This window comes from Eurosta solidaginis, chromosome 4, assembly GCF_040869045.1.
Source record: "Eurosta solidaginis isolate ZX-2024a chromosome 4, ASM4086904v1, whole genome shotgun sequence".
Lineage (NCBI taxonomy): Eukaryota > Metazoa > Arthropoda > Insecta > Diptera > Tephritidae > Eurosta > Eurosta solidaginis.
The window spans coordinates 107,968,316-108,030,096 of record NC_090322.1 but is presented as its reverse complement, the minus strand read 5'-3'; the positions used below and the strand labels follow the sequence as shown (position 1 = coordinate 108,030,096).

General features: G+C 39.5%; 2 protein-coding genes, 2 long non-coding RNA genes and 2 pseudogenes across 5 annotated transcripts; 1 reads left to right on the top strand and 5 right to left on the bottom strand.

The window, feature by feature from the left end:
* The first annotated feature begins 8,640 nt into the window (after positions 1–8,640).
* LOC137250126 (uncharacterized) lies at positions 8,641–10,966 on the top strand. Its single transcript, XR_010952750.1, has 3 exons — positions 8,641–9,552; positions 9,617–10,143; positions 10,203–10,966. It is a non-coding gene; the product is annotated as an uncharacterized lncRNA (long non-coding RNA).
* Positions 10,967–11,220: 254 nt separating this feature from the next.
* Rpt3 (26S proteasome regulatory subunit Rpt3) lies at positions 11,221–12,839 on the bottom strand. 2 transcript variants are annotated; one of them, XM_067782433.1, is made up of 3 exons: positions 12,533–12,839; positions 12,021–12,459; positions 11,221–11,966 (listed from the first exon to the last, which is right to left on the bottom strand). In XM_067782433.1, exons 1-3 carry the CDS (start codon positions 12,638–12,640, stop codon positions 11,293–11,295), a joined length of 1,221 nt encoding a protein of 406 aa, XP_067638534.1. In that variant the 5' UTR covers positions 12,641–12,839; the 3' UTR covers positions 11,221–11,292. The 2 variants fall into 2 exon arrangements, with proteins under 2 accessions (XP_067638534.1, XP_067638533.1); XM_067782432.1 differs by having other exon boundaries at positions 12,021–12,468; positions 12,533–12,777.
* A 10,239-nt stretch (positions 12,840–23,078) lies between these two features.
* Positions 23,079–28,455, bottom strand: LOC137248641 (trans-1,2-dihydrobenzene-1,2-diol dehydrogenase-like; annotated as a pseudogene).
* A 5,877-nt stretch (positions 28,456–34,332) lies between these two features.
* LOC137250121 (uncharacterized) lies at positions 34,333–45,084 on the bottom strand. Its single transcript, XR_010952734.1, has 3 exons — positions 44,292–45,084; positions 43,994–44,224; positions 34,333–34,619 (listed from the first exon to the last, which is right to left on the bottom strand). It is a non-coding gene; the product is annotated as an uncharacterized lncRNA (long non-coding RNA).
* A 3,566-nt stretch (positions 45,085–48,650) lies between these two features.
* Positions 48,651–57,096, bottom strand: LOC137250117 (T-complex protein 1 subunit eta-like; annotated as a pseudogene).
* A 178-nt stretch (positions 57,097–57,274) lies between these two features.
* Positions 57,275–57,818, bottom strand: LOC137250118 (protein transport protein Sec24C-like). Its single transcript, XM_067782429.1, has 2 exons — positions 57,596–57,818; positions 57,275–57,535 (listed from the first exon to the last, which is right to left on the bottom strand). Exons 1-2 carry the CDS (start codon positions 57,739–57,741, stop codon positions 57,364–57,366), a joined length of 318 nt encoding a protein of 105 aa, XP_067638530.1. The 5' UTR covers positions 57,742–57,818; the 3' UTR covers positions 57,275–57,363.
* Positions 57,819–61,781: the final 3,963 nt, after the last annotated feature.

The window sequence follows — 61,781 nt, the reverse complement described above, 5'->3', positions numbered from 1 at the left end:
AATTCAACAGACTTCCAAGTCAAGTTAAGTGTTGCAAAGTTTTGAGTAATCAGTAACATGCACTGTTCATTTAACAGAATTGTAAGTGACAGTTCTCAATTCAAGTCAAGTCTATGCTAAGTATCAGTAATGGAGCCTTTACTTTATGTTCAGTAAAGCGTATCACCAAAAACACGTTCAAAATGTGGCCCCGGGTTAGAATACTTAAAACTATTTTTATTAATACAAAATTCTTATATACAGGATACAAGATACTGACGAACAACCGAAATATTACCCCGGATCCCCGGATAAAATGTGTGTCAGCGAAGTGATAATTATTGCTTTTGGTTGTTGTTTTGAGGCATCGTCTTCGACTGCCTTCTGGTCGTATATGCCGTTTCTTTTTCCAACTACCTGTAAAGCGTTAAACTGATCAGTAACGTCGCCGTGGACTCGTACAGTGTAATGTGTAATGTCGGCCCCAAGTTCCTAAATAGGGGGTGGGGCGGGATGGCTTAGAAGGTTTAAAGTGATTATATTAATCGTTCCCGAGATGGTTGTTGTTGTTGTAGCAGGGCTTCGCCCAATCAAATAGGTGCGAGCGATCACAAATTGTCATCAATGTCCTCTAACGGGAGTCCAAAGGACAAGAGGACAGTATTTTGGCAGGCCTGTAGCTTTTTCCAGTGAGTAGTTTTTAGGCTTGGCGACCGTATAGGGGACGCGTAGCACGCAATCGGCTGGGCAATTGCTTTGAGCGTTTCACCTCTGCTGTCCGCCTGCAAGTTTGAATGCCATAGGTCGTGATGGGCATTGAAATCGCCTAAGATAATTCGATTATCGCCAGTGAGTAACGCACTGATATTAGGAAATATACACTGGGGCAGCAGGTGGCAGGAGGGATGTAGATATTGATGATTTCTAGGTTTACATCGGCTGACCGGACAGATAAGCCATGACGTTCCAGGGCATTGTCCCTGCAGCCGATGTCGGGATCAAATATATGATATTGCACTGAGTGGTGTATGATAAACGCGAGACCGCCTCCATTCCCGCTCTCGCGATCTTTTCTATGGACATTGTACCCAGAACAACCCTGCAGAGCAGATCTTGCTGTGAGTTTAGTCTCTTGAATCGCAGCAATGCGGATGTTGTGCCGCTTCGTGAAATCGACTATCTCTGTGATCTTACCAGTTAATCCATTACAGTTTAACTGCAGAATTCTGAAGTGCAACGGGGGAGACGTCGACACTCTAGGAGTAAGTGGCGGATGACTACGCCTGGGTTGTGGAAGGCTAGGACGCAATTGCTGTTGTGGCCCTGGGACTGGTCGTCCTTGGGTAAGCATTGGGATGCCCGGTGTATTTGGGTGTGTGGCCTGGCAACAAGGCGCAATGAAGTCCGTCGGGGGGATTCCGTGACGGAGACTAGAACATCTGGGAAAGTGACACCGTCCAAGGCAGGTGCTGCATTACGTGGACTTCGGGTTTTGGGATCTAGCCTAGAACAACCTGTCCGATGCAATCATCCCTTGCACGAGACACACTGATAAGAGTATGACCGTCCTAAAAAGATTCTTTTCCGGCAGACGGAGCAAACCAATTTCTCAGGACCGGGGTTAGGAGACGGACCCCTCATATATTCTTTATTTGGGAAAAAATTACTAAATCAAATGATATGCTTTAAATAAATGTTTATAAGTTATGTTTGGTTATTATATTTAAAAATAAATATTGAAAATTCAATTTTTTTGGTTGGTATTTTATTCATGTGGCTGCTCCAGGTAAAGTAAATCGGCAGGTAAAATTGAAGTTCTATGGCGGTTATATAAATGGTACACCCGCAGTAAAATTGATTGTCAAATGACTCGAAAATCTAGAGTGAAATGACCGAAAATTTGACCGCCATTTGACGCGCATTGTGACGTGTGTGAGCAGGAAAGTGCTATGCTCACATCCTATAAGTGGGAGCGGAATGCACAATCACATAAATACCCTGCAAAAATCGTGTGACCAAAAACGCACACAGCCACACGAATTTTTGACAGGGGTGACGATTTGGAATGAAAAATTCTCCAAATGAAATAGCATGTTGACAAATTTAGCTTTGCCACAATGTATCGTGCTCTCTCGCACTTCCTATATTCATAGGTATTGTGAAATATGTCATTTTGTGGAAAAAATTTTCAGCGAGTCCGCCATTTTCCGCGAATTGAGCTGCAGGCCTGTGCTAATTTAATTATGTTAAAACAGCAAGCAACAACAACAACCGAACAATAACTTTATAGCTGGTCAATATGGTGAAACAGCTAAGCCGCCGCCTCAAACCAATGCGCCAACTTCCATGGATTCGCCATCGCCTCCAGCAACGACACCGCCAGGGAAAGCTGTACCTGCTGGCCCCAATCAGATGACTATAAACAGGGCAAATATACCTGGCTTGCCTCATACTTTGTGTTTAATAAATTTTGTTATTTTTCTAGACTGGTTAACCACCAGTTCCAGCTACACCACCAACATAAAGTGCAGGCGGTGTTGCAGCTCCATACCAGCACACAGGTGAATAGCAAAGACCACCACAATCGTGTCCAATGCCACGTCAGTCTGGTCTAATTCAGTCACAATCCGGTCAAATGCCACCTCAACACCATATGCACCAGCCATTTGTTGGCCATGAGAAATATGGTCCTCCAGGTATGCCGCCCGCACCAACTGGACCAGGTGGGGCAATAACACCACATCCAGTAATACCAAGGTATATACCACAACAGCAACCGGGTTATGCAATGCCACGATAGCAGCAGCAACAACCTCTCCAGGTTGGCTATCTGCCAATGCCACAAAATCCGGGCTATCCACCACAACCTCAACATCCAGGTTATCCTCTACAACAACCAGGTGCACCTCGTGGTTACATGGGTCAAATGATGCCACCAACACAACCTGGACAGACGCCAATGCTCAGTCAACCACCCAAGCCGGGTCAACCCCCAATACCCGGACACGTCCGGACGTCCTGGTTATAATGTATGCTAATACAACTAATAATTTACAAATTTGCTGATGATTATTTTTGTGTTATTTTCTTTAGCAACCACCTGCACCTGGTAAATATCAACAGCCGCAACAGTATGATCAAGCCCAACGCCGTTTAGCTCCCGATCAGATGCCAAATCCGATAAGCGTTATCATTGAAAACCAATAAATTTTATAAAATGTTTCTTCCTCTACAGTTTAATTATGTATTAGATGGTAAAGATGGCTTTCGCAGTTTTACCTTATGACAATTTTAAGCCTGGTGATAAAACAAAAACACAATATATTGCAACGATTAAACCATCGAATAGATCAAGTAACACAAAAACTTAGAGAACAATTGGGTGAGAAAGAATTTATTGAGCTAATGGAAAGGGAGAGTAATGTCGCGAACAAAACAACAACAACACTAAAAAAGCGCCAAGAGTTAAAATTTAACAAAATGCGAGCAAAACGAAACGAAATACTTACTAGTAACAAAAAACATGAAGAGTGGTTTATAAATAAAACGAAATTAGAATTTCCACAAGATATAAAAGCGTTGTTGGCGAAGGGGCCGAAGTTCGGACTACCGGTCGATAATAAGAGCTTCCCGCTGTTTCAATATATAGCGGATGGAGAGGATTTGTTACAAACTATAAAGAATACAGATCAGCAAGAGGAGGCGCGCACAAAACTCTCGCTGATGATAAAAAGTCACACAACAACAAACAAGACAAGTGCAATAGACAGTGCAATTGCAGATACAGTGGAGCAAACAAAGAAATTTTTTAAACAAAATAGTAACATACGAATTTTAACTTCAGACAAAGGTAATAAAACGGTAGCAATGGAAATCGACGATTACAATAAGAAAATGGAAGAAATTTTAATGGATTTAACTACATATAGGGTTTAAAGACAGGACCCAACCTCACGATTGCAGAATAAGAACAACTGCCTAGTAGATAAGCTTTTTAAAATGGATTTAATCACGAAGTCTGAGAGAAATAGACTTACAAAAACAACTGCGCTTCCACCCAGAATCTATGGCCTCCCTAAGATCCATAAGGAAGGCACTCCATTAAGGCCAATTTGTTCAGCGATTGGCTCACCCTCATATGATTTGTGCAAATATATTGCTGAAATATTAAAAAACATAACGTCAAATTCTATATATAACATCAAAAACACGCTCGAGTTTAAAGAAAGGGTAAATAACACTTATGTATTTGACGACGAAAAACTTATTTCGTTCGACGTGTTATCACTTTTTCCGAGTATACCAATACAGCTGGTACTCGATACAATACAAGAAAAGTGGGTAATGATTAAAGAGTTCATAAAGATACCCAAACAGCTGTTTATGGAGATAACAACATTCTGTATAAAAAAGAGCAGATATTTTAAGTTTAATAATACCATATACACGCAATTGAAAGGAATGCCGATGGGAGCGCCCACATCCCCAATCATAGCGGATATAATAATGGAGAAAATTTTGGATAGTAGTATGAAAAAATTGCGGTATAAACCTAGGATACTTACGAAATACGTCGATGACCTCTTTGCCATAGTACGTGAAAATGAGATACAAAATACACTTGACACACTCAACAATTTTGACAAGAATATAAAATTTACTGTAGAAGTAGAAAATAACGGAAAATTAGCTTATTTAGACTCTGAAATAAACAGAGGAGGCAATCGACTAAAACTTAAGTGGTATAAAAAAGAAATAGCTTCAGGACGAATTATAAATTTTAATTCTAAGCATCCCAAATCCATGATTGTAAATACAGCATTGGGCTGTATACGGAAAATGCTACTTACATCAGACGAAGTGTACCACAAGGAAATAAAGAAAGAAATAGTCATATTGTTAAGAAATAATGATTTTCCTAAACACACAATAAGAAGGTTAATCAAAAAAGCTAAAATGCCAAATAACACACAAAAACCCGGAAAACCATTAAATTTTAAGTCGCTGGCCTATGTACCTCAGTTATCAGAACGTTTGGCTAAATCTGATTGTTACAACAAGGATAACACAAAAATAGCACATAAGCCGTCTAATACTTTAAAACAATTTTTCAATAAAACGAAGTCAACTATACCAAATATGGACAAAAGCAACGTTGTGTATAAAATCCCCTGTAAAGGCAAGGTTGAGGAAGCTTGCAATAGTATTTATGTCGGTACAACTAAGTCCAAACTAAAAACAAGACTATCACAACATAAATCCGATCTAAAACAATGCCATCAACAAAATAACCAGAAAACAGCACTCATGGCACACTGTGCAGCTAGTGGGCACATACTCAACTTTGACGAAACCAAAATACTGCAACAAGAACAACACTACAGTAAACGATTCACTCTTGAAATGTTACACATTATCAACGTACCGACTAACATACGACTCAACTTTAAGAGCGACGTGGACAATTCCGCGCATATATACAAAGACTTGCTTAGAGGAAGACAGTACCATACTCCACGTCACACAGGGCAGACGTGCTAAGAAACGTATGTGCAGATGTAAAATGATAAAATTGTTTGGTGATAATTTGTTAATTGTTTATTTATTATTATTTTTGTTTTTATTAGTTTTGTAACCCTGATGACGATTGCCGCAGAGCAGTCGAAATATATTGGTTGAGAGAAAAGAAAAAATCATCAAAGGTGTTTTATTTTACAACACAGACCTCGAGCTAGCTAAATAAGATAGTTATAAGATAGTAAAATCGTTACAATATTTAAGAAGAACATTTAAGAAGTAAGAAACATGATTAATGCTTACATTAATACGTGTTTCATTTATTTTCAATGAGGAATAATTTCGTACAAATAAAAAGCACGTTTTTATAAAGTGCATGTGAAGCTACATAGATAAAATGAGTAATAGAAGGAACATTGGTTTATATATTACATTTTTAAAATGAAAATCTCCTGCTAAAAAAGTAATAGAATGAACATTGGTTTGTACATTACATTTTTAAAATGAAGATCTCCTGCTAAAAAAGGAGCAAAACCTCACTATATTTTTTCATTTTCGTACTTAACAACACTCCCTTTTGTGATTCAGGATTTCGGCCCAATTTTGAAAAAACTCCGAACATCATTTCCGTCATTATATGACATTCGACTGCCTAGTCCACTGCCTTCCACTCTATTCGCAACATAAGACAATGGATATGGATGTGTATAAATCAATAAATAAGGATAACGAAAGCGGCAGTAAATGTAAGCTACTTGAATGTGAAAACATTTTACGTCAATATGATCCATTTTTTTGTAATTTGCTTTGAAGTGCTCCTTAAGGCTCCATTACTGATACTTAGCATAGACTTGACTTGACTTGGCGTAAACTTGGCAACTTAGCCACGATTATACTCCACTTAGCGCATACAGTCTGGCATCATAATCAGGTTTGAAATTTACTTTTAAATAAATTCAATTTGTATGACAAAATGTCAAAATGACATGGAAACAAACAAATGGCATCTCAAAATGTAAACGTCACTTGGAACTTACATAGAAAATCAAAATTCAACAGACTTCCAAGTCAAGTTAAGTGTTGCAAAGTTTTGAGTAATCAGTAACATGCACTGTTCATTTAACAGAATTGTAAGTGACAGTTCTCAATTCAAGTCAAGTCTATGCTAAGTATCAGTAATGGAGCCTTTACTTTATGTTCAGTAAAGCGTATCACCAAAAACACGTTCAAAATGTGGCCCCGGGTTAGAATACTTAAAACTATTTTTATTAATACAAAATTCTTATATACAGGATACAAGATACTGACGAACAACCGAAATATTACCCCGGATCCCCGGATAAAATGTGTGTCAGCGAAGTGATAATTATTGCTTTTGGTTGTTGTTTTGAGGCATCGTCTTCGACTGCCTTCTGGTCGTATATGCCGTTTCTTTTTCCAACTACCTGTAAAGCGTTAAACTGATCAGTAACGTCGCCGTGGACTCGTACAGTGTAATGTGTAATGTCGGCCCCAAGTTCCTAAATAGGGGGTGGGGCGGGATGGCTTAGAAGGTTTAAAGTGATTATATTAATCGTTCCCGAGATGGTTGTTGTTGTTGTAGCAGGGCTTCGCCCAATCAAATAGGTGCGAGCGATCACAAATTGTCATCAATGTCCTCTAACGGGAGTCCAAAGGACAAGAGGACAGTATTTTGGCAGGCCTGTAGCTTTTTCCAGTGAGTAGTTTTTAGGCTTGGCGACCGTATAGGGGACGCGTAGCACGCAATCGGCTGGGCAATTGCTTTGAGCGTTTCACCTCTGCTGTCCGCCTGCAAGTTTGAATGCCATAGGTCGTGATGGGCATTGAAATCGCCTAAGATAATTCGATTATCGCCAGTGAGTAACGCACTGATATTAGGAAATATACACTGGGCAGCAGGTGGCAGGAGGGATGTAGATATTGATGATTTCTAGGTTTACATCGGCTGACCGGACAGATAAGCCATGACGTTCCAGGGCATTGTCCCTGCAGCCGATGTCGGGATCAAATATATGATATTGCACTGAGTGGTGTATGATAAACGCGAGACCGCCTCCATTCCCGCTCTCGCGATCTTTTCTATGGACATTGTACCCAGAACAACCCTGCAGAGCAGATCTTGCTGTGAGTTTAGTCTCTTGAATCGCAGCAATGCGGATGTTGTGCCGCTTCGTGAAATCGACTATCTCTGTGATCTTACCAGTTAATCCATTACAGTTTAACTGCAGAATTCTGAAGTGCAACGGGGGAGACGTCGACACTCTAGGAGTAAGTGGCGGATGACTACGCCTGGGTTGTGGAAGGCTAGGACGCAATTGCTGTTGTGGCCCTGGGACTGGTCGTCCTTGGGTAAGCATTGGGATGCCCGGTGTATTTGGGTGTGTGGCCTGGCAACAAGGCGCAATGAAGTCCGTCGGGGGGATTCCGTGACGGAGACTAGAACATCTGGGAAAGTGACACCGTCCAAGGCAGGTGCTGCATTACGTGGACTTCGGGTTTTGGGATCTAGCCTAGAACAACCTGTCCGATGCAATCATCCCTTGCACGAGACACACTGATAAGAGTATGACCGTCCTAAAAAGATTCTTTTCCGGCAGACGGAGCAAACCAATTTCTCAGGACCGGGGTTAGGAGACGGACCCCTCATATATTCTTTATTTGGGAAAAAATTACTAAATCAAATGATATGCTTTAAATAAATGTTTATAAGTTATGTTTGGTTATTATATTTAAAAATAAATATTGAAAATTCAATTTTTTTGGTTGGTATTTTATTCATGTGGCTGCTCCAGGTAAAGTAAATCGGCAGGTAAAATTGAAGTTCTATGGCGGTTATATAAATGGTACACCCGCAGTAAAATTGATTGTCAAATGACTCGAAAATCTAGAGTGAAATGACCGAAAATTTGACCGCCATTTGACGCGCATTGTGACGTGTGTGAGCAGGAAAGTGCTATGCTCACATCCTATAAGTGGGAGCGGAATGCACAATCACATAAATACCCTGCAAAAATCGTGTGACCAAAAACGCACACAGCCACACGAATTTTTGACAGGGGTGACGATTTGGAATGAAAAATTCTCCAAATGAAATAGCATGTTGACAAATTTAGCTTTGCCACAATGTATCGTGCTCTCTCGCACTTCCTATATTCATAGGTATTGTGAAATATGTCATTTTGTGGAAAAAATTTTCAGCGAGTCCGCCATTTTCCGCGAATTGAGCTGCAGGCCTGTGCTAATTTAATTATGTTAAAACAGCAAGCAACAACAACAACCGAACAATAACTTTATAGCTGGTCAATATGGTGAAACAGCTAAGCCGCCGCCTCAAACCAATGCGCCAACTTCCATGGATTCGCCATCGCCTCCAGCAACGACACCGCCAGGGAAAGCTGTACCTGCTGGCCCCAATCAGATGACTATAAACAGGGCAAATATACCTGGCTTGCCTCATACTTTGTGTTTAATAAATTTTGTTATTTTTCTAGACTGGTTAACCACCAGTTCCAGCTACACCACCAACATAAAGTGCAGGCGGTGTTGCAGCTCCATACCAGCACACAGGTGAATAGCAAAGACCACCACAATCGTGTCCAATGCCACGTCAGTCTGGTCTAATTCAGTCACAATCCGGTCAAATGCCACCTCAACACCATATGCACCAGCCATTTGTTGGCCATGAGAAATATGGTCCTCCAGGTATGCCGCCCGCACCAACTGGACCAGGTGGGGCAATAACACCACATCCAGTAATACCAAGGTATATACCACAACAGCAACCGGGTTATGCAATGCCACGATAGCAGCAGCAACAACCTCTCCAGGTTGGCTATCTGCCAATGCCACAAAATCCGGGCTATCCACCACAACCTCAACATCCAGGTTATCCTCTACAACAACCAGGTGCACCTCGTGGTTACATGGGTCAAATGATGCCACCAACACAACCTGGACAGACGCCAATGCTCAGTCAACCACCCAAGCCGGGTCAACCCCCAATACCCGGACACGTCCGGACGTCCTGGTTATAATGTATGCTAATACAACTAATAATTTACAAATTTGCTGATGATTATTTTTGTGTTATTTTCTTTAGCAACCACCTGCACCTGGTAAATATCAACAGCCGCAACAGTATGATCAAGCCCAACGCCGTTTAGCTCCCGATCAGATGCCAAATCCGATAAGCGTTATCATTGAAAACCAATAAATTTTATAAAATGTTTCTTCCTCTACAGTTTAATTATGTATTAGATGGTAAAGATGGCTTTCGCATTTTCTCCGTCAATAACTGTGACAAGGTTGAAGAAATCTATGCGCGTAAATCGCAATATATTATCTTGGTCGAGCGATTCTTCAATAGCTCTTTAGCGGTGATGGTGACAGCTGAGAAACCCAGCTGTTTACAAATGTTACACTTCAAAAAGAATCAAAATATCTGCCATTGCGTCTACGGCTCAAATATCCACAGTATTTGAATGAATCGAACGCACCCAATAGTCTGCCTAACGGATAGTATACATATTCATCAAATCGAAATTATTGCACCAAACGAACTGGCTCTGAATACTGAAAGAGTACACATATTCAAAATTGATGAGAAGGCTGTGATGATGGTATAGGGTGAGTTGTTGAATAACATACGAAAACCACTTTAACCCATCTATATATTTGCATTACAGCTAAAGCTTTACAAACAGCAAAAATTGTTGGCGCCAAGCAATTGGAAATGGCAGTGAAGCATTCATCACACTGTACGGATGGTGCAAAGTTAGAAACTGCTGCCACCGACACAACGGTCATCTCTACATCGCCGAGTAGCGGCTCGTCCGACTATCTATCGAAGACAGTATAATCATATCTTTTGCCAACACAGGTTAGCGATGTGCTTGCACAGGAAAAGATGTCAATTGGAAAACGAAAACCAATTAAGCGAGTTTATGTTATTGTTAAAGTACTTACTTCTTTTTTATATGAACTGTATTAATTTAAGTTACAATTTCATGTACATATATAATAAAGTATGTCGTGGTACGATTGCTGTTGGAATTAGATTTGAAACCGATCAATACTTCTGCTAAGGGTTACAGAGGCTCAATTACTAGTCGTACATTTTTAAGTTCACCAATTACGACAGCAATCTGATTCCACGACACCTTTGAATATTCTTGATCTGAAAAAAAATAAACCTAATCTGAATTTCTACTAAGCTTTAAGTTATAGATTATTCAAATAATTGGAGTTTTTTCTAAAGCTTAAAATTATTTTCTGCTCGCTTAGAAAAGATTTCAATTGGAAAACAAAAACCAATACAGCGAGTTTATTTATTATTAAAGTACTTACTTCTTTTTTATATGAACTGTATTAATATAAGTTCCAATTTCATGTACATATATAATAATATTTAAAATAATAAATATTGCAATTTGTATGTGCATGAGACATTTCTGACAGAAAATAACTTGCGTGCGTTTGTATTAGGTTGGCATTTAATACATTCCGCCAGCTTAAAAACCCAATATAATTGAAAAATATATTTTCCAAATTTTGTTACCTTACGCTGGAAACACTGGAAGATTGGAAAGGCGTCCTTTCCAACCTCCCTTAAAAGAGTGGCTTTCATACTAGTCCGTTTGTCACGCTAGTAATTATGCTGATCAGAATCACTTGGCATTCCGGCACCATATTCAATATAATTAATTGTTTTTAGTAGTTTACGTTTTCTGTATTTTAAAATGCCAAGTAAAAATTTTCAAGTACTATTACATTTGCTTATTTGTAAAACTCATGCTCCTGTTCATCTTTTTTAATATTATTTTTATAACCCTTTTCAAAGTCTTTACCTAATACAATGTAACGATTTTCTCTCACTGCATGCATTCCTGCTTCTTGACAGATAGCGTTAATGTCTGCTCCAGAAATTTTGTCTGGACGCGCTACAAAGTCTTCTAGGTCCACATCTTCACTCAGATTCATTTTAGAAGTGATTGTAGAAAATATCAATCTTTTCTGTCTTCTGTCCGGTAAAGGAAACTCTATTTTTCTATCAAGGCGACCAGGGCGGAGGAGGGCGGGATCTAATGTATCAGCACGGTTTGTGGCCATTATAACTTTCACATTTGTGGTTTGATCGAACCCGTCCATTTGATTTAGAAGTTCTAACAGAATACGTTGAACTTCCCTATCAGCACCAGTTTGTGCATCGAATCGCTTGGTAGCGATTGCATCAATTTCGTCAATGAATATAATAGCTGGAGCATTTTCCTTTGCTAAACGAAAAACATCGCGAACCATACGCGGGCCCTCTCCAAGATATTTTTGAACAAATTCGGAGCCCACAACACGAATAAATGAAGCAGTTGTATGATGTGCTACTGCTTTAGCTAGCATAGTTTTGCCACAACCTGGCGGTCCGTACATCAATACACCTCGTGGCGGATCAATACCTAGAAATTTTTTTCTTTTATAATATCCATATTAAATTTCCTATAATTATTTACCAATTTGTTTGTATAATTCAAAATGAGTCAAGGGAAGCTCAACTGCTTCTCGTATTTCCTGTTTCTGCATATCCATACCTCCTATGTCTGCATAACTAACATCAGGCTTTTCGTCAGGTTGAAGCATGGAAATCGAGCTATCAGCTTCTGGAGGTAGTACATCTACTAAAGCATTGCTATGTTTATGCAAAGCTACAGAAGCCGAAGGCTTTAACAATTCTCTATCAATGGTAGATAAAATACGAACATAATAATTGGAACCAGTTGTCGAACCCACTATTCCAGTATTTTGGTCAACCGCTTCCAAAAACTGGCCAATTACCAACGGCACTGATTGAATGCGTTTAACTTCTTCTTGAGCATGAAGGTATTCTTTTTTTAGGTTACGCTGTTCATCCTTGATATATTCCTCCTGCACTTCAAGAAACTCTAGTGTTTTCTGTAATTTCTAAAAGAACAATTACAAATCCATTGAAATTGCTAGACCTCTTACATTTAAAAGGCCATCTCACCTTATATCGAACGTATAAGTCATCCACGTCCAGTTCATCCAAAGAGCTGTGTGCATCTTTTAACTTGAAATCAAGGATATCTTCCTTTTCCGGTATAAGCACTTCCATATTTTCACAAACCTTAATTTCTTTCAGTAGAAACTTGATAATAACCAAAGATGACAAATGACTCTGTAAAATTTGTAGGGCACTGCCAATGCAATTATATATACATAGCTGCTGCCATATTAAAAGTTTAATATACTAATCATTGGTTCCGTTCCAATGACGCATTAACCAGATACGGATAGAAATTTAACATTCAAATGCAACAACGTTATAATCCTGATATTTATCTGTTTCAATTTCTGATACTTATACCAGTTCTGTTCGTTTCGTTTTATGTAGTAGATTTTATGACCATTCTGATTCAAACTAAGTGTTATATCTTCTGCATAGTCGTCAAAATTTCAAAGTGATTGGATCACCTGATTTGTAATTGATTATCGCTGTCTCATTCTGTATCTGTTTCTATCACCCGCTGAAGATAGGCGGCCCATTGCGCCGGCATATTGAACATCCTGTCAAAACACTAAAAAGTAGCCATATTGAACCGCTTCCCAAGGCAGTCGGTTCTATGTACCGGAGCGACTCGGGATTTTTCCCGACCAAGGACTGTCATTTCAGTGTGACCCGATTTAATTTGTTTCGTCCCTCCCACAAATTGTCATCCACCCAGCAGCTCCTTGCAGCAGGACTGCTACATATTCTCTTACTCCGGGAAGGTATCGAACCCAATCCGGGTCCGTCTCCTTACCCCGGTCCCGAGAAATGGTTTTGCTGCATTTGCCAGAAAAGAATCTTTTTAGGACGGTCATACTCTGTTCAGTGTGTCTCGTGCAAGGGATGGTTGCATCGGACAGGTTGTTCTGGGCTTGATCCCAAAACCCGACGTCCACGTAACTTTTATAAATCTTTTGTGGCTCCTTGTTGCTCACGCCCAAGGGCGTCCCGTAGTCTACGCCTAAGCGTATCCCCACTACCTTCCAGTAGCTTCGCTGCTCAGCAAGCCACAACAAGTACCCGCTGCTGCTCGCGCCCCACGGCGCCAACAACTCAAACAGCTGATACCACTCATAACTACTACCTTCGTAGTAGAGGTGGTAGCAATGCTGAGCATCAGCCCCTGCCCCCGTCTTCTTCTCCTCCCCTCTTTTCTGGCAGCAATCGTGCAGTTCAGGGAAACAGACTCTTAGTCCCTGCCTCCGTTTGCACCGTCTGCCAGCACAGAATATATAGGTTTGCGACATCCGCTCAATGCAGCTCCTGCCTTGGGTGGTGCCACTTTCCTAGATGTTCTGGTCTCCGCGACGGCAACCCCTCGACGGGTTTCATCGCGCCATGTTGCCAGGTCGCAAACCCAAATCATCCGGGTACCCCAATGCTTGCCCAAGGGCGCCCAGTCCCAAGGCCACAACAGCAATTGCGTCCTGGCCTTCCACAACCTAGGCGTAGTCACCCCTCACTTACCCCTAGAGTGGCGGCGTCACCCCTCATGCACTTCAGAATTCTGCAGTTCAACTGTAATGGACTAACTGGGAAGATTACGGAGATAGTCGATTTCATGAAGCGGCACAACATCCGCATTGCTGCGATTCAAGAGACTAAACTCACAGCAAGATCTGCATTGCAGACCTGCTCTGGTTATAATGTCCACAGGGAAAACCGCGAGAGCGGAAATGGAGGCGGCCTCACGTTTATTATACACCACTCTGTGCAATATCATATATTTGATCCTGGCATCGACCGCAGTGACAATGTCTTAGAACGTCAAGGCCTATCTGTCCGGTCAGGCGATGCAAATCTAGAAATCATCAACATCTACATCCCTCCTGTCACCTGTTGCCCCAGTGGATACCGCCCTAATATCGAGGCCTTACTCACTGGCAACAATCGCATTATCTTAGGCGATTTCAATGCCCATCACGACCTATGGCATTCAAACTTGCGGGCGGACAGTAGGGGTGAGATGTTGGCGGATCAAATAGACGAAACGACGTTCTGCACAATTAACGGAGACGCCCCCACACGTATGGTAGGAAGCTGTCATAGCTCGCCAGATATCTCAATCGTGAGCGCAGAACTCGTAAACTGCGTCAACTGGCAGCCGATGGTAACATTGGCATCCGACCACCTGCCCATACTTATTTCGTTCGAGCGTACCGCCGACTTCATCGTCACCGAAAAACGCACTTTCATAAACTTCAAAAAAGGAAAGTGGGAAGAATATAAATCTGCAACAGACAGCAGCTTTGCTGCCCTCCCTATCCCGACTGATGCCCGCCAAGGGGAGCGTGCCTTCCGTAAGGTCATTGAATCCGCCTCGGCACATTTCATTCCCGCCGGGAGAATTCCCGAAATCCGGCCCCACTTCCCGGCGGAGGCCGCGAGCTTAGCGAGGGAACGCGACCTTATAAGACAGCTTGATCCAGGCGACCCCCAAATAAGGGATATAAACCAACGCATCAGATTGCTTGTGGACGAACACAAGCGGGCGAAATGGGAAGAGCACCTAAGAGGTTGTAACCTCTCTACCGGTGTAGGTAAACTTTGGTCCACCGTAAAGTCCCTATCGAATCCGACTAAGCACAAAGACAAAGTTTCCATCGCCTTTGGCGATAAGGTGCTGTCGGATGCGAAAAAATGCGCGAGCGCTTTCTGCCGACAATATATAATGCATCCTACGGTCGACAAAGATAGACGGAGAGCCAATAGACGTGCACATAAACACAAACTCAGCGCGTCACCAATTACCATCACCGCTAGAGAGGTTGAGAACGCCATTGGTCGCGCTAAACCATCCAAAGCAGTGGGCCCAGACGGCATAGCCATGCCGATGCTTAAAAACCTAGGGAAAGAGGGTTTCAAATATTTAGCGCATGTCTTCAACCTGTCTCTTTCCACCTTTGTCATACCCGAGAAATGGAAAATGGCCAAGGTGGTCCCGCTACTAAAGCCTGGGAAACCAGCTAACGTAGGTGAGTCATATCGTCCGATATCTCTCCTATCACCAGTGGCAAAGACGCTTGAAGCCATTTTGCTCCCTCATTTCCAAGCACATTTGCAGCTAGCCCCTCATCAGCATGGCTTCAGAAAACTCCATAGCACTACCTCCGCGCTAAATGTCATTGGCACCCAGATAAATTGCGGTTTGAATCAATATCCCCACCATAGAACAGTACTCGTAGCGTTAGACCTATCAAAAGCTTTTGATACGGTCAACCATGGCTCGTTACTGGAAGACCTGGAAGGGTCTACCCTTCCCCCATGTCTTAAAAGGTGGACCGCAAATTATCTGGGTGGTCGGCAGGCATCGGTGCAATTCAGAAACGAAACATCAAAACAAAGGAGAATTAAACAAGGGGTGCCACAGGGTGGTGTCCTATCCCCGCTTTTGTTTAATTTCTACATATCTAAGCTACCTTCACCACCGGAAGGAGTCACAATCGTTTCCTACGCCGATGACTGCACAATAATGGCCACAGGCCCAGGCCCAAAGATCGATGAGCTATGCAATAAAATAAACGGCTATCTCCCTAATCTCTCCAGTTTTTTCGCCTCGCGAAACCTGTCATTGTCACCGACTAAATCTTCCGCGACCTTATTTACAACATGGACGCCCCAAATGTCGACCATATTGAACATCCACGTCGATGGCACTACGCTACCGACTGTCCTACACCCCAAAATCTTGGGTGTGACGTTTGATCAGGATCTACATTTTGGTGCGCACGCAACCGCAATTGTTCCAAGAATTCAGAGCCGTAATAAAATCCTCAAATCCCTTGCTGGCAGTACCTGGGGAAAAGATAAAGAAACGCTCTTGACCACATACAAAGCAATTAGCCAGCCGATTACGTGCTACGCGTCACCCATATGGTCGCCAAGCCTAAAAACCACCCACTGGAAGAAACTACAGGCCTGCCAAAATACTGCTCTCAGAATCGCCACGGGCTGTCTTCTTATGTCCCCAGAACACCATCTGCATAATGAGGCGAGAATACTCCCCATCAGGGAGAGAAATGAGATGCTGACCAAACAGTTTCTGTTGAATACCCAGAAACCCGGGCATCCCAACAGACATCTGATTGACGAACCAGCACCGCCTAGGGGCCTAAGGAGTCATCTCCGTAAGCATTTTGAGGAAATACGGCACCTGAGAACCCAGCCGTATGAAGCGGAAAAACACAAGCAGGTCCTTGGTGAACTCCATAGACAGGCGTCGGACCTTTATGTCGGGAATTGCCCGGTGAATCCAGTACTTGAAGAAAAATATCCAGAACTCGCAGAAGAGGAACGCATACTCCCCAGGGAAACGCGTGTCACTCTTGCTCAACTTCGTTCTGGATACTGTAACAGGTTAAACTCTTACCTATCCAGAATCAACCCCGACATACATAATGTATGCCCTGCTTGCAATGTGTCCCCACATGACACCAACCATCTCTTTAATTGTAATGTGGAACCAACGCCTCTAACACCCCTTTCCTTATGGTCCACCCCTGTTGAAACGGCACGTTTCCTTGGACTCCCGTTAGAGGATATTGATGACAATTTGTGATCGGTCGCGGCTATTAGGTGGGGCGAGCATTGCTACAACAACAACAACAACAACAGCCATATTGAACATTCTGTCAAGTAGTTGACAGATAAGATATCACACTTAGTTTGATTCACAGTAGCTGTATTTTTTTCACATCTATATACGTTTACGCTTAAATTTTATATGGACTGCTAAGCGACAGTCTTTAAATACACCTCTGAAATTGCTACGCATAACATTAGTGCTACTAAATTTCAATACGCATTATACTCAGATTTAACTGAAATATGTATCTATGTTTCACCCTCTGCACTAATTCTATGCATTCATGCGCGTCCACTATTTATCACAACTGATTCAGCTATATGTTATACACAGAAATACGGTACACTCTGTGCTGTAGCTAGTTGTTTAACCACTGCCGCAAGATGGATCTCCTAAGCATTATCTAAGCGAGGATAGGCGTTTTTTTCACGCGCAAACGAAACGTGTACGCGTGTAAAAAAAAATACGGCTAATGTTTATGACAGCTAACCACTTTTGAGTTGGTAGCACTCATGGTTCAACTATATGGTTGGCTTATCTCCACAGCAACAACCATATATATAATAATTCTATATTAATACATTCCTATCCATTGTGAATGATAACTAAGTGTGATATCTTCTCCATAGACGTCAAAATTCCAAAATGATTGGATCACCTGATTTGTAATTGACTATCGCTATCTCATTCTGCATCTCTTTCTATCGCCCGCTGAAGATATGCGCCGCCGTATTGAACACCCTGCCAAAACGATAAAAAATAGCCATATAGAACATCCTGTCAGTCAGTTGACAGATATGATATCACACTTAGTTATCATTCACAATGTTCCTATCTTCCTAATGTGTAAATTTTCTGTGAATCATTATTTGCTGAAACTGTGCAAATGTATGTTCTGCGCATGCGCGGGCTTTTTTAGTGTTAGTGAATTGTAGTAGCGTGTGTAAAAAAAGTATTAAAGGGGTACCAATGGGTGACTATTCCCTTTACCCAACTTTTGCATACTAATTGTTATAAAATCTCAGTTTAATCGATTAAACAATGAATACGCCAACAAATACAATACAAGGCTTGATGTCTTTATTATTTAAGCATGGGCTGTATCCATACAAAGTATATTATTTATATAAATAGTACAAAAAAAAAACAAAACAAGGAGAATTCATATTTTTGAAATGAAAAAAAATCAAATATACATTTATGAAAATACACATATACATACATCCCAACAAGCATTTCTTTAAACGTTTTAAAAAATAATTTAAAATGAATTTGCTTGAACATACGATATATAAACGTTTTAAACTTTTACTTATTTTGAGTTTTTTAATGAAATACATTTTTGATGCAGTAAACAAAATATGAGTACTGGGCTGGCCGCTATTGGTGTTGAAATAATATAAATTTTGTAAATTTTACTTATACCAGCTGAAAATCTTACGACCGCTAACTAGATTTGTTTTCAATTTATGCCATTTGTTGCGCCTACGCATATTTTGTAACTGTTAAGATAAGGCCACATTAGGCTGCACTACGCAGCACTGCACTGCGCTACAAAATATTCTTTGCATGTATTCTTATGAGACAATTCACACCTAGCGTCAGCAGCACTGCGCGACCCGGCACAGCGCAGCAAATTTGATCAACTAGGCAAAAAAGCCGCGTTGGGAAGTGTCGCGCAGTGCTGCTGCCGCTAGGTGTGATCTACCTCATAAGAATACATGCAAAGAATTTTGCACCATCTTTTTTCAATCTGGGCAAAAGAGTGTAGAACTCTCCTTCCTCATACCGTGAGGATGAGATGTCTTGGACCCATAGCCACGACCTTTTTCTTTTCCTTTCCTCTTCTTCGCACAAAAATGAAATAATTACAGCTTCAAAAACTGTGTCGTCCATTTTGCAAACAAAAATAAACACAAACTTTTGCTGCAATGTGTCGCTCGATTGCCGCTTAATGTGAACTGCCAAAATATGTCGCTCTGTGAGGCGCCGTTGCTGCTACGTGTCGCGCAGCGTAATGTGCGCGTACCTTTAATTCTGTGCATGAGAAATTCGTAGTTGTCAGTTGGCATTATTTGCTTTTTTGTCGCTTCCCAGCAAAAATGTGCCCGTAAATTGCTTAGGAAAATGACTAAACGCTGTGTCGATGGAACACGTAAATTGTTAAGTAGCATTTGTACAGGGCAGCGGTAACTTTCGTGACCAGTCCATTCCGTCGTACCTATTTATGTGATTGTCCATACTGCTCATACATATACGGTTTTAGGTTATGGAAATGTAAACAAACTATAGTGCTGGACTGTTCTTACATTCACGTTATGGAAGTCATATTTTAAGTTATATACCTATAACTTGACGAGTATTTATACAGTATTTTTACGTTAATATGACCGCCTTTTGACTAGTATTATGACCGTTTTTTTACTTGGATTATACTGCTATAAAATAAAAAAAAATATTTTTTAAAATAAAAACTTATTTTTTATTAAACGATCTTGCACGATCGAGCTTAAATTTTCAACTTCCAATTCAATTCAAGTCTTTCAAAACATACAATAGAAAAATTCATTGCATATTGATTTACAATTTAATGAGTAAGAACAGTTACAGTAGGTGCCTATTTCTTTAATATAGCCAAGAAGCCAACAATGATCATTAACTTATATAAATAAAACATTTCTTTAATTCAAATCCATTAACAGTTTTATTCAACATTTTTATAATATATTACATTATTTATAATAGTTGTAAATTATTAACTATAAGGAAGGAATAGTTTTTCAGTCTTGTTGGTGACCATTAATTCAAATTTTATTGTATGCGATTGTATGCAAACAAAGTTAAGGAAAACTTAAATAAATTAATTAATGATATAGAAAACAAAAGAGAAGAACTAACAGAACTATTGGTTGCAGTACACCATCAAATCGCGAGTAGGCAATTCACAATTTGAGTAAGTTGACTTGTAATTCGCCAATTTTAATGCTATACCTTTTTTATTTTAGTTCAGAAAGCTGCAATTGGGATTCGAAAGTTACAATTTAAGTTCAAAAATTTCAATTCAAGTTCAGAAAATTTAAATTCAAGCTCAGAATTTCTATTTGTAGTTCAGAAAATTAAAATTGAAGTTCAGAATTTCTGTTTGTATTTCAGAAAATTATATTTGAACTAAAATTGTAATTTTCTGAACTTCAGTTGTAATTTGCTGAACTGCAGTTGAAATTCGAGAGCTTTAATTATAATTTACTGAACTTCTATTGAAAATTGAGAACTTCAATTGTAATTTTTGAACTTAAATTGAAATTCCTGAGCTTTCAGAACTTCAATTGCAACTTTCAAATTTTTTTTACATAAAATAAACAATTTAAATTTTTTCTGACAGTTAAAGTGATAAATTGCCTACCAATGGTTTGAAACCACTTGCATTCGTGTTGGCGCTTCTCTATATCATTAATATAACAATATATTCTTAATAATTTCATTAATAGACAAATATAAATTGTTTTCCTTTACATTTTAGAACTGTGTACAAAAATATGTAATTTTACATATCGCAACCTTATCCAAAAAGTATTGCAACTCATAATCAGAGAAGCTTTGTGTTGATTTATGTATATCACAAAAATAAAAAAAATTCTTAACAAAACCAGGCTAAACGATAACGTTAACTACCAAAAAAAACAAGTTATTTTACGATGCTTTCATGGATCGATTTACACTTAAATACTGATTAAATTTCTTTTATTTTTTTTAAGTTTTCACATTGTTTAGTTTAAAATGCGATATATGCATTCAGTGGAATAATTTTAGATTGAATGTACTTCATGCAATTTTCTTTCTTCGTGATTTTGCAATAATAAACGTAGGTACTCATAGTAATTTTTTGTTTTGAATTATGTGATTACAATATTTATAAGGACTATTTAGTTGATGGTATTGGTACTGTCAGTTAAATTCATCAGCAATTATTTATATTCAAAATATTTTTTTGTTATACATCTATTTTATAAATTTTGGTTAAAAATTATTGACAAATTCGTTGCCATTAGATTGCTTTAAAAATCTTTGCAAACTTTGTGCGATTGTTGAATATTATTTTAATTAGAGCATAAAAAGCTTAGATTATTAACGTAGGAAAAAACTTAGAATTATTTCAGGTAAGTTCATCACAAATATTTATATTCAAAATACTTTTTTGTTATACATTGCATTTAAATTGCTTTAAAAATCTTTGCAAACTTTGTGCGATTGTTGAATATTATTTTAATTAGAGCATAAAAAGCTTAGATTAGTAACGTAGGAAAAAACTTAGAATTATTTCAGTTAAGTTCATCACAAATATATATATTCAAAATACTTATTTCTTATACATCTAGTGTATAAATTTTTGGTAAAAAATTATTGACAAATTCGTTGCAATTAAATTGCTTTAAAATTCTTTGCAAACTTTGTGCGATTGTTGAATATTATTTTAATTAGGCATAAAAACCTTAGAATAGGAACGTAGGAAAACACTTAGAATTATTAGGTTCTTATATAGTTTTTAATCAAGATTATTTCAGTGTGTCTTGTTCGTTTGTTGTATGTAGGTTTATGCTGTTGCAGAGCTGGATTTATTGGTCAGATACCGCCTTTGTTTATGCCGGTTGTGGCTCAGCGTTAAACACCGTCTCATGCTGTCTTCGAAGTCGATCCTGCCTTGCAGTTTGAAAACGTCTAAATTAATAGGAATGGACAATGAAAATAATGACATTTTAAAACAATTTAAATTACACTACCAAAAAGTACGCTGTTCACGAGTTTCAGTTTAGATAAAGATCGTTTGCCATGTACTCCGTCCCAGTTAAAATTGAAAAGAACGTTGTCAGAGAAAAGTTTTCTCATTACTCCAATAATGTCTGATGATGCATCTTTCAACATAAAGATATATGATTTCTTAATGAAAACCACCAATTTAAGTTATGAAATACAATTAAAAATATTCAAAAAACCATTGATTCTTGATAATCATCTGAGTCCAACTTTTCTCAATGTCATAAACTGAATCCAACGATGTTAGTGGCATAACGATAGAGAGCTCGGTGTGAGTATCATTTTCCGTTTCTCCGCAGATACGGCATACTATTTTGTGCGTTTTCTTAATCAGAACTTTTGAGTCACGCATAACTTTATGTTGAGCCATGACTTCTGCAAATTCTGGAAGCTGAAATTATAGCATAAATAATAATTAAAGAGAATCAAGGTATTGCGGCTACAACTACTAAGGTTTCACAAATAACAGTTCAATATTTCACTATGCACCATTTATTCAATCTTAGTCAATCTAAATTCCAGGTCGATATGCTTCTGTAATATTGTTTGTAGTATCGCCATTATATTTTCGTTTGTTATAGGGAATGTTCCTTCGTTGGTTAAGGAAGTAGCCGCATTATTCATAACGGTACTCGTTGTATTTAAGGAGGAGTGAAAGGACGCGCTGTGTTGTGCTACATCGATGATGTAGTCGTATCCCTAACGTAATCATGCGTTTACGTAAACATATTGGTTATTTGAAATCATTTGCTGGCACTAGCAAAAATGTTTGGAAATTGTTAATGAATTGTCCGGATTTACTTGAACAGTCGGAGCGACGTGTCGAAGAAAAGGTGACGTACTTGAAAGAGGTAATGCGTGTGGAAATACCTGAAATAATAAAATCAGAAGCGTTATCTAAGCCATTAGAGGAGATACGTTGCTGCCATGTCTTTCTTGAAAGACTGGGTCTATTCAAACCAAGACCACTTAAAGTAGATCCAGATGAGCCAACTAAGAATGCACTTTTATATCAAATAACCAATAAATCGGACAATGCATTTGCAACTAAGGTGCGCCATGTTACACTTGGTGAATTTGAAGCATTTAAAGAGTTGTACGCACGGGAATTGAAACGAAAACAGGATGCTGAATACGAAGATGAGGATATGCAGCTAGTACGCGGGTATAAAAAGCATTGAAAAGCTCGTCGATATTTTTGTTAGTCACATGTTACATATATTAATTTAATTAAAAAAAAAAAAAAACAATTGTTTTAAAATTCCGATGTGAATTTCTTATTCGAACGATTTGCACAAATTTGTTTTATCCTCTGCGTAAGTAACGCCCAATTGTCTACGAATTTGATCCTCAATATATTACAATGCCAAACTTTCTTTATGATCAAGTAAATCACTTTGTGTTTTGTGCTCTAAAATGCAATGACGTACCTCTTCTGCTTCAAAACTCAGCGCTAAGCGATTGGGAAAATATGTTGATAAATAACTTTTTGGCAATGGAAATTCTTTTTCTTCACCATTTACATCTATAATCTTCACAGGACACCAATAGTCCGACACCTAGTTTCATTGAAAATTCCATAGCTCATATAAATTTATGTATAAACGTTTTTTATATCGTCTTTGAAAGTTCAAACCACATATAAAACGGCTTTCACTATAGAGGGATCTTAATACCAAAAAGTGGAAGAAATGCCATGCGCCCGGTAGTAAGCCGACAGTCTTGGAGGCGAATTGATATAACCACCTCAAATCTTCAAAGAACACATGACCAAGAACAGTTGTTTGGAACTTTCACCGACGATATGTTTGCGACTATAAATTATACTAACAGTCATAGTGCCATCGGTTCCTTTTATAATTGCTTTATTATCGATCGTTTCAGACTGCTAAGCATTAGTTCAGCTTTCCGATCAGGTCCATAATGTAGCACAATATTAGCTTCTTCGTCAACACCATCCATATTCAATGTACCATTAGCCATGATATTTTGTGGGAAATAGGTGAATATCCACAATGCGAACTGTAAAGCATAGACACCCAATTCAAGTGTAACACCGCCACCAAGACTGCGCCGCCTAAGAGGAAATACAAATTCAGATACATCACTTACAATACACGGCCGACTTTTTCCATTGGCAAACCGAATGTGCAATTAACATTGACCACCTCACCCAGGGCGTTGCTCTCGATCTGTTTGCGTATGTATTGATATGCGGGTACACAACGTGACCAAATTCCCTCCATAAGGAAACAGCCTTTGCTATGCGAATGTCCTATCAATTGCAACGTTTGATCCTCATTCATACAAAGTGGTTTCCCACAGAGTACATGCTTGCCATGGTCAAGCATCATGCGACTTATTTCCAAGTGAAAGGGGTTTAGTGATGAAATGTAGACAACATCTAGAATGAAAGAGACTACAGTTGATACATGAAGATAAATAACGGAAAGAAGTTTCTGACATGCATCCTTTTGTGACCATACCACTTTTGTTCAATGCTTGGTTTACGTTAATCGGCAATTTATCTGACAGAAATAGTTAGTTCAAGTGTTGAATGAGAAGCGCCTGAATTACACGGGCAATATTGTAGTTAAATTAAGTGGGGGTGGAAAGGAATAGGTCTCTGAGAGATTGCTTCCAAATTTTTATTGAAATTTCAGGACAATGAGTCCTCACAAATTGGGAGATCGATCAAGCATAAATAAAACTTCAGGCCCATCTATCGAGATGTTCTTTATGTTAAAATGCACATTCGTAGTAAATTGAAACATCTAGCACCACACGACATTGACACATAAGAAAGTCGTGTGGTTAGAAGGCAGTTCAAAGGGAGTTCTCCAGACGTTTATGACATGAATTTCTTCGAAAGCTGAGGTAGCACAACCGAGCGGCCAATGCCAAAATACTGCTCTCAGAACCGTCACGGGCTGTCTTCTTATGTCCCCAGAACACCATATACATAATGAGGCGAGAATACTCCCCATTAGGGAGAGAAATGAGATGCTAACCAAACAATTCCTGTTGAACTCCCAGAAACCTGGTCATCCCAACAGACATGCTGTTGTTGTAGCAGTGCTTTGCCCCACCAAATAGGTGCGAATGATCATAAATTGTCATCAATATCCTCTAACGGGAATCCAAGGAAACTTGCTGTTTCAACAGGGGTGCACCATAATGAGAGGGGTTTTAGAGGCGTTGTGGTTCCACATTACAATTGAAGATACGGTTGGTGTCATGTGGGGACACATTGCAAGCAGGGCAAACATTTTGTATGTCGGGGTTGATTCTGGATACGTAAGAGTTTAACCTGTTACAGTATCCAGAACGAAGTTGAGCTAGAGTGACTCGCGTTTCCCTGGGGAGTATGCGTTCCTCTTCCGCAAGTTTTGGGTACTGTTCTTTGAGTACTGGATTCACTGGGCAATTCCTGGCATAAAGGTCCGACTTGTGGAGTTCACTGAGGACCTGCATGTGTTTTTTTGCTTCATACGGCTGAGTTGTCAGGTGCTGTATTTCCTCATAATGCTTACGGGGATGACTCCTTAAGCCCCTAGGCGGTGTTGGCTCATCAATCAGATGTCTGTTGGGTTGCCCAGGTTTCTGGGTATACAACAGGAACTGTTTGGTTAGCATCTCATTTCTCTCCCTGATGGGGAGTATTCTCGCCTCATTATGTAGACGGTGTTCTGGGGGCATACGAAGACAGCCCCTGGCGGTTCAGAGAGCAGTATTTTGGCAGTCCTGTAGCTTCTTCCAGTGAGTAGTTTTTAGGCTTGGAGACCATATAGGGGACGCGTAGCATGCAATCGGCTGGCCAATTGCTTTGTATGTGGTAATCAGCGTTTCTTTGTCTTTTCCTCAAGTACTGCCAGCAAGGGATTAGAGGATTTTATTACGGCTCTGGATTTTCGGAATAATTGCGGCTGCATGCTCACCAAAACGTAGATCCTGATCAAACGTTACACCCAAGATTTTGGGGTGTAGGACAGTCGGTAGCGTAGTACCATCGACGTGGATGTTCAAAATGGTCGACATTTGGGACGTCCAAGTTGTAAATAAGGTCGCGGAAGATTTAGTCGGTGATAATGCCAGGTTTCGCGAGGCGAAAAAACTGGAGAGATCAGGGAGGTAGCCGTTTATTCTGTTGCAAAGCTCATTGATCTGTGAGCTTTGGGCCTGTGGCCATTATTTTGCAGCCATCGGCGATAAATAATGCCGATAAACCGAAGCAATGGGAATTCATAAACTAGTTTTTTAACCATCACTCAAAAGCCGCCACAACTATAATATTCAAGCTTACTTAGAGGTTCCCAATAAATACATATAAACAAAGTGTGATCACATTTCTGTATGAAATGAGTTTTAAAAGATCATCGCATAATAAGATTTTGCACATTGTTGAGTTCAGTATGAAAATATATGAAATGGTCGTAGGCCCACACCCCGTTTTAGTTCCCTTTAAGATTTACATTTTGATAAAGACACAACCTGAATGTTTTATAGAGTCTTATCGATGTTGATGGTTCTTTTCCAAATATAGATCAGACTCGTTCCGTTAACAACCGCTAATAAGGTACAAGCCCGACCACCTGGGGAACGATATAAGATGACCACATTAAACCTTCTTGACCGAAGGAAGCTCTGCGGGGGAGTGCGGATCGATTCGCGGAAAACAGTCGCAGATTTGAGTTTAAAAGTTATAAAAAAGTTATAAAAAAACAAACAATTTTTTGTACTCGAGTCTCAAAAAAAACGAAATTACTTTTGGTATTTTTTTTTTGAGGAATTGAAATGTAATCAATTCCTTTGCTGTGGAGGAAAGGAATTGATTACATTTTCCAATTACTGAGGAATGTAATGGGTAATGAATGGAATTGAATTTACCCAGCTCTGAATACGAGGAATGGGAGAAGGGAAAAAACTCGCACGGAATTTTTGTTTAGAATTGGGCTGAATATGAAAAATTTAAACATTATTTTATGTCTATAGTTAAAATTTTAAGAGGTTTGAGCGAATATATTTTTAAATTGGATAGCTTGGTTTATTAATCACATTTATAATTATTGTACATACATTTGACTATCGGCCCAAAAGTAGGTATAATAGAGACCCATTATTTTAGGCTTCGTGTAAATATGGAGTTTTTGGTTCCATTACCTTATTATCTATATTTTATAGACTTGTAGACCTACATTGACACCCTATACACCTCTATATTAGTATTATGTCTAATAAATTTTGTTCGGTCACGCTCTACTGTCTATGAGGAACTTGGGGTCGCCAATGCCTCGGATGCTAAAGAAACGTGGTTCGCCACGGGTAGGTGAGATTGACAATTGGGTTGGAGAAGCTATAAATTGCGCTGGCAACCCTTTCAAAGCTTCCGCAACTCACCTACGCGAGGCCAATCCTGTTATAAATATGAATATTTAGCAGACAACAACAACAACAGCAACAACAAAACAAGAGTAATAAAGATATTTGACAAAAGAAATTAACGACCTCAAATAGATGTATTGTTGTTGCTGTAGCGATAAGGACACTCCCCGAAGGCCTTGGGGAGTGTTATCGAAGTTGATGATCCTTTGCTGGATGCAGATCCGGTACGTTCCGGTACCAGGCCCGACCATCTCGGGAACGATTTGTTATGGCCACATGCGACCTTCTAGGACCCCCTAGATCCATGAGGAGTTCGGTGTCGCAGAGCCTCTTCTGTTAATGAAACAGGACTCGCCACGGATAGGTGAGGTTGACAATTGGGTTTGTAGAAGCTATGGTAATTCTTTACTTTAGCTCACAACTGCTAAAACTCGCCCAAAAATATTGCGAGGTGTCAAAAACGCGTTATGAACCCAGGACCACGAATCCGAAAGCGGAAATTAAATAATTAGTTTCTGTCAAAAGATATTTCCAAAACCGAAAAATGGCCTGGGGAGTTCCGAAACCGGGGGTGGGATCCAAAGTAATTTTGCGCAGAACACCTTTCCTGGGTGGGTCCAACACCGGTTTGGAGACCAAAACTATATCTGCACAAAACACTTTTACCCAGCTTTTCTTGTGGGTTCAACAAAATCATCAAAATTACAACAACCACTTGAAAATTTTCTAATTTGTGACCCAAAGCACGTCTTTTGACACCCCTCCCAATAATTTTGCACGAGTTTTAGCAGCTAAAGTGAGCTAAAGTAAAGAATTAACCTATGATTTAAACAAATTATATATTTGAAACAATGAAACAACTGAAAATGTTACACGAATACCACTCTTATGATTTGCCCAAGTGAATCTGATTCTCAGGCTCCAAATAGTATTTTTTTAATATACTTGTGCATTATTTTTTTTACAATGTAGCTATTGGTTACTGTTAATTATACTTACCACCAAAGGCTTTTAACTCCACAACGCCACAAGATTTACCCGTATCGCCAGGCGCGGGTTGTAGTGACACAGAAACTGGACAATAAGGAGGAACTTCAAACATTCAGTTTGTTGTGGCGGATATATTTGCTCATGCGCTAAATACAAGTCTTTACGAAATGTCAGACCAAGCACGTCCAAATCCTCACGTCCATATCTGAAAGCGGCAAGTACTTGTCCAAACACCTTGCGATCTTTTTTCGGGATCGATGAAAACTACCCCGTCGATAGGATCGACATGTGAAATGTGGTCGACGAAATCACGATGGGACTTTTTGGTGGTAAATTTCCTTTAAACTTAATTCCTATTTTGGAATTCTTAGAAATATTGCAATCACCACCTTGATTGACCCACGGGTACCTCCGTAACGGGGGGTGGAATCCATAGTATTTTTGCGCAAAACACCTTTCTGCCTTCGGCCGCGCTTATAAAATATAACCCTGGGCTACGCCATGCCAAGTCCGGGTGTGTGTAATAACCGTGGCTACCGCCACGGTGATGCACAATTTTTTTTGTGGGCACGAACACAACAACAACCACATGAAAATCACCAATTTCAACTGCAAATATCTCCGGACAGAGATAAAATTGTTACTTTCCGCCTTTGGATTATTGTTCTCGAAATTAATACGCGTCTTCTGACACCTCTCTCGTTTTTTTTGGTAGCGTATTAGAAGTCGTTTGAGAAGCCTATTAATGCCCTATATCGAGTTGTGCTGTAACCCCTTAACAGTAACTTAGATTGACTCAGGCCTGGCATATTGCGCCAGTGTTCTCTCTTTTCCCTCCCTTCTACTATTAGGGGCATTTATTGAGTGATCGATGGGTCATGCAGTTGCTGCCTCTCTTTCCGGGTTGTCCGCCTGCTGTTGTTGTTATAGCAGTGCTTCGTCCCATCCAATAGGTGCGACCGATCACAAATTGTCATCAATGCCTTCTAACGGGAGTCCAAGGAAACTTTCTGTTTCAACAGGGGTGGACCATAATGAGAGGTGTGTTAGAGGCGTTGGTTCCACAATACACTTAAAGAGACGATTGGTGTCATGTGGGGACACATTAAGAGCAGGACAATGTTTTGTATGTCGGGGGTTGATTCTGGATAGGTAAGAGTTTAACCTGTTACGTTATCCAGCTCATGTGATTCCGATCAGCATATTTACTAGCGTGACAAAGGGACGAGTCTGGGAGCCACTCATTTAAGGAAGGTTGGAAAGGACGCGTTTCCAATCCTCCAGTGCTCCCAGCTTAAGGCAACAAAATTTGGAACTTATATTTTTCAATTATATGTGTATTTTAAGCTGTCGGAATGTATTAGTCTCCGATCAACACAGCTAAACATGTCTTTGGATGTTGGAAATTGAAAATAACGTGTATCCAATCCCCCCTCAACTTTGGTTAGTAAAGACGCTGTCGGAATGCATGAAGATTCCGATTAGCACAGCTCAACATATAATGAGAGGTTGAAAAGGACGTGTTTCCAATCCCCCCGCTCCAACTTTTGTTTGGCCTTATTTTCGTTATTTTTGTTACACATTATATAATTTTATTGTTATTTTAATGCTGTCGGAATGCGAGTGATTCCGATCAGCAACAGTAAATATCAGCTGGAAATACTGAATTCCAGCGAAATTAGTTGTTGGAACTGTCTGGAGTTACAGGTGGCGACCGATTTTCTTTTCCTTAGGGCCGGATGCATTGTATTTTGCTGCTTCCAATATTACCATTCCCTTTTCGCGCTCCAGTATCGGATATATCATGTAAAAAATAAAAGGAGAAAAACTTTATCTTATTGGAAGGGTTTTACAATGCTCCAATAAACTTTTTTAAAAGTATTGAAGTTATTACTACTTTTTATGTGATTAGGAAGTTCATTGAAATATTTCGGGCCCTTATATATATGACCGTCCTAAAAAGATTCTATTCCCGCAAACGCAGCAAACTCATTTCTCAGGACCGGGGTCAGGAGAAGGACCCGGATTGGGTTCGATATCTTCCCGGAAGAGGAGAGTATGGCGCAGACCCGCTGCAAGGATCTGCTGGGAGGATGACAATTTGTGGGAGGACGCAATAAATTAAACACTGAGTCCGCCTGCTCATTACCCTCTACTCCCCTGTGGCCTAGGACCCAGGACAACAGCACTACGTTGTGTGCTCCTAATTGATTTACCTTTTCTATGCGCTGAAGGACCAGTACTGACTTTATTTCGAACGCCGCAAATGCCTTTAGTGGGGCCTGACTGCCTGCCTGAGTATGGCAATTGTTTCATTGGGGTATCAGCGCTGAAGGTTCAGCTTAGCGCACTAACTTATGGCGAATACTTCCGCTTGAAAATGCTCGGATGTGCTTTTAGAGTTACTGATATTTTGGCTCTGGGTCCGAAAACTCTGGATCCAATCCCCTCTGGCGTCTTCGACCCATCTATGTACCATACGATCTTGAGCAGACTAGTAATACATTGCACCCGCCCATACCTATACAACCGTACCAAGAGACTGAGCATCCCATTACATTTTGGCACAACCGGAGCACTGCTGGACATCCAATCTATATGAAAGCTATGCATTCAAAAGTGTTTTTACCAGTGGCTGGTGCACACCGAACTGGACCAATGTATGCTATATTGATGCCTGCACAAATACCAAGCTATGTTTATGTGAATAATGTTACTGCTTATGTCCATTTGCACGGTTGAGCACATACAGTACCTACATTTGTACAAGGTGGAACACCACACTATCTACATGGCGATGTAGCCACCGATCACGTTGTTGTAAGAGATTAATTAAAATATGTTATTCATAAACACTGATTCTTATATTTTCATTATCATTAAACTGTAGACTGTAGACTCATGACGGGTATTCTTACTGGACACTGCCTTCTGGCGTCACATACCTTTAAGTTAGGCTTGGTCAGTGATAGCAGATGTAGGAAGTGCGGGTTGGAAGAGGAAACGATCGATTACGTTCTGTGCTCTTGCCCTGCGCCTGCCAGGCTAAGAATCCAGCTGACACCTGTCAAATCTAGAAGCAGCAAGTGGCTTAAGTTCTAGGAAGCTTCTGGTATTTGTCAAGAGGACGGAGTTATTTTATAACATGTCCTGGTTGTTGATAGGGTTTTTAGCTTGGTCGTTAAAATAAACTTCTGGTAACACTACGGACTCATTCAGTCTATGTGAGCTCGTCATGAACCCGCCAGTTCAACCTAACCTATATTTTGTTTTGGTTTTTACTTTAGAATCAACCGTTTAAATAAGCGATGTCAGCTAACTAAGCGCCTTCAAATGTAGATCCATAGGGAACATGGGGTCGCCAGAGCCTCGACTGTTAAAGAAACAGGATTCGCCACGGATAGGTGAGGTTCACAATTGGGTTGGAGAAGCTATATATTGCGCTGGCAACCCAGTGAACGGGTTGCGCTACACAACCCCCTGAAGCAATTTGGTATTTTAATCGCCTCTTACGCAGGTATGCCTACCGCGGGGGTACTCTAAGCCCCCTAACCCGCTGGAGCCATGAGAAGCGTTAGTGATCTTGGGTGTCCCAAGGAAAGTTCCGTCGTGTCTTGTGTTGTTGGGTGAGCGGCCAGGCAGCAGCGTGCAACAAATGCACCATTCAGGAGGATACCCTTGCTGAGCCCAGAAAATCTGGGAAAGTTGGATGTACTGGTCGGATGCAGCAAACGAGTATATTCTGTAATAGCATATGATCAACTTGGAGATAACCAAACGTTTATTTTCTTGACCAACAGGGAACTGGTTATAGACCCTGCTGCTAAGGAAGGATAGGCGTAGTCACACCAAATCGTTCCCAGGTTACTCGGGGAAATCAGTTTTAGCAGTACTTTGCACTTTTCATAATGCACGTCCATACAAGAACTTCGGATAATGAATTAAACAGTTGTTGTTGAATTGAACAGTCCTTCGTAACATCAATCAATTATCCTTTGTTATAATGTTGTGTTCTCTATGAATGCAACAGCGAAGTATCTTCGGGTACACCTGATTCAAGTTATCTGAAATCTCCTTGAGTCCCTTGTGCCTTTAACCTCTCAGAAAAGAGCTGATTGTGGAGACCTATTTATAGAACACTTTTCGGGTTAAATATATTAAAAACTTTAATATATCCTTACTGTTATTAGTTTCTTTCTCATTCTAGGTAATTTGATTTTGACGATGTGCGCATAGCAATATTCCAGATGTAGCTGAAGAACATAAATTTGCTCAAATTATAAGAAAACTGCGACAACTATCCCTCCGCCTTTTTAGTACCACAGATAAGGCGCTAACAAGCATACTATGGGAAAGGGTCAAGACCAAAGGATCAATATCACCTGTAAATCGACTTTTATAGCTCGAATTGGGGCTTCCGGTATTATCCCTACAAAACTCGTATGGCTCTGCAAACTGATCTTGAACAGCACCACCATTGGGCATCATCACTGAGCTTCGAAAGTTTCAGAAAGGGCACAGCTATTAATAGACGTTATTGTACTTAATTAGCTTGTACATATCAATATACACATATGTAAAGTTCACTAGAGTAATAAGGGAATAATTTAAATTGTAAAAAAACATTGTATATATGAATTATTTATAATTAAATATTATCTGAACATAAAGGACGCGTATCATTCATGGAAAAAGCGATTTGACAGAAGGTAATCGATACGGGTAACCGATAGGCCAGTTACCCGTGTTGTTGTTGTTGCATATGTTTTGGTTTGCGATAACGAAAACATAACTGATGAAGTAACTTAAAAATGTAAATAACATCGAGCGAGAAGGAATGTCGAAAACACAATAGGTAAGAGCGAGAAAGCGAGTCACACGTACACTATTTTGAGGGAGCGCATGCGTTACCTTTTTCACGACAGCAATGTAAAAGTCATTAAGACGATAATTGGTGAACTAGTTATTGGTGACGATTAAGTAATCGATTAGGTAACGGGTACCTGTCTTGTAGGGGAATGGTATTTTCGAATGAAGTTAAAGACAATTGTGGATAGGGTAGATGTGTTTGTTCAATATTACAGCTTTTGTTTCTAGATGGCGACCGCATCGGAAATTCGCCAGGCCTGCTTTTGAATCCGTAATAGGGAATATCCTACCCTGACGTTAATATTTTCTGTCTCCCTCCATCACACTAATGTCTTGTTACCCTTTTCCTTTCTAAGTTTGCCTCTGTTTCTACTGTTGCCAAAGAGGATACATACAATAAGAGCCGTCACTCGTTATTCTGTGGCGAGTATCTCGCTGAAAATTTAAAAAATTGATGCCGAATGTTTTCTGAGAGGGACATTTTTAATTGTCTGGCATTTATTCATGCGGCGTTGTCACTTTATGCAAACTTCTTTCTTGGAAAGAGAATTAAATAAATTAATTTAATACAGTCGAAAAATAAACACAATTATCCCACGAAAATGTATAGAAGACATTTATAAACATCTCGCCCAAAAAAAAGTAGCGACTACCTCTCAGTATACATCGAGTAAATGCCAAAAAAATAACGAGTGACGGGTCTTATTGTATTTATCCTCTTTGCTGTTGCCCTTACCATCTACGTCTACCTTTAATCTCGACCCCAGTTTAGGCCAATACCTCCGGAGCAGAATAAGATATTGAAATAAAAACCATAATTTGTTCATATCTTTCGTTTGAAACCCATATCGTTAAAACAAAACAAAAATCCTTGGTGGAACCCCTGGTTTATATATAGCTTTCTATCTCCAGAGCAGAGCAAGGGTATATATACCCTCGCTGTATGGTCTCCGGGATCCATATTTTAGTAGATATCGCCAGGCCCTGGTTACCCAAAAGTATGAAATATATTTAGCTACGTTTTCGCATACCTACCATATATACATACAAAATTCGGTTCAGTAATTTCTGAAGGAGTTGTTCCAGTAAAACCATGACACGAGATTATTATATATAATAAATACATTTTAATTCTGATTTTCAATCATACATTAAGCCAGCAATTTATATTATTTATGGCATTCAAAGGTTTTTAGTGTAGTAAGGAAGTCTCATGTTGGGACTTTTGTTCTCTAAAACTCCAGGCAGCGGAATCATTGTGTCATTAGCGATTAGCTTATATTCGATTCCCGTATGAACTTTCGAGACTCCCTAGAAGGGATATTTGTTGATTTCATCATATCTTTATCGCTTCAACGTACTGGTAGGGGATACACGTATTGAATTATAACTATTGTTACGGTGATGCTGTAATAGAAAAAAAACTTATTAAAATAACAATATGGTAATGAGTGGTAGTTTTGACTTTAGGGCACTATTAACTTTGTCGTTTTCAACATCAATTAAAACAAGGAAGGACGGGACATACCTTTCATGAACGTAGCTTAACTAAAGAAGCGAATTTTTAGATAAAAATTAAATTAAAAAGTATGTAATTTGTGTGAGAATACAAAGTTTCACGTTTCTTGTGGTCTGCATGACATAGCTATGAATCACTTATCTGAAGAACATATGACGTATGCGTAAGTATGAAATTTTAAACTTCTAGCTTTTAAAATGAGGCAGAAATGACGTAAAGTTTCTTATCTGAACCATCGGTTAATATGGAGCATAGGCTATATCACCATCACAAGACGGTGCTCGCGGCACTTGACTTGTCAAAAGCTTTCGACACAGTCAAACACAGCATGCTACTCCAAGACATACATATATATTAGGCTCACACATGTCCCCCTTTCTAAACAGATGGACTGCCAATTATCTGAATGGTTAGCAAGCGTCGGTTCAATTTAGGAACGAAATCTCAAAGCTAAGGAAAATTAAAATGTTGTTGTAGAGATAAGGTTGCTCCCCGAAGACTTTGTGGAGTGTTATCGATGTGACGGTCCATTGCCGGATACAGATTCGGTACGCTCCGGTAACACAGCACCATTAAGGTGCTAGCCCGATCATCTCGGGAACGATTTATGTGGCCAGGTTAAACCATCAGGCCATCCCTCCTTCCCCACTCCTAAGTTCCATGAGGAGCTTGGGGTTGCCAGAGCCTCGTCTGTTTGTGAAACAGGATTCGCCGTGGATAGATGAGGTTGACAATTGGGTTTGGAGAAGCTATATATTGCGCTAGCAACCTGAAGGGTTGCGCTGTACAGCTCCTTGAATCTGGTATTTTAGTCGCCTCTTACGACAGGCATACCTACCGCGGGTATATTCTGACCCCCTGGGGGTCCCGCTGGGGGGTCCCACAGAACGGTGTCCAATCCCCGCCTAATCTCATTTCTACATACCAAGTTTCCCTTCCCACCAGAACGAGTTACAATCATTTCCTATGCCGGCGACTGCACGATTATGGCAATGGGACCTGGCCCTTCAATGGATGAATTAGTTTCTGAGGTAAATAGCTATCTCCTCGATCTTTCTAGTTTCGATCAGGATCTACATTTTGATGAAAATGCAGCCGCAATTGTACCGAAAATCCAGAGCCGTAATAAAACGTCAAATCCCTTGCTGGTAGTACTTGGGGAAAATACAAAGAAACGTTCATTACCACATACAAAGCAATTGGCCAGCCGATTGCATGATACGCGTCCCCTATATGGTCGCCACGCCTAAAAACTACTCACTGGAAGAAGCTACAGGCCTGCCAAAATACTGCTCTCAGAACCGCAACGGGCTATCTTCTTGTGTCCCCAGAACACCATCTACATAATGAGGCGAGAATACTCCCCATTAGAGAGAGAAATGAAATGCTAACAAGCAAACGCAGAAACCTGGGAATCCCAACAGACATCTGATTGATGAGCATACACCGCCAAGGGGCGTAAGGAGGCATCTCCGTAAGCATTATGAGGAAATACGGCATCTGAGAACGCAGCCGTAGGAAGCGAAAAAACACAAGCAGGTCCTCAGTGAAATCCACAAACAGGCGTCAGACCCCTATGACAGGAATTGTCCATTGAATCATGTACTCAAAAAGCAATACCCAAGGCAAATGTGAAGTGCTGTGTTATATTTTGGTATTTTCCTCTTATCATATACACGGATAAATAAACGGCAATAATGGGTGTGTGTGCAAAATGCAATTCCACAATAAGAGGGGAAAGTGGAATAGCATGTGAAGGAGTGTGTGGGAAAGTGTACCATGAAAGCCTACAATGCTCAGGAGTAGATAAATATAGCGCAAAAATTATTGGTGAAAAAAACAACATGATACGATTTATGTGTGACGAATGTATAACATACATACAAAACGTCGACCTGGTGCTACAAGATATGCAGATGAGTGTAAAAAAAAATAACTCTATATTAAATGAATACAAGAGCGAATTCGAAGAAACTATGAAAAAAAGTCAAAATGAGATAAAGTCATTATTGGAAGCAGTTGAAACGCGGTATACACAGCGTGTTGCAATGATGGAAAAATCTCAGAAATTATTTGAAAAAAAATTGGAGAAGTAAAAAACTTATATGAAATGGTTGAAGAAGTAAAAAACAAAACTGAAACAATCGGCAAAGACAACGAAAAGGTGCATAGTGAAATTAAAAAGCTGAACAACAACACTAATGAAATACAAATGTCATATGCAGAAACTATTAAAAACAATATAAAGAAAAAGGCATTGCCAGAGTTAAAAAACGATGTTGCAATAATTGTGAAACCCAAAGTGAAGCAAGCGGTTGAAAAAACCAAAATAGACCTGAACAGCAAAGTTGATCCCAAAGATTTGAATATTTCGAAAATTGTATCAAAAAATAATGGTGTAATGGTGATTCATAGTCAAAATAATGATGAACGCAAAAAAATCAAAGATGCCATTGAAAAAAACATTGGCAAGGAATATGAAATAAAAGTGCCAAATTCAATTCGCCCAAGCTTTTTAATTACAGGAATGAATTTTAAATACGAAAACAGCGATTTAATAGAATCAATAAAGAAGCAAAATATTAACCTGATCCAAGGCTCATTAAAAGTATTGAAGCAGTTTGAAAGAAATCGAGGCAACATAAAGGTGTATAATGCAATCATCGAAATAGATAAAGAGGATTTTACAAAGGTTCTTGCCGCAGAGCGAATAAATATCGGGTGGGATAGATGTAAAGTCTTCGATGCTATTAGTGTACTAATGTGCTACAAATGCAAAGGATTTAATCATAAATCAGCCGACTGTAAAAACGAAGAAGCTTGCCACAAATGCCACGGAAAACACAACGATAAAACATGTGAAGAAAATCCAATTAACAAGTGTCTAAATAGCATAAAAGCGAACACAAACTTAAACCTAGCTTTAGACATAAATCATGATACATTTGACAGGAACTGTCACTGCTACAATAATAAACTAGAGATAAAAAAAACAAAAATTAGGATATTAGCAACTAAATGAAGATGCAGAAAGCTCACAAAAAATATATAATGACAAATTCAAGAAACCCAAAAATAAACTAAAATGTATATATCTTAACACAAATAGTATCACAGCTAACAAAAATGAAGTTGAAATAATGATCGAGGAAGAAAATCCAGATATTGTACTTTGTGCAGAAACACATACTACGGAGGATGTATATGACTCGGAACTGGAGATTGCTGGGTTCAATCATATTAGATGCGACTCGCATAGTCGTCACACCGGTGGTGTCTCATAAGAAAATTGATTTCAAAGTTATATTCAATAGGAGCATAGGTAATAATATATGGTGTATTGTGTTTGAAACAATACGATGTATAACTAAGTGGAGGGTTTGTGCGTTATATCACTCACCAAACACCAGTGATGCCGAATTCATAAGACATATTAATGAGATGATGGAAGATTGCTTTTCTGAAAGCGGCAACAATATCGTTATTGGCGACTTTAATATAAATGTCAATACACACACAACATACTCGAGACAGCTAATTAGGACATTCGAATCACTAGCAATGTATCAATTAATTAATTTTAATACAAGAATAACAGAAACAACGCAAACGAGAATAGATCTACTCTTTAGTAACAAAACTGAAGTTGAAGTATCGAATTTGGATTCGCATAAAATATCGGATCATGAAACTATTTCATTCAAACTACCAATTCAAAAGAAGTACCAAATGAGAATCTTTGAAAACCGCGTGTGTTGGAATAACTATGCAAAAGACCACTTAGTAAATCTCCTTAGAACTTACAACTTAGCTGAACTAAACAACTGCGAAGTGAGCCTAAAGGTCCAAAGAATAAACAACATCCTTAATGACGTAATGGCCACTTTAACATATAAAAAGCGAGTTCAAGTTAAATTGATTAATAAATGGTACGACCATGAACTAACAGAGTTGAATAAGCTGAAGTATGAACAATTTAAAATAGCAGAGAGAACCAATATTTGGGATAACTATATTACAATAAAACGATATTACAAAAAAGCAGTTAAAATAAAAAATAAAACATTTATGGAAAACAAAATCTCAAGAAATACTAATAACCAAAAGTTAATGTGAAAATGTCTAAAAGACGCCATAAATTTGAGTAGTGAGGTAGCACAAATTCAAAAAATTTCTATAAATGGTGCTCTTATTGAAGATGATTATGAAATAGCAACTGAATTAAACCGTTACTTTAATGAGAGCATAATCGGAATCAGAGATAGCATTGAAATCTTCGAAGCAGGTGGAAATCAAATGGAGATAAGCAGAAGCGTGTTTAAATTGAAGGAAATAGATGTTGAAGAAATTATGAGAGTTACAACGAAATTAAAAAACAAGTACGGAGGAAAAAAATTAGTAACGGAAGGTGTATTAAAAGACAGCATGGAGTACTTAGGATATACCTACACATGTGTAATTAATGAAAGTTTCCAATTTGGTGTATTTCCAGACTGCTGGAAGACCTCAGTAATTGTACCTGTGGAAAAAGTAAAGGGAACAATTAAACCAGAGGAGATACGACCCATAAATACCGTACCTAGCGATGAGAAAATAATAGAAACTGTAGTTAAGAACCAATTGCTGGATTACTTAAATAAAAACGAAATTATTATAAAGGAGCAGTCGGGGTTTAGATCAAAACACTCGTGTGAAACTGCACTTAACCTGGTAATTGCAGAATGGAAAGAAAGTAGAACGAAGAAACAATTTACAATTTCAGTTTTCCTCGACCTAAAAAGAGCTTTCGAAACAGTAGACAGAGATATTCTTATAAGAAAACTGTATAAAATTGGCATAAGAAACATAGCGCTTAACTGGTTCAAAAGTTACCTTAGTGGAAGAAAACAGAAAACTGTAATAAGAAATAAGATTTCCCCCGAAGTGGACATTGAAATAGGATTGCCACAGGGATCGGTGCTTGCAGCAATTCTTTTTATAATTTACATAAATGATATTAAAAACTGTATCAAATCCTGCAAAATAAGATTATTCGCTGATGATGCACTTTTGACTATAAGCGGTAACACAATTGATGAGGCAGCCTCAAAAATACAATCGGACCTACAGGCAATATATAAGTGGTTGTGCCAAAATATGCTTAAAATAAACATAGAAAAGACAAAATGGATGATAATGGGGTCTAGAGTGACTCAAGATGATGTATCGCTAAAAATAGCAAATACCCCTATAGAAAGAGTAACCCGAATAAAATACCTGGGAATAATTATAGATGACAAATTAAAATTTGATGAACATCTTAAATACATCGAAGGGAAAATTTCCAAAAAAATAGGGTTCATGTTTCGTTCATGCAGGCATATTAGTATGCAATACAAAATAATGGTTTATAGATCCATTATCGAGCCGCATTTTATTTACTGTCCTACAATCCTATTCGCATTAGCTGATTCGCAAAAATCCAGGCTACAAATTAAACAAAACAAAGTTATGCGTTTCATATTAAGAAAACGGTATGATACCCCAATTAAGGATTTACTAGACAGCTTAAACTGGCTTAGTGTAAAACAGAACATCACTTACTACACATTGAAGTTTATACACAACATAAAGTTGGGAAACTTGCCGAATTACCTAAGTGAACGTGTCAGACTAAACAGAGAGGTCCATAGCTATCAAACAAGACACAATAACAACTTTTACTTGCCGGTAGTGAGATCTGAATTCGATAAAAAAAGTATATACTACGAAGGAATTAGAGAATATAATGATCTGCCAATTGATATTAAAAACTGTAATAATACCAAAAAATTCAGAAAGTTATTATACAGCTACTGTAAAGCGCTACCTGTAAAGTAGTTAAATTTATTTAGTAATAATTTTATAGATTATTATATAGTTGAAGTCAAAGAAATTCAATGAATTGAAACAAATATGTAAACATTAAAAATACTTTGTACCTTATTAAATTATATATATCTTCAAGATCGTAAATAAATAAATTAAATTAAAATTAAATTAAATTAAAACTAGCAGAGGAAACGCGCGTCACTCTAGCTCAGCTTCGATCTGGGTACTGTAACAGGTTAAACTCTTACCTATCCAGAATTAACCCCGACATACAAAACATATGTCCTGCTTGTAACGTGTCCCCACATGACACCGACCATCTCTTCAAATGTATTGTGGAACCAACGCCTCTAACACCCCTCTCATTATAGTCCACCCCTGTTGAAACAGAAAGTTTCCTTGGACATTGATGACAATTTGTGATCGGCCGCACCTATTGGATGGGGCGAAGCACAGCTATAACAAAAACAGCAGGCGGACAACCCGGAAAGAGAGGCAGCAACTGGGCGGACAGTAGGGGTGAGATTTTGGCGGATCAAATAGAAGAAACGGCGTTTTGCACAATAAACGGAGACGCCCCCACACGTATGGTAGGAAGCTGTCACAGTTCGCCGGATATTTCAATCGTGAGCGCAGAACTCGTAAACTGCGTCAACTGGCAGCCGATGGTAACATTGGCATCCGACCACCTGCCTATACTTATTTCGATCGAGCGTCCTGCCGACTTCATCGTCACAGAAAAACGCACTTTCATTAACTTTAAAAAAGGAAAGTGGGACGAATACAAATCCTTTACAGACAACCGCTTTGCTGCCCGCCAAGGGGAGCGTGCTTTCCGCAAGGTCATTGAATACGCCTTGGCTCGTTTCATTCACGCCGGTAGAATTCCCGAAATTCGGTCCCACTTCCCGGCGGAGGCCGCAAGTTTAGCGAGAGAACGTGACCTTATAAGACAGCTCGATCCCGGCGACCCCCAAATAAGAGATTGTTTGTGGATGAACACAAGCGGGCGAAATGGGAGGAGCACCTAAGCGGTTGTAACCTCTCTGCCGGTGTAGGTAAACTTTGGTTCACCTTAAGTCCCTATCGAATCCGTATAGGCACAATGACAAAATTTCCATCGCCTTTGGCGATAAAGTGCTGTCGGATGCGAAAAAATGCGCGAGCGCTTTCTGCCGACAATATATAGTGCATTCCACGGTCGACAAAGATAGACGGAGGGCCAACAGACACGCACATAAACATAACTTGAGCGCGTCACCAATTACCATCACCGCCAAAGAGGTTGAGGATGCTATCGGTCAGGCTAAACCATCCAAAGCAGTCGGCAAGGACGGCATAGCCATGCCGGTGCTTAAAAGCCTAGGGAAAGAGGGTTTCAAATATTAAGCAAATGTCTTCAGCCTGTCTCTTTCCACCTTTGTCATACCCGAAAAAGGGAAAATGGCCAAGGTAGTCCCGCTACTAAATCCTGGGAAACCAGCTAACATAGGAGAGTCAAATCGCCCGATATCTCTCCTATCGCCAATAGCCATGACGCTTGAAGCCATTTTGCTCCCCTACTTCGAAGCAAATTTGCAGCTAGCCTGTCATCAGCATGGCTTCATAAAACTCCATAGCACCACCACCGCGCTAAATGTCATCGGCACCCAGATAAATTGCGGTTTAAATCAAAACCCCCACCATAGAACAGTACTCGTAGGGCTAGACCTATCAAAAGGTTTTGATACGGTCAACCATGGCACGTTACTGCAAGACCTGGAAGGGTATAATCTTCCCCTATGACTTAAAAGGTGGACCGTAAATTATCTGGGTGGTCGGCAGCCATCGGTGCAATTTAAAAATGAAACATCTAAACCAAGAATAATTAAACAGGGGGTGCCTCAGGGTGGTGTCCTATCCCTACTTTTGTTTAATTTCTACATATCTAAGCTACCTTCACCACCAGAAGGAGTTACTATCGTTTCCTACGCCAATGACTGCACAATAATGGCCCCAGGCCCAGGGCCACAGATCGATGAGCTATGCAACACAATAAACGGCTACCTCCCTGATCTCTCCAGTTTTTCGCCTCGCGAAACCTGGGCATCCCAACAGACATCTGATTGATTAGCCAACACTGCCTAGGGACTTAAGGAGTAGTCTCCGTATGCACTTTGAAGAAATACGGCCCCTGAAGAAATACGGCACCTCAGCCGTATGAAACAAAAAAACACAAGCAGGTCCTTGGTGAACTCCACAAACAGGCGTCGGACCTTTATTCCAGGAATTGCCCGGTGAATCCTCTTTAATTGTAGTGTGGAACCAACGCCTCTACCATCCCTTTCATTATGGTCCACCCCTGTTGAAACAGCCAGTTTCCTTGGACTTCCGTTAGAGGATATTGATGACAATTTGTGATCGGTCACATCTATTGGATGGGGCGAAGCACTGCTACAACAACAACAACAGAGGTAGCAACTGCATCACCCATCGATCCCGAGCCGCTCCTGCCAGTTGGCTTCCAGGGGCATTTATTAGTAGAAGGGAGGGAGAAGAGAGAAAAACACTGGAGCAATACGCCAGGTTTCAGAAAATCTAAGATACTGTTTGGAGGTTATAGCACAAGTCGCTACAGGGCAATAATAGACCTGTCACAAGATAACCTAGGAACCGAACAGCTGTTCTTACAGGGCATTAACGGCAAAACGGCAAATCAGCAAACGGCCACATCCTCCCAGAATGCGACGCAATCTCAAGACTTAGGGGTAAGTTCATGGGCTCACCATGGCCAGAGCATTCCCACATTTAATCCCTCAAGGAAAGAACACTGCTAGGGTCCATCAAGGAATTCGACTAGGATGAGGTGCTGTGAAGGAGATGTGCAAGTCACTGTGCAATCCTCAATAAATTATCTATCTATATACGTTCCGGTAACAAGCACCATTGAGGTACTAGCCCGATCATCTCGGTAACTTTGATATGACTACATTAAACCTTCTAGGGTTTGAATATTAATAATGACCGCAATGCGAAATTTACCATTATCCATGGAATGCTCGATATATAACTTTCCACGTTGTGAATCAGTAATGAAAAAAGCAAAATTTACTAAAATTTTAACTGACTGTGGGTAATAAGGTGACGATGTCCTCTCTTAGCGCAATGTAATGACAATGCCGACGCAGGGAAAATGACAAAAATCTTGTAAATCTACTGATCATAATTAATTAATTCCGCCCTTTCTATGCATACATACATATGTATTTTATTCTCCAAACGCTAATTAAAGAAATCAATTGGTATTTACATGAACGTCGAACCCTTTGGTATTTGCTTTCTTCAGTTGATTATCAACCAAAGCATGACAAATTATCACTAACAAATTCATACATGTTGTTTATATATTTAAAATAGTAGGCAATTTACTTACCCTTTCTGGTGTGATGATTCCTGGACAATCGGGTCTGACCAGACGCGATTTATTTTGCCTTAAGACAGCGTGTTTAACGCGAACCATATCATGTTAGGGCACACCTTTGGTGAGGCAAACAATCAAAGAAATTTCTGATTCTAATGCTTCTAGGATAGCAGCAGCAGCTCCCGGTGGCGGCACATAAATAACAGTTGCATACGGATCAGTTGCCTTTTTTGCTTCGGCTACCTATTCAATTTTAATTCACATTACATTATCTGCAATTCAATTTTTAATCAATACAAATATAAATTACCGAAGCAAATACTGGCAAACCAAGATGCGTAGTTCCACCCTTTTTTGGGGAAATACATATAACCAATTTGGTACCGTATTCCAAAGCATGTTGGTTGTAGAAAGTACCTTGTTTACAGGTAAATTCTTGGCAAATGAAACGTGAATCTGCACTTAATTGTAGGTTTCCTCTTATTTGGGCATATTCAGAGCTGAATCGCACCCCGGCAGATATGCTATCTATTAAATTAATATAACACTTTTTCTATTATTTGAAAGTGCACATACGTATGAATGAAAAGCAGAAAATAAAAAATGTTGTTGTTGTTGTACCGATGACACTCCCCTTTATGGACTTTGTTGGTCCTTTGCCGGATGCAGATCGGGTACGTTCCGGGAACAAGCACCATTAAAGTACTAGCCAACCATCTCGGGAGCGATTTAGTATGACCACATGAAACCTTCTAGGCCATCCCGTTGATTCTATATAACTTAATATTATATTGGGCGAAAGCCGCCAACGCAGAAAGGTGTTCTGACATTTAGAAGTGCCTAAACAAAGCACAAGAATTTTTTCTTTTTACACGCCAGGTTAAGCGAGAGCTTGTAAGAATTTTATTAACATCTCAGCAATTATATTTTTTCAGCGTTTTAATGTTTTCCGGAATAATTAATGAACTGTCATAAATAAACCAAAAAAATATGTATACGTATACAGTTCTGCCAAGTTTTTGTGGCATTTTGACATTTGCGGGGCAGTGCTGCCAAATGTTTTATATGGCTATGCGCAACTGTCGATGGCCGTTTTTTTTTTTACTCGTAAACGTAAACGTATATACGCGTGTTAAAAAACACAGCTATAGATGTTTTATATTAGTGCTTCCACTTCTCATTAAGTTGGTTCAGATCGTTCCAATGAGATTTGATCGTGAACCAGAGCTCGATAACTCAATGGATCGCTCCCCTGCAAAAACGCTCCACGGCATTTGCCTAGTAATTTTACGGTCATTGTGACCTTCTGCAGCGGTTATATTCATAGTCATTTTTGCATGGGGCGATGCACTTTTGTGACCAAATTTTCCGTTTCGTTCCTATTAATCTGATCGTGCATTCCGCTCCCACTTATAGCATATGAGCATAGCACTGTTTTGCTCACACACGTCCCAATGCTCGTCAAATGGCGGTCATTTCTTCCGTCATTTCACTCTACATTTTCCAGTCTTTTGACAATAAATTTTACTGCGGTTTTACCATTTATATAAACGCCATATAACTTGAATTTTACCTGCCGATTTACTTTACCTGGAGCAGCCGTATGAATAAAAGATGAACCAAAAAAATTGAATTTTCAATATTTATTATTTTCAATATTATATATGTACATGAAATTGTAACTTAAATTAATACAGTTCATATAAAGAAAAGTAAGTACTTTAATAATAAACTCGCTTAATTGGTTTTCGTTTTCCAATTGAAATCTTTTCCAAGCGAACAGAAAATAATTTTAAGCTTTAGAAAAAACTCCAATTATTTGAATAATCTACAACTTAAAGCTTAGTAGAAATTCAGATTAGGTTTACTCCTTTTTTCAGATCAAGAATATTAAAAGGTGTCGTGGAATCCTATTGATGTCGAAATTGAATTTGAAAGTAATAAAGTAAAGTATGAACTTAGAAATGTAGGACTAGTAATTGAGTCAGACTTATTATTGTTCTAAATCTAATCATTCAAGCAATATATCTGCAACCCTTAGCAGGAGTATTGATTGGTTTCAAGCCTAATTCCGACAGCAATCGGATCACGACATACCTTATTATATATTTACATGAAATTGTATCTTAAATTAATACAGTTAAAATAAAGAAAAGTAATTATTTTAATAATAAATAAACTCGCCTTATTGGTTTTTGTTTTCCAATTGAAATCTTTTCCAAGCCGACAAAAAAATATTGTAAGCTTTAGAAAAAACTCCAATTATTTGAATCAATTTAAGTCTACAACTTAAAGCAAGGTAGAAATTCAGATTAGATTTACTCTTTTTTTCAGATCAAGAATATTCAAAGGTGTCGTGGAATCCGATTGCTGTCGTAATTGATGAACTTAAAAATGTACGACTAGTAATTGAGTCAGACTTATTATTATTCTAAATCTAATCATTCAAGCAATAATTCTGCAACCCTTAGCAGGAGCATTGATTGGTTCAAATCTAATTCCGACAGCAATCGTATCACGACATCCCTTATTATATATGCACATGAAATTGCAACTTAAATTAACACAGTGGATATAAAGAAAAGTAAGTACTTTAATAATAAATAAACTCTCTTAATTGGTTTTTGTTTTCCAATTGAAATATTTCCCTGTGCAAGCACATCGCTAACCTGTGTTGGCAAAAGATATGATTATACTTCCTGCAAAAACGCTCCACGTCATTTGACTAGTCATTTGACCGTCATTGTGCGGTCACGGCCCTTGTTAAATTTTAGTCACGTTTGCACTAGCGAGAAACGATTTTTTTAATTTTTTTCCCATTTCGTAACTATTTATGTGATTGTGCATTCCGCTCCCACTTATAGGATGTGGGCATAGTACTGTGCTGCTCACACACGTCACAATGCTCGTCAAATGGCGGTCATATTCTCCGTCATTTCACTCTACATTTTCGAGTCATTTGACAATCAATTTTACTGCGGTTTTATCATTTATATAACCGCCATATAACATGAATTTTACATGCAGATTTACTTTACCTGGAGCAGCCATATGAATAAAATATGAACCAACTTTTGTTGTTATATCGGCCTACTGATTTTAAGATCGCGGGTTCGAATCGAGCTCAAGGCCTAACAATAATTTTTTATCATTATTATTGTTATGATATGGATCTATACAACGAGCTTTGGCAGTTGTCTAAAATTTTTTCTTTCTTCTATTCTAATTTAAAAAAAAATTTTTTTCAATTAAGAAAAAATTTATCATAACAATAATAATGATAAAAAATTATTGTTAGGCCTTGAGCTCGATTCGAACCCGCGATCTTAAAATTAGTAGGCCGATATAACAACAAAAATTGTTAATACATCCCAGAGCACGGGGAAAAGTGTCAATAAAATATGACACTATGGCAGCATAGGACTAGTAATTGAGTTAGTCTTATTATTGTTCTAAATCTAATCATTCAAGCAATAATTCCGCAACCTTTAGCAGGAGTATTGATTGGTTTCAAATCTAATTCCGACAGCAATCGTATCACGACATACCTTATTATATATGTATATGAAATTGTAACTTAAATTAATACGGTTGATATAAAGAAAAGTAAGTATTTTAATAATAAATAAACTCGCCTTATTGGTTTTTATTTTCCAATTGAAATCTTTTCCAAGCGAACAGAAAATAATTTTAAGCTTTAGAAAAAACTCCAATTATTTGAATCAATTTACTCAACAACAGATTAGATTTACTCTTTTTTTCAGATCAAGAATATTCAAAGCTGTCGTGGAATCGGATTGCTGTCGTAATTGAATTTGAAAGTAATAAAGTAAAATATGAATTAAAAAATGTAGGACTAGTAATTGAGTCAGACTTATTATTGTTCTAAATCTAATCATTCAAGCAATAATTCTGAAACCCTAGCAGGAGTATTGATTGGCTTCAAATCTAATTCCAATAACAATCGTATCACGGCATACCTTATTATATATGTACATGAAATTGTAACTTAAATTAATACAGTTTATAAAAAAGAAAAGTAAGAATTTTAATAATAAATAAACTCGCCTTATTGGTTTTTATTGTCCAATTGAAATCTTTTCCAAGCGAACAGAAAATAATTTTAATCTTCAGAAAAAACTCCAATTATTTAAATAATCTACAACTTAAAGCTTAGTAGAAATTCAGATTAGGTTTACTCTTTTTTCAGATCAAGAATATTCAAAGGTGTCGCGGAATCCGATTGCTGTCGTAATTGATGAACTTAAAAATGTACGAATTGTAATTGAGTCAGACTTATTATTGTTCTAAATCTAATCATTCAAGCAATAATTTTGCAACCCTTAGCAGGAGTATTGATTGGTTTCAAATCTAATTCCGATAGCCATCGTATCACATCCCTTATTATATATGTACGTGATATTGCAACTTAAATTAATACTGTTGATATAAAGAAAACTAAATACTTTAATAATAAATAAACTCTCTTATATGGTTTTTGTTTTCCAATTGAAATATTTTCCTGTGCAAGCACATCGCTAACCTGTGTTGGCAAAAGATATGATTATACTGTCTTCGATAAATAGTCGGACGAGCCGCTACTCGGCGAAGTAGAGATGACCGTTGTGTCGGTGCATGGTTCAACTATATACAGGTTGGCTCATCTGTAAAGCAACAAAATATGTCTGTTCAAATTGTCAAAATCTGTGTATTGGTGTTGGTGCGAATGGTATGGAATGGAAACATCAAACTTAGCAGTTTTTGTATGTGTAAGTAAAATGTTGCCAATGTGTTGGCTTCATTTTGAGTTTGCCATCTCCTTTTGACAATCCCTTCGACCATGCAATGACATAAATAAAATCAGCTGATGAGATGGGCCAACCTGTACATAATTGAACCATGTGTCGGTGGCAGCTGTTACAACAGCAGTTTCTAACTTTACACCATCCGTACAGTGTGATGAATGCTTCACTGCCTTTTCCAATTGCTTGGCGCCAGCAATTTTTGCTGTTTGTAAAGCTTTAGCTGTAATGCAAATATATAGATGGGTTAAAGTGGTTTTCGTATGTTATTCAACAACTCACCCTATACCATCATCACAGCCTCCTCATCGATTTTGAATATGTGTACTGTTTCAGTATTCAGACCCAGTTCGTTTGGTGCAATATTTTCGATTTGATGAATATGTATACTATCCGTTAGGCAGACAATTAGGTGCAATCGATTCATTCATATACTGTGGGTATTTGAGCCGTAGACGCAATGGCAGATATTTTGATTCTTTTTGAAGTGTAACATTTGTAAACAATTGAGTTTCTCTGCTGTCACCATCACCACTAGAGAGCTATTGAAGAAACGCTCGACCAAGATAATATGTGAGATTTACACGCATAGATTTCTTCCACCTTTTCACAGTTATTGATGGAGGAAATGCGAAAGCCATATTTACCATCCAATACCGAAATAGAACTGTAGAGGAAGAAACATTTTATAAAATTTAATAAAATCAAAAAATGATAGTTGTGCTAAAATGGGGTAACGTATTGTATGTTAAGGTATAGCGAAGTCTCAGCGGCTTTGGCCTGGTGAAAATTGAGTTTGAATAGGTTTTATTCTTCATTCTTAGAAACATGTACGAAGGTACCTGGTAAGATATTAAAAATCCTCAACGCTTTTTTGCTATAACTTAAAAAAACTCATACTCAAACTTCTGCTTAACTTCTACATGTCAATAGCTACCTTTACCACCAGGAGTCACTATTGCTTCTACGCCTATGCTATTCAGGGCTGTCATGGAATCCAATTGTTGTCGGAATCGGATTTAAAAACGACAAAATAGTTGCTTTGGTGTCATGAAATCCAATGTTATCGGTTTAGTGTTCGAATTGGAATTAGTGTCGGTTTTAGGTGTCACAGAATCCGATAATTCAATTTTGCTATCGGAAACAATCCAATCAGTTAAATGCTGTTGGATTTAATTTTTTCCTAGTAGTATATCTTGTAGTTGAGTATTTTCTAAAGATGTAAGTAAATAAAAGTTTATTTTATAAAAATAAATGTAAATTTATATATATTTTCATTCTTAATAGAGGAAAACATAAAAATTCAATGCAAAACAGTATTTTGGTTGAATTTATGGAGAAACATCCAGATATTCCGAAGGGCTTCACGAAGCACGTAATCTAAAATCGTGACACCGTGCTTCTACCTACACTCATGCTAGAATCCTTGCTAACTGATCTTTGATAGGGTCCTGTAGCTAAAAATCGTAACGTAGCTGCTAGTTGCAGCACTGGCAGAACTTTCGAGCGAGTTAAGCGTCCTTCAATGGTGTCCAATACCATTCGGAAAGCCTCTTTGTTTATGCGATAGTATGCAATGTAACTGCAAATACACTATAAATATTTAGAAACCCACATTAAGAAATATTTTTAAATAGGCTGTCTCTGGCAACTCAAATGGATTGCTGCGATCTCTCCAAATTTTCCTTTTGACCTTCTCGCAACTCTCTTCTTCCAATAATATAAATGCTACAACTGCTGATGCCATTTTGATGTCAATAACTTTGTTTATTTCTGTTTAAATGCACAAAACAACTATTTTATAAAATATTGCCAAAAAAAATTAACATCAAAATTGCCGGTGCACCGCAAAACAGCTGATTCGAATATCGTTTTTATTTACATTCGAAAAGAGCAAAACCAATAATGTTTTATGACACCAATTTAAATCAATATTGGTTTGTAATTCCGACAAAGCGCAAAACCGACTAGGATTCCATGACAGCCCTGATTGTTTCCTATATCGATGAGCTTTGTAATAAAATAAACAGCTATCTCCCCAATATCTCCAGTTTTGTCGCCTCGCGAAACCTGATACTGTCACCAACCAAATCATCGGTGACCTTATTTAAAACATGACCGCGCCAAATCTCGACCATATGGCATTACCCTACCGACTGTCTTACACCCTAAAATTTTGGGTGTGACTTTCGATCAGGATCTACATCTTGGCGAGCATGCACTAGCAATTGTAACGAAAATCGTCGTTGGTGTGAGGGCTTAGCCGATCTCCATAGCGCCCGACTATGAGGAGGAGCTGTTTAGGACTGGCATATACGCCGTTTCGCCTCATAGGAGGGCGGCGGGATGTCGGTGACCAAGAACTGCCAACCCCCTAATCCAGGGTGTTATGCGGACCGTGCCTATTGGACGATTTGTAGCCAGGGGATAAATTCGGCTGTATTCGAACGGAGCCTTCCCGATACCGGACCACCTCGGGAAGTATTGATGGCCTTACCACAGTAAGGGGCGCTGCTGTGGCTGACGGTTCTTTCCCCGTATATAATACTGGACCGCTGAGCCCGCCCTGTCGGGCTGGTGGTCGTACGACCAAGATGAATGACTCATTACTTAATTTTCATAAGGACGAGCGAGAGTAGTGCTGATTCAATGAACTCCGTGTTGGAGAAGCACAGAAATGAAAAAGGAGTAGAAGAGTGGAGAAGGGTACGGAGCAAAGAGCACTCTCGAAGTACCGCGCAGTACTAAGAATTGTACAACGCTTGGGAGCAGTGGTGGACCCAACAGAAGAGGAGATCGAGCGCTTGGCATGGGCTCACGAGGCGGTAGAAGTAGGTCGAAGGCAGTTCAAAAGGTTTGCTGCGAGAAACCCTCGGTTCTGCAATCGGTATGAGGAGGAAGAAGCGTCGAATGGCAGAATGAAAAGGCAACGTTCGGCGGAAGGCGAAAAGCCTGCTTTCAAGAAGCAGAAAGGGCCCAGTCCCAGAGCCGCGACGCAGAGCAGTCCCATAGACAAGACAAGTAGGCCCAAAGCTGTAAGACAGATGGGCCCCAATAGCGAGGTGGCAACTACCTCGAAGGCTGCGAGTCAGAGGGAAGTTCCAACTATGGAAGTAGGAGATAAGCCAAAGGGAGATTACGCTAAGACTCCGACTTTCTCGGAGGTGCTAAAGGGAGCTAAGACTCCGGCTTTCTCGGAGGTGCCAAAGGGAAATAACACTAAGACGCCGGTTTTTCCCGAGAAGATGAGTGATGTGGCAAAGCAGTCACTGACTGTGGCGCTGGTTGATCATAGCAGTCCTTTCGAACAGATGACTAGTGAAAGGTGGAGATCTGTAGAAAAGGAGCTTATTAGCTTAATGCTTAAGATGATGCGGGAATAACCAAGTAAGCTTCTTCCAACCTTTGATTCGGGGGATGGTATAATGGTATGAAGATGATAGCGTGCGACAACATCGCGAGCTTGCGGAAGCTGGAGGAAGTGCTTCCAAACCTCTAAAGGCAGGGGACGAACGCGCGTTTTGAGATGGTGGATAAAGCGCAAATCCCCAAGGTACCAAAAGTTAAGGTATGGATACCATGCGTGATGAAGTCGGAGGATACATTGCGACTTTTGCAGAATCAGAATCCGAACATACCGACACAGGATTGGAAGGTACTTACTGTATCTCGGCCTACGGAGGAAGGTCAGTTATACATCTTCCAAATAAACAAGCAGGCGGAGGATATATTGTACGCGCAGCTTTGAAAAATGTCCTTAGGTACAGGCAAAATTTATATGCGACTCAGGAAAAGAAGTCGCGGGTATTAAAGTTCTAACACGCTGGACGTGGGCGAAGTCGAAAAGGACCTCAAAATCCAAAGGGAAAAAAGAAAGGTGGAGGTAGCCCAAGTCACCCCGAATGTGTTAGAAGGGGACCAACAGCCAGATGGTGCTGTAAGTCGCACAGAGGAATACCCGGCACAACAGGTACAAGAGGCTGAAGGGGGCTTCGAACACTCTAAACCAAAAGGGCTAGGGGAGGACGACGACGTCACGATGAAGGTGCTGGAGGGGGACAAGCAGCCCATTGGTGCTGCGAGTCCTACAGATAAACCTCCAACACAGTAAAGTGGCGTCGAGCGAACTCCTCCTAACCCTTGAGGAGGGTTCATTTGACGTGGCGCTGATCCAGGAGCCGTGGCTCTCATCTGGAGGAAAGGTTTCTGGACTTAGCGCGCGCGGATTTGGCGTTTACTATGCGCAAACGGAAGGACGGGTGCGAGCTGTAGTAATGGTAAGTAAACAGCTGCATTCATATATGCTGCCTAATTACACTACTGAGGACCTCGTAGTGGTGGTGAAATCGCCGGGCTCAGATGGTACATGTCCGGCCATGCTACAAGTTTCAAGTAGGGCGGTCCTGGGATGGCTTAAAATAATATTCGATGGGTTCATAAACTGAATCATGTACCGCACTCTTGGAGAACTGCTCGTGTAGCTTTCCTACCAAAGGCGGGGAAGATCGGTCACGTGTATCCCAAAGATTATAGACCCAATAGCTTAACATCATTTCTGCTCAAACATGTACATAAAGTCCAACGTGGATGAAAAGCTGCTCTCCACAACACAACAGGCGTACACCAAAGGCAAGTCAGTAGACACCGCATTGCATAGGGTGGTAATAAGCATAGAATAAAATAATTAAAAAAAATAATTTAAGTCAAACGGTTTTATTGAAAACAATACTTACATGAAATAATCGCCCATTTAGAAATTTCTAAAAATGTGAGGCGTAGCATAACCTGATTAAGATTCAGTTGGTTTTACTTATGACTATCAATAGAAATATGACGCGTCCAAAGCTTTTATTTAATTGTCTGATGAACGCCCTAGATTGATAAGGAGTGTGATGACTAGTACCTACCTAATTATTTTCTAGCTTTTCGTATTTTTATTATTTCATGTAAGTATTGTTTTCAATAAAACCGTTTAACTTAAAAATTTTTTTTTAATTATTTTATTTTCAAGTTTTTAGTCTTTATTTAATTGCCTATTATTTCTCATTCTATTTAGTTCATTTAGTGACTCATTATTACAAGGACTCTTTCCTGACAATTTGTAACAACGTAAGTCCTCAATACATAATCCTTCCAAAGACTTTACTCGACTCTGCGCCACGTATGCTTGTCCCTCCTCCAACTCCAAAATATTTTGATGTCACTTCTACTGGACTGTATGCAATATTTGTTCCAAATATGAGCCAAATCGGGCGTCATAGGTCGCTTTCTATTCATGTATGTATTATGTGTTCCAAATATGGACCAAATCAAATCGGACCACAAATACGATTTTTGTGAATATCTCGATCCTTGCGCCACCTAGCGGCGATTTTTTTCACAGGTCGATTTCTATTCTTGCATGTATTATGTATTCCAAATATGAGCCAAATCGGACCACAAATGCGAATTTTGCGAATATCTCGATCCATGCGCAACCTAGCGGCGATTTTTTTTCACAGGTCGATTTCTATTCATGTATGTATTATGTGTTCCAAATATGGACCAAATCAAATCGGACCACAAATACGATTTTTGTGAATATCTCGATCCTTGCGCCACCTAGCGGCGATTTTTTTCACAGGTCGATTTCTATTCTTGCATGTATTATGTGTTCCAAATATGAGCCAAATCGGACCACAAATGCGAATTTTGCGAATATCTCGAGCCTTGCGCCACCTAGCGGCAATTTTTTTCTTATTATTGCATTGTCATCGGGTTCTGAACTATATTCCAAGTTTCAAGCTTGTAGCTTATCGGGAAGTTACTTAAATTTCAATTACAAGATTCGTTCACAACGGCCGTGCATGCGGCCGTGCAGCCTGTCAACTCAAGCTAAATAAAACCGTTTAAAAAGCCCTGGAATATAAGGAATATGCTTTAGAATTCTTCTTAAGCATTGCCGGGGCTTTCTAAATGGGCGATTATTGATGATCTTAATTACTTTAAAGTACATCCAGCCTTACCCAGATGGATAGACTGCATGTTAAACTGCAGTAAGATTACATCGCAATGGGGATTGTACGCGGCCACGAAATTAGTGGACAGGTGCACTCCGCAGGGAGGGGTGCTATCACCTCTGCTGTGAACGCTGGTCATTAACCAACTGCTTAGGGGATTCTACGAGGGACCAGAAAAACTTACGGTTCACGCAGATGACGTTGCATATGGTCTTGTTTACAAAGAGGTACAAGGTCCCTAATTGGACCAGGCCTAAGTTAGGAGGGGCGACCCTACGGGAGAAACCTTGCACAAAATATCTAGGAATGATCCTAGACAGTAAGCTGTCATGGAAGCTGAACGTAGAGGAGAGGGTGAGGAAGGCATCAACGGCACTTTATGCATGTAAAAGAATGCAAAAGAACCGGCATATACGTGGTGAACTCCATAGACAGGCGTCGGACCTTTATGTCGGGAATTGCCCGGTGAATCCAGTACTTGAAGAAAAATATCCAGAACTCGCGGAACGCATACTCCCCAGGGAAACGCGTGTCACTCTTGCTCAACTTCGTTCTGGATACTGTAACAGGTTAAACTCTTACCTATCCAGAATCAACCCCGACATACAAAATGTATGCCCTGCTTGCAATGTGTCCCCACATGACACCAACCATCTCTTTAATTGTAATGCGGAACCAACGCCTCTAACACCCCTTTCTTTATGGTCCACCCCTGTTGAAACGGCAAGTTTCCTTGGACTCCCGTTAGAGGATATTGATGACAATTTGTGATCGGTCGCGGCTACTAGGTGGGGCGAGCATTGCTACAACAACAACAACAACAACAACATCAGAAGGAACTCGATGACGATGCCTCAAAACTAAAAACCAAAAGCAATAATTATCATTTCACTGACACAAATTTTATAGTTTTTTTTTCGGGATTTGGACACAATGTTGTTGTTGTTTTTGTAGCGATAAGGTTGCTCCCCGAAGGCTTTGGGGAGTGTTATCGATGTGATGGTCCTTTAGCCGGATACAGATATGGTACGCTCCGGTAAAACAGCGCCATTAAAGTGCTAGCCCGACCATCTCGGGAACGATTTATGTGGCCACATTAAACCTTCAGGCCATCCCTCTCTACCCACCCTACGAACGATTCGCCTCCAAACGATTTCGTCTAACAATGGTATTCTCTATCATTTTCGTTCGGTCTTTACCTTTCTAACTAACAGGAAGGCAAAAGTAATTGTCAAGTGATAAGTTGCCATTGTTTAACATAGTGGAAATACACTAGCGATTCGTCTCTGATCCGCATCGAAAGTTCGTTTCGTAATAGAGAATGAGGCCCTAAGGTTAGACATTTTTTTCAATTTGTATTTTGACTTACCAGCAACAACAGAATCATGTTTAATTGTACGCCGCACAAGCATTATAGCATCATGTAACGAAGCTCAGGTTCTTCCAAAAATTGTTCAACACTGTCACGTAAAATCAATGTACTTGTTCTAGCATTAACGCAACCTTTAAATAATTATAAACTATAAAAATGAAATTAATGTCAAACCTTGGAAAATGCTGAAACGTTCACCACCAGCCTGACGTTCTTCAAAGTAATCACATTGACCCAAAACACTCGAATTAATATCATTAGCTGTAGTCATAACAGCACCACCACAAGCTTTCATTCTACGTTTCCAATCTTCTTCTGGTACATGAACAGCACAGAACATATCACGATCTGCAAAATACTGTGTAGCAACATCACCAATTGGTAATTTAGAAAACACAACATTGGCGCCTTACTTAGCTAGTTTATTGTACAGAATACGCAATTTAGCATCAACAATTTTCTGATACTCTTGGACATTGGAGGGCATTGCTGTGGCAGATCATTTTTCCAATAAAGCACTTTGTTGCTCCTTTGATTGGCGCTTCGACATGTACAGCCATGTCATATTTTACCATGCATAATTGTAATGCTTTACGTATAGCTTTAATGATGATACGTGCATGCATGCCTTCCTCAACATCTGGCTTAACTTGTTTTAAGATTTCACATGCTTAAAATACTACTGAAGTGGTGCCACCGCCGACCTGATAAGAGAAACATTTTTATTCTACACATTCTAATATAACAAAAACTTACCTCAGCATTTTGAAATTTGGCGATGTCTACTAGGGTTTTACGGCTGGATTCACAATATCCAATAGTTTCATAATGGTTGCCCCATCATTTGAAATTGTGGCCTTACCACTGGAATCAACAATATGCTTGTCCATACTACGTGAACCCAATGTAGTGCGTACAGTGCCACAATTGAATGCGAGGCATTGATGTTGGATGAGTTGAGGTTTACCATGAGAGCTATCGGTACCCAAGCCTTTTTTACACAAATACTCATGTACCCGATACAAGTTCAGGACGTTCATATTTATCGACACGCTGTCCGGCATGGCCCAAATGTTGCAAATATGCAGTTGGCACTGTTGAGAAATAATATGGATCAATGAACACAAGTAAAAGTGAAAGATTTTTTTTACCATCTCTTGTTACTTTACACATTAGACATTGGAAACGACGACCAGCATCTACAAGTTGCTATTGAGCCTTGCAACGATTACATCTAATTGCACCCAATTCACCAAAATTTACAATGGGTGGCTCATATTCACCCTCAACCGTGCGTGCCATTGGTGAGACGGTAAGTGTAATGGACAAAGCTGTTGTTTTTAATAAATCAGCTGTTGCAGGTATGCAACACAAAGACGACCTGCAAAGAAGAAATATCAATGTAATTGCCAAACAAAACATTAATTTCGATTATCGATACCTAACGTAACGTGGCGAGGAGTTACCCTGATCTTCTACCACATATTTTGTGGTCACCAATGGTGGTAATAAACCCTGTTCATTAGTAATAAAAGCACCACCAGCGCTATTTTGATTTTCAATGATAACGCTTATCGGATTTGGCATCTGATCGGGATCTAAACGGCGTTGGGCTTGATCATACTGTTGCAGCTGTTGATATTTACCAGTAACTGGTGCAGGTGGTTGATAAAGAAAATAACACAAAAATAATCATCAGCAAATTTGTAAATTATTAGTTGTATTAGCATACATTATAACCAGGAGGTCCGGAAATGTCCGGGTATTGGGGGTTGACCCGGCTTGTGTGGCTGACTGAGCATTGGCGTCTGTCCAGGTTGTGTTGGTGGCATCATAAAAGCCATCAATAACAAGTGCCAAGAATATATCCGCGGCATACCTGCCGACCAAAATGATTCAAGGGGCTGTGATTGCCAACCTCACCTACCCGTGGCGAATCCTGTACCTAACAATTTGGTGTGAACAATTGGTGCCAGTTAACCCTCTGAAATAATTGGCGCAATTGTACGCCATTGTATTGGCATTAATTTGGCAAAATGCAAAAACTTTTCATCCTCCTCCCGTGACCATTCTGTCTTCTTTATGCTAGGATCAAGCCATTCGTTCCAGCGTGCCTTACATTCAGATTTGCGTTGCAGCAGTGATGCAATACGTGACCACTGGTTTTTGCCATATTTCATTACAGCTGCTTTGAGGATTTCATCCTGAAAGTTATCAATTTAGTTAATAAACGGCCAAGAGTAACCAGTCGCGTCAAATGCTTACCTCAGTGTTTCTCCACACACCACCTTTTATCATAATTCGCGGCATGGTGCTATATAATTGTGAATTCTTTCGATGAGCACAAAAATCAAATCAAAAATTTTTGTCGAAATAAACAGCAAAAATCATTGTATATTAAAGACTTTGGGAAAATTTTAGAATAGCACCCCCCGAGTTCGGGGTAAAACTTGGTATCAAATGAAAGAGGGAGTTCTCCCGATCACAAATATATATATTTTAAAGTGCGCAACCTTATAATTTAAAAGTTATTTGTTGTTAAAGTTTGCAAATTTAGCAAATTTCTATAGCACTTTAAATTACAATTTACACATCTTTCAAAACCTTAATCCACATACATATCTATATAAATTGGCAACGATAAACTTAATTTGCATTTTTGTATATTTCACATTTCATTTTTGCATTGTTTTTACTTATTATAAATGTTTTTATTAAATCAATCGCGCTTTTGTAGCAACATGTACATATATATATATATATATATAACTTAACAAGGGGCAGACACACTTACTTGTAAGAATGTGCTGACACCACACTTCAACAAACACAAGCAAAGCCAACGTAGGTAATTGATCCGATATCATATTGCGTAAGCAGACAAAATGCAATCCATGGGAACTGCAGCGTAAGCGATATGATATGCGGACAAAATGCAAGCCGTGTGATTCGCCACGCAAGCGATAAAATATTATTTTGGCCAATCGTGGGAAGTGCAGTGTCAGCAATTATGAAATCACTTAGATTAATGTAGAAGCTTAGAGCTTAGTTTAAGTTAATGATAAAGTCAGTCTGTTTTTGACATTGAACGGAAATAAATGGTAAATATTGTTAAGCGGAAAAACCTATTTTTATTTGGATCTTTTCAGGTTGCAATGGGGCCGCGGGGCGGCCCCCAACTTTAACTTTTTGGAGCCCTAGTCCTTGGGCTCCTTAACTGGCGCCCGAGCAGGGACCCACTGGCAAGTGGGTCCTTCAAAAAGGACCTCCTTAAATGTGAGGTCCATAGTGATTAGTGACAAAGTGATAGTGATAGTGGAGTGCTAAGAAAAAAATAATAATAGAAATTTTACCGATAAAGGAATAAAAAATATATAGAGAGGCAAGACCTCAGCTTAGATAATTAAAGGCTTGTACAGCCAATAACGAAAATACCAAAACCGAGATTCACCTTCGAGGGGACCCTCCGGTTATAACTATAGCTTAACTCTGCGATTCCCTTCGGGACCCTCCAGGGTATAAAAGCTCCTCTCCCCAGGAGAGGTAAAACGAATAATAAAAAAAAAAAACAAGTGAATAACAAAAAGTTGAGTGAAAAGTGATGCTACACGCAATAAATTACTACGTCCAATCCTAAAAGCCCTCAGAGGGCTATACAGGAATAATATTAAAAGAAGCGAGCCTGTGACCCCTAAGATCCTCTGGCGCGCGAATAAAATTCAACACGAAAATTGAAACATTTTATAAGTGAATTATCCTACGGCCCCACTATTGCTATTCCAAGTGCACGTATAATCACACTGGCTGGGTGAGTCCGTATACCTATACTTCTAGGACGGACCTCACCATACCAAAGGTCGAAAAATGGTTAACGACTCCTGTGACCGTGTCATGTGCACAACAATTTTTTTTTGCAATATGCAACTTGCCGCTCCCTTCAGGATACGGCAAAAATTTCCTTCTGAAAAAGTTAACCCGAGCGTACACATAAGAACACACTTGGGCCGACTTTAAAAGTTAACCCGAGCGTACACATAAGAACACACTTGGGCCGGCTTATCCTTTTGTGGAGTTTCCAGGGTACACATCAGCACACACTGGAAACGGCCACTCGTTACTTGCGATACTTTCAGCGTACCCATAAGAACACGCTAAAGATTCGCAATATGTCCAGGGCGTTGTGGAGCAACTGTGCCTTAGTAGGTTGCCTTCAATCTGATTGTCGACGACTAAAAAGGAGTGACACAGCCTCCCCTGACCAAAACCATAATTATTTAAAGACTAATGTACTGTGAAACGCCAACTTGGTACATGTCGCCGTTGCCATAAGAACACGGTAAAAGTTTCACAAATGTAACTAAAGTCCTTTTTTTCTTTGCAGGAAACTGCTAAAGTGTAAGGACAACCTTAAAACTAAAACAAAAAACAAACAAATCGTCTGTGCTATAAGGACTATCCCGTCAGGTGATCGCGAACGCCAGTAAGTAACACAAAAAAAAAATAAAAAAAACAATTTTTAAGGAGCCACCGTGTGCCAAATTAAAATTTAAAAATATATTTTTTAATCTCAAACAAAATTTTTTTTATCTGAAATGGACGCTTTAGCCACGAAAGTTAATGAACTTAATGGGGGCATCAATGCTCTCCTCGAGCAGATTAGGCGGCTTGAGACACGCCTTGGGGGTATAGAAAGCAACGGTGTTGCTCTGAACTCTAGACTAGGGAAAATTGAATGCAATAACGCGAGTTTAGAACAAAATCTTGCCAGAATCGATGAGCGATTGGGAAGAGTAGAACAGGGTGGCGTAAGAACGCAGCCACAGGGGGTATTGGCAGCGATGCGAACACCACTGTCGGAGCAAGACCTAAAGGATATTGGCAGACTCCCCGACTGCGTGAAGGAGCTGCAAGTTTTTGAAGGCAGCCCTTCTCAATACATCTCTTGGGTTCACAGCGTTGAAGGAATTCTGTCGGACTACGATATCGTCAAGGAAAGGCCCCTGTATCGTGCCATCCTGCAATATAATAGGCAGAAAATCCGTGGCTTTGCCGATGCAGCACTGGTAGCGTATAATGTTTTCGATAGCGATTGGGTAGAAATAAAAAGGGTATTATCGCTGCATTACGCAGACAAAAAGGGACATTAGGACTTTAGAGCACCAACTGAATCAGCTAGCTCAGAGAGGTTCAAAACTAGATGATTTCTACGCAACGGTCAATCATCAGTTGTCTCTAATAGTGAACAAAATCAAGTGCGATGACTATAGCCAGGAAACCGTGTCGGTCCTTGTGGAAACGTACCGTAACAGGGCACTCGATGTTTTCATACGGGGCCTCAGTCCAGAATTGTCACGTATGCTTATAGTGCAGAAGCCAAAAAACACTGCCAGAAGCGTACACGGCCTGCCTTGACATCCAGAACCTAACGTTAAGGAACACAATAGTCCATGCAAACACTCCAAATAGAGTAGTTGTCCCCACCAATACCCTGCCGCAAGTTACTCAGAGACCACCGTTACCTCCTCGATCACGGTCTACATACAACTGAATGTAGAAAGAATGGATGTCGACGACAGTGTTCAAACCAGACAGGTGAACTACATGAACCGACCGACGAATAACAACGC

Excerpts from the sequence above, each read along its gene's own strand:
- Rpt3 (XM_067782432.1), bottom strand. The coding sequence starts at position 12,640 with ATGGAAGTGCTTATACCGGAAAAGGAAGATATCCTTGATTTCAAGTTA. Across the intron at positions 12,469-12,532 it reads ACTTATACGTTCGATATAAG|AAATTACAGAAAACACTAGA; the intron begins GTGAGATGGCCT and ends TTGTTCTTTTAG. Across the intron at positions 11,967-12,020 it reads TGAATTATACAAACAAATTG|GTATTGATCCGCCACGAGGT; the intron begins GTAAATAATTAT and ends AAAAATTTCTAG.
- LOC137250118 (XM_067782429.1), bottom strand. The coding sequence starts at position 57,741 with ATGCCAAATCCGATAAGCGTTATCATTGAAAATCAAAATAGCGCTGGT. Across the intron at positions 57,536-57,595 it reads TCCTCGCCACGTTACGTTAG|GTCGTCTTTGTGTTGCATAC; the intron begins GTATCGATAATC and ends TCTTCTTTGCAG.